Source organism: Vicia villosa, linkage group LG6, assembly GCF_029867415.1.
Source record: "Vicia villosa cultivar HV-30 ecotype Madison, WI linkage group LG6, Vvil1.0, whole genome shotgun sequence".
Classification (NCBI taxonomy): Eukaryota; Viridiplantae; Streptophyta; class Magnoliopsida; order Fabales; family Fabaceae; genus Vicia; species Vicia villosa.
Window position 1 is genome coordinate 140,003,900 of NC_081185.1, and position 70,467 is coordinate 140,074,366.

Here is a 70,467-nt window from a genome sequence, read left to right on the forward strand (position 1 = left end):
TTATAGAGCAACATGAAGACTTCATAAATTAACTTCAAACTTCCATAATTATACTTGAGTACCTGCCTATTTCCCATGGTAGGGGAAACATCAGCAGAAGGGGTGAGATATCTAACAATATAACACGATACATGATAAATAATATAATAGAAATCAGATAGTATAATTTACCACTTCACAACTTTCAAATAACAATTATAACAACAAATAGCAACAACAATTATAACAATAGCTATAATAGCAATTAGCAACAACAGTTATAATAATAGTTATAATAACCATTACACATCTTTCCAACAATACCTGTCACAACAAATCGTTAGCATAATTTCACACTAAGTCATCAACAACGTATTACAACAAAGTCATCAATTTAATACAACACTTATCCATCATCACAACAACATCATCAACAATAATTAATCAACTCGAAATGCGACTCATAACAATGCATATGCATGTGGTACCATTTGGAGTAAAACTCCCAACTTAAACATTTGTCATCCAGGGCATTGTCACTTTTTCCATTTTCAGGCCAACTTAAACATTTTTCATTTTCAGGCCATCGTGTTTGCCATAATTTTTAGGCCGTCGTGTTTGCCATGATTTTCTGGCCATCGTGTTTTCCATAATTTTCAGACCGTCGTGTTTGCCATAATTTTCAGGCATGCATTATGCAATGGATGCGACTCAATGAATGAAACAATCACATGCAACACAACAAAAATCTCATCACGAGGCATACGCCTATATCACTGTTATTACCGATTATTAGAGGTAATCATCATCACAAAAGGCATAAGCCTATATCGTCACTACAACACTGGCCATAGGCCTACAACATCATCATCGTATCAACAACATAATCATAACGAAAATATAATCATAATCACATCACCAACATCACAATATCAACAACGTATTATTACAACAACATAACAACTATACCAACATCAACATAGAACAATTTTCAACAATAGATTCATTGACAGTAGAATAATTTCAACAATATCAGAAACAACCACCACAAACAATCACACACCGCAATAATTTTACACAACCACAAACAGAGGCGATTATACAAACCCAATCCCACATACAATTCATCATAAATCCCATTATTGAGTTATAACCCCATCCTTACCTTGGATTGGAGATTACTCTATAATTCTACCGATCGAAGCCTTCTAGCCTTAGCTTCTAACCCTTGCCTCTTTTAATCAGAATCAAAAGCTGAAAATTTTCCCAAATATGAAGCTACAGTGCGATGATGATATCTCGCAACCCAGACCTTATTTTGAAGATCCCAACGGTCAAAAGTTAGATACAGGTGTTGCAAACCTACCCTCAAAATTTTGCCACGATCCAACGGTTAATGAATCGAGGATCTTCGATTTAGTGAGACTGCTGCAAGAAAAACGGGAATGAGTTTCTCTCCTATTTTCTCTCTTCTCTTCAACTTTCCATGACCAATTCCCCATGACTTTTTCCCTTCTAATTAACCTAATCCCTATCTTAACCTAATTTCATTAAACCTATTGGGCCTAACATTCTCACCCAACCTTTTACTACAACCATCACTTAATTAAGTCCATATAATAAATCTAGTATTTCTTCAATACTATTTCTATAACTTAATCAATTAATTAATCAACTAATTAATCATAACAACCCATGTCAACAATTCTCAACACTCCACAAATTTATAATTAAATTCGAAATAATTTGAAAGTATTTAATTAAATAATTAATTAAATACCGAACCTCGATTTTGATTTCAAGATGCCTCATTTTGATCATCTCTTCCTTATAAATCTCTATTATTTTTATACCAATTTATTTTAAAATAAAATAAATTTTAAATATATAATATATCTTTTCCTATTGCACTCTTGTTTTAGGGAAAAGGATTAGTACTCTATAACTTGTGTCGAGAGATATTGATATTGGCCAAACATCGCTTCCATCGGCTCAGTTAAAAGTAATGATTATTTAAAAAATTATCAATTAAAAAATCATATAAATCGATAATATTTACTAGGGATGTTTGGTGCGGTTAGGGCGGTTTTGACATAAAAAATCATCTAAACCGCAGGAGGAAAAAGTGTGTGGTTTGGTTTGGTTCGGTTGGCTTTTAAAAATAAAACCGAACCAAACCAAACCAAAATTATGCGGTTTGGATTGGTTCGGTTGGTTCGATTTTTTTTTTTTACAAAAATCTATTGAGCCATACATACACATATTGATGAAAGTGCAATATTAAAAACTTTTTATATTACAACAAAATTCATCATATTTGAATAACAACTTTTTATTTAATATACAAAAATAATATTAGATAAAAGTGGAATAAAAATATAAAATAGTAGCATAAAATAATATTAAAAATATTATAATGAAATAGAAAAAAAAGAGATGAAATATTAGAGAAGATGAAAAAGAAAGAGCAGAAGAGATGCGATTAGATAAGAAGAGGAACATTAAAAACGTAATTGGAAGAGAGAACAGTAGAATAAAAATAATAAAATGAAAAGGAAAGAACTTAAGAGATGAAAGACTAGAAAAGAATATGTGATATGTATATGGAAAAAAGATGAGAAGAAGATGCAATACCGCTATGAGAGATTTGAGAAGACTTACAACTAAAACCTTAAGTTTGAGAAAAAAAAATCATTTGTAATCGTAAGGCTAAGGCATAATAGGTTTGAGTTTGGGTTGGATATAAGTTAATTGAAGTTTGAGGGTTGTAACATAATGCGGTTTGGTTTGGTTTGGTTTGTAAAATACAAACCGCAAACCGAACCGAACCGTGCAGTTTGTTAAAAAATAGTCCAAACACATCCGAACTAAATGCGATTTTTTGTGGTTTCAATTTGATTTAGTTCGGTTTTGCAGTTTTTTATTGGGCCGATTTGATTTTGAACACCCTTATTTAGGACAAATATATATCTAGAAAATATTTCTTGAAATTTAATATGTGATATAAATTTAATTTATTTAAAAAATAACTATATTCCAATCATTTGTGAAAATAGGCAAAGAAATTGAAGTTGAAATTCATTGTCGTAATTGTAATTTTGTAATGCATTATCCATTGATATCCCTTACACGAATATGCATCTCTCTAATAATCTCCTCAATTTTACTCCAAAAAAACAACTCAAAACCATCGCAACTCTAACCCAAACACACGCTCTCTATGTATTCACCAATCATTTGATCGCCGGAACACATCTCCGGTAACCACCTCCGATCATTGACCACCACTGTGACCACCCAATCACCTCAGATCCACCGTCGTTCAAGCTGTGATGCGAAAATCGTCGCAGAAGAAGAAGAAGCATTCACATATAAGGAACACTAGCTTTCATTTTCAACAATCACTTCCGAATTTGTTAGCTTAGGGTTAGGTTAGGGTTTGAAAAAAATGTTCAAGAGAATAATGAAGGGAGGGCAAAAGAAGCCCTCCAAATCGGATTCTAACGATGGATATGGTCCTCCGGCGAGCGACGTCAATCCATCGGCGGCTGTGGTCGTTCCTCCTCCGTCTGGAAAAATCGAGCCGCTTCCGTTGTTTCGTGATGTACCGGTTTCTGAGAGACAGAATTTGTTTCTCCGGAAGCTTCAGATTTGTTGCCATACTTTGGATTTCACCGACACGATGAAATCGGTTCGGGAGAAGGAAATCAAGAGGCAGACTTTGATGGAATTGGTTGAATTCATTCAGTCTAGTTCGAGTAAGATAACGGAGATTTGTCAGGAAGAGATGATTAAAATGGTGTCGGTGAATATTTTCCGGTGTCTCCCACCGGCGTTTCATGAGAACACCGGACAAGATGCTACCGATCCGGAAGAGGAGGAGCCTTGTTTGGAACCGGCGTGGCCTCATTTGCAGCTGGTTTATGAGCTTCTCCTTAGATATGTGGTTTCGTCTGATACTGATACTAAGGTAGCTAAACGTTACATTGATCATTCATTTGTGCTTAAATTGCTTGATTTGTTTGATTCTGAGGATCCTAGAGAACGTGAGTATGTGAAAACTATCTTGCATCGTGTGTATGGGAAGTTTATGGTTCATAGACCTTATATTAGGAAGGCTATTAACAACATATTTTACCGGTTTATATATGAGACGGAGAGACATAGTGGGATTATGGAGCTTCTTGAGATTCTTGGGAGCATCATTAATGGGTTTGCTTTGCCCATGAAGGAGGAGCATAAATTATTTCTTGTGAGGGCGTTGTTGCCTTTGCATAAACCTAAACCGGTAGCAGTGTACCATCAGCAGTTGTCGTACTGCATTTCTCAGTTTGTCGAGAAGGATTTTAAGCTAGCGGATACTGTTATTAGGGGTTTGTTGAAGTACTGGCCTGTCACCAATTGCCAGAAGGAAGTTCTATTTCTCGGAGAACTGGAGGAGGTGCTGGAGGCTACGCAAGCTGCAGAATTCCAGCGCTGCATGGTTCTTCTCTTTAGACAGATTGCCCGCTGTCTCAATAGTCCGCATTTTCAGGTTTGTCAGAAAATGGTTTTTCATGATGTTGGTTGAGTAGGATTAAGCCAAGCTTTTTTATTTTAATTACTATTTTCCTTTTACTTTGGATAATCGGGTTATAAATTTGCAATGCTTCTTGTTGAACTGTTACTTTCTTGTTAAGCTAGATCTATACTAGGCCCTTATCCGTGTTATCAAATAGCGGCGCCATGTCCGCTATGGTAAATATCGGCCGATATTCGGGTTTTTCCGCCATAATCCGCTATAACGGTGCGGCAAAGCGGCCGGTATGGCGGGATTTTGTCTCTCCGCCATGGACTTCCATCCGTCATGAACAACATTGGCCCTTATATGGTATAATATTAATAACCGAAGGTTAATATAGGGTTTGGTTGCCTAGTTAGTAAACTTCAGCTGACGATTTAAGTTTCAAACTTTGCTGTGATTGTAGTATGTTTTAGTCCCAAACTAGGTTACCTTTTTTTTTTAGTTTTGTGAATAGTTCAGCTATTGTTTTGCTCCTTAATGATGATGTGTTTGTGGATGGAGAAAAAGCAAAAAGAACTATGTTTTATCATTATCAATTAATGCGAGAAGATATATTGTTGTGGGTCAACTGCTCGGGCCTTGTGGTTGATCAAATCATATGCAATGCTTATGGTGACATAAGAAATTGAACGAATTTTCATATACTTTAACATTAACGTTTGCAATGTGCCACCTGACATCCAATCATGATTTAAATTTGATTGTATGTTATGTGAGTCAAGTTCAAGTTATGTGATCAATGGGCTAGGGGAGAAAAAACCTTAATGAATTCGTTTTTGGAAAGTCTTCACAACCTATGTCAATGTGTCGCCTAACATTTTCCTCTATAAACTCACCCCCTAACATTTTCCTCTATAAACTCACCCTATAATTAGTTAAATCCCAATCTATGACTTGGCTGAGCATTTAATATTTTAGAATCTAAAGATTATTTGTTTAGTAAAGTTGAATCATTAAAAGCTAAGGGCCTATTTGGTTTCAAATTTTTTGTATTCACTTTTAGTTGCAAAACTGCTACCAGTGTTGTTAGTTAGCTATAGCGGTGTTATACCACTATAGCGTAGTGGAATTCGGACAAACCGCTATTGGTCCGTGATACAAAATTTAGTATAAATTATTGTCAGATATAGTAACACTATAACCTTTATTGCATAGCGGAATTTTAACAATCCACTATTTTTCCGCTATCCGTCATTGACAATATTGGTCTAGTAGCTATGTAATAAATTATTGAATTATAAAATCACCTTTTTTATATAATCAGTAAGAAACAGGCTCTAGTAGCTATTCTTTGGTCTGGAGTGAAACATGTCTTTCTGAATAAAAAAATCACCGAAAGCTATCTAGTGATTCTTATCTTATATGGTTGGGATATTGACTACTTATGCGTAATGGTTTCAGTCTTTGAAAATAATTTTAATCCGATAGATGAATGCTGTTGACTGTTGGTCAACCAGAGATGTTCTTGATGGTCTATGTCTTACTCCTTCATCACCAAAACCTAAAATACTTCTAAATTTTCTGCGGAAGCTCTGCTTTTGAGCAAGAAATTTAGCATACTATTTGCAGTTATTTTGAACAAAGGAAATATCTCAGAATTTATGATGGGATTTACTGAGACTAAGGAAATATCTCAGAATTTATGATGGGATTTACTGAGACTATACAAAGAAAATATCTCAGCATTTATGATGGAATTTACTGAGACTAAACAAAGGAAATATGTCAGAATTTATGATGGGATTTACTGAGACTGAACAAAGGAAATATCTCAGAATTTATGATGGGATTTACTGAGACTAAACAAAGCAAATATCTCAGAATTTATGATGGGATTTACTGAGACTAACTTCCAAATTTGGGAAGCAAATAAAACTTTGATCTAACACTTGTCCAATACAGACATCACACATGCAATTAAATTCAATTATGTCATTTTTTCAAATAGTCATTGGTGTCTATGTGTCAAATTTGTGTCTGTGTTAGTGCTTCTTAATTTGTTTCTTAATCAAATTGAGAAACAAAATAAAAAATATGTTAACCTGTGTTGGTTTAACAAATACTACTTTATTTATTTAAAGCTCATCACATGACCTCTATGTGAGTTCCGAACTGTCAAAACCAACCCTTGATTTGGATCATAAGTGGCCCATTGCAGTTTATGCTGTTAGTCTGAGAGAAAATGCATAATTTATTGAATAAGGAGGACACTGTAATTGAGCCAATAAATCAGGACCTATAATGCTCGAGTCGTTGACCTTTCTTTCAACTCATTTCATCTTTCACTTGCCATGTTCTCAATAAGTTTCTTTTGGTTGTAATCATTTTCAACCACGTGTTTGCATCCTATTTTGCATTGAATGTTGAAACTACTGTTTCTTGGTTTCTTGCAAATTTTTGGTTGGTGTTGTTGTTTTTGGCTTACATGCAAATAAGTTATGTTTTTTAATTTGACCCTCAACTGTTTCTTAGTTTATTGCAAATGCCTGGTACGGGTATGTCAATAAAAACTTGAGTTCTTTTATATAATGTAACATGAGAGCTTAATTGTTCCATTCCTAACCAAACATCACAAAAAACAAAGAAATTGAAATGCATAAATAATGTAATATTATAATATTACTATATGAGAAAATCTCAAGTTTCACTCGAAACAAAATAATGATAAAAAAGGGAGTACCACGAGTATTGGCCGCGTACTGGGTATTGGTTCCGGGCACGTCACCATTTTTGAAGCACCCATGTTTCATAGGTGTGTGTTACTATAATCAAATTCTGAAGATATAAATTCTTAAAACAAAATTAAAAAAGGAAACACAATCATCAAATCTTAGTGGTCTCTTTACATGTCTAACACATCATCCCTTTGTTTTGTACCTCTTTGGAGTTGAGTTGAGCAAATGAAAATAAGATTAGACTTGTACTATGCCCAGGAATCTAAAGTCCTAACCATGCCTAGACTTCATATATTTACATTGCATTTGCATGTGCAAACTGTAAAATTTGTTTTCATTGAAATGAATTCTCTTTGTTAGACTGCTAAATATGCGTGTAACTCATGGGAAAAATTGGTTTGACTAGAGTTTCTATGAATACACCTTCAATGCCATCCTGTTACCGTGGCTTGGCACTAGGACTGTTCATGTGGATTTGGATTGGTAACCAAATCCATTTTGTCTTTAAAATGGGTTACAAAACCAATTATAAATTTGGTTAAGGTTGCATAACCGGTTATTTTTTATTTTATAAATCTGATTTTAAACTAGTTACTTAAACCGGATTAAAACTAAGTAATTTATGACAATCATATTTAAAATTGGTTATTTAGAAAAAGATACTATTTGTTTTATTAGAAAAAAAGATATAAGAGATTTGAAGCTTTGCAACCTCTATGATCATTTTGCCATTTTTAAATATAAGTGTATATTTAACTTCATTAATGATTAAGCAGCCTTCTGCTTGCAACCTCTGTGATTGGAAAAGTGGATAAAAACTAGATAATAACTAAATCCAAAAATAAAATATGGGTGGTTATCCAACAACTTGAGAAAGGATATGTTGATAACCATTTACATGTATCGAATATTTTAAAACTGATTTGATTCTGGTTATGGATTTAGACTTCATAACCGGATATTCTGCAGTCCTACTTGGCAGAAATCAATATGACCAGATATATAGCAGTGAACAGTGAGATGTTCCCTTCACTGTTTTTATTTAGTTAATGGACACAAAAGTTGGCCGATGCTTGTAAAAGTCAAGCCAGGAACGAAGGGGTGAATCAGTTATTCTGTTTTAATATCCCAGAATTTATCATCACTCAATTCCTTCCTTTTTTTTTAGCCATACCAAATCTAATCTTAAGCTTAAGCTTAAGCTCATCAGATAAGGAAAAATTGGAGGTGGGTCTTGACCACAAACATCTAGAGTTTGCGGAAACCAAAATAATGTGCAATATGGGTTTGTGGAAACTCTTTCATTGTATACTTTTTGTAGTCCCACCTGCTGTCCAAATTGTCGTTGGTCATTACAGTATTGAGTATTTCCTTCAGGTTATTAGTTTTTTATCTTGAAAAATCTGAATTGATTCTGTAATTATCTTTACTCTCCTTGGCCTTTTGGGACGATATTCAGATCTCTTAAACCAGATAGTCCAGAAAATTAAAACTAGGACCAACCTCTTCGGTTCCTTGTGAATTAAAATGGCAATCATTTCAGATCAGGTTAGCCTAATGCATGATTAGTGACATTTTGAGGAAGGCTAGTAAATATCCTTCTTTCTTAATGGTGCATTTCCCTTTCTTATAATGATTAGGTTGAGGATCAGAAGATTCGGAGCAGATCTTCATGCTCCCTAGCTTTTGGGTTCGGGTCTAGGTTGACCTGCATATAGTAAGCCCGGGCTTAGAAGAGCCCTGCACGAACATTTTTTTTTGGAAAATATTATATCTCAGGTGAAAATTACCATACTGGATTGGATTGAGAATCTTGATTGCTCAGCATTGATTTTATTTTTCTTTAACTTGAAAAAAAATCATTCTAGTTCATTTATTGTATCTAGTTAAATTATGCCTTCAAAAGTCTATATGCTTAGGCACATTTACAATGCAGGTTGCAGAACGGGCCCTCTTTTTATGGAATAATGAGCACATTGTCGGTTTAATAGCCCAAAACAGGACTGTAATATTACCAATAATATTCGAAGCATTGGAGAAAAATGTCCAGAGTCATTGGAACCAGGCCGTTAATGGGTTGACGGTGAATGTCAGGAAAATGTTCTTGGAAATGGATGCTGAATTGTTTGAAGAGTGCCAGAGGCAGTATTTGGAGAAAGAGGCTAAAGCCAAAGAGGTGGAAGAGCTGCGGGAATTGAATTGGAAGAGATTGGCAGATGCCGCCGCACTGAATGGAGCAGATATGATCACAGCTTAGCAACACTGGGATTGTTCATTGGATAGGTGGAGGATTATATTTTATGTACTCTCTCCTTGCCTTTTTGGTGCCATTATTGATTGGTTTCTTTCTACCCCTGTAATTTATTTTTGGTCTCCATTTTCTCAGTTGGATAATCAGAAAGTTAAAGAAAGCAGTGATTAATGTAAGATAAAAATGTATTGAACGTTATTAGCAATGTCTGCCGATTAAGAATGTTTTGTAAAATTCTTGTATTTTTTCGTACAGATATGGAATTTGTTAACTTACAGTATATGTTTATTCAAATTTCAATCTAGCAATCATAGCTGTTATAACTATTTTAATGCATCAAATTTTGACCATATGAAATCTAAAACATATAACAATAATTCTCCACATCGACGATGATCTTTACATCCTTAAACATTCAATATGCTTTGATAAAGCTGAAATTTAAGTCCAGACAGTGCTTTGATGAACTAATATGTAGGATTATCTTTAGAGCCTATTTTCTCTAGCTTGATCTCACCCTTTCCTATGATATCCTCACAAAACACAACCTGTAAGTCCTCTCATGATACATTTGGTTCTTGATAAAGTGCATGTCATTTTAAGAGCATCTCCAATGGTGCAACTTACATTTGAGTTTTTTATTGGACCCACTAAGCCACATCATATTAAAAGAATTTATTTAATTTTAACTTTAATAAAAATTTGATATGGGTCCCACAACTTTACCTCATAACTTGATTTGATTGGGTACTACAATCTTTTAGTTGTTGCATTGCAATGCAACTCTATTATGACATGACAATTTTTTTAAATATTTAATTATTAAATTAATGGTACATGTGGAAAACTCAATAAAAGAAACTACCATTGGAGATGGTCAAACTATCACAAAACACATTTCTTTGTTTTTAATTGGTTTTTTCACATTAATAAATTCAGCCCTGTCATAGATTGAAAAATAATTAAATAATTCGGTCTCTAAAATGAAAATTTTTCTCTCAAAATGAGAAATTAAAAATCATAAGAGCTGATCTAATAAAACTTTCCACTATATAAAAATGATGGATAAACAAAATTGTTTCATGGAAAATAACATTCACCAATGAAAATAAAGTTGAAATCACAACTAAACAACACTTTTATATAAGTGGGTATATCGAAATATTTTTAAGAAAAAATAAAACTATTTAGAAATTACATAAATATAATTATATAAATGATAGGAATAACATACTGAAATTGTAAAAAAATAGAAAAAAGTTACTACACACTCATCTATCATTTGAGCAACTTTACATTTTTCTTCTATCTCTGTCGTAACTCATATTGTCATTTTTTTTTTTTACAGAAAATATCATTTTCATCGGATAAAAAAGGAGTACAAACATAATGAAAGACATTGTGTGAGGGCATTTCCCATCCACAATCTACAAACAACACTGATAGCTAAGCTAACTAAGATTTGGACAATAATATACTGTGAGAAAATAAAACCTAATGGAGCATCCTCAATCCAATTCCTTAATCCAAGCCACCCTGCAACAATCTTGTGAGAAAATAAAACCTAATGGAGCATCCTCAATCCAATTCCTTAATCCAAGCCACCCTGCAACAATCTTCCACAAGACAAAAAAGAGTTTTGGAACCACAATCTTTAAATCTATCCAGTTACGGATCATATCTTTGACTTTATCACGCACAATTCGATTATACATGTTCTCTATCTTGATACAACTCACAATCTCAGGGAGAAAAATTTGTTGACTGGAAAAAAGAGTCAGATTTGCAAAAATCACAATAAGATTTTTCCTCAAAAACACATTACCTACATCGAAACCTCTTTGGAGCATTACAACAAACACCTTGACTACACACTTAAAGTAGGCAAAACAAACGAGCAACACATACTATTGAATCAAACATAAAACCAGAATAACATTGAACATAATAACAATTAACAAAAAAAATAGATACCCAAACGCCATGTTCCAGCAGATTCGAAACTTCCAATGGTGGGGGTTCTAGTGGCGGACGAACACCATGTTTACTGTTCAAAAATTTTGGCCTAATTGTTGGAGAAGATGAACTCGAAATTGCTGCTACGAGCACCTGGTAGTTGTTGACGGAGAGAAGCGAGAACACAATGGAGGTTGAAGGTAGACTATGGCAAGAAACTAAAAGGATGAATGGTTCAACAGAATTGAAGTGAGAGAAGGACAACCCACAAAGGGAGAGAAACCTCCACTAGGGAGGAAGGAACCTACATGTTGGAAGATAGAATCTTCGAGGTCGGAGAAGAGACAACACTCACCCACAAAGTGGAGCCCTAATTTTAGAGAGAGGAGAGAGCTTCTATCTCTAAAAATATTCATCTTAAATTTGAAATTACATATCATATTGTCTTTCTTTACTATTAATATTCTACATCTTTTCCTCTTGTTTATGTTTTGTTCTTCTTGCTTTAGGGATTAAAAAAATCCCTTTTAACTTGTCACATGCTAAATGAGCTTGGCTCATTTAAAACATCACACAAAAACTCTTTTTTTCTTCTATTCTTTTTCTGTTTTTCTTCTTCTTCTTTTTCTAAAATAATTGATGGATACTACTTACGAGTGAGCCCACCAAACAAATCTCTCATTCCCAACTCAAGTGGACGAAGTTGCTTCACCATTCCCTTCTTATTTTTTGCTGCTAATTATCTTTGTCACATGCAAAGTTTCTGTCTTCATATCTAAACCATTATCACCAGTATAAATCTTCTCAAGTGAAAATGACTTTCTCTTCAACATATCTCATGTCCAATGATACACACCTCAATATGTTTTGATTCGGAATAAAATACCGGGTTCTTACAAAGATTAATTGTACTTTGAATGTCACAAAACAACACAAACTTCTCTTGCTTAGCACTTAACTCTTGTAGGAATTTTCGTATTCAAGAAAGTTCTTTAGACACTTCAGTTGCTGCAATATAATCAACCTCGATAATAGATAAAACAACACAATTTTATAACCTCGATTGCCAAGACACGTGTTTTGGGCCGACCAGATCGACCCCAAATAAATTTAAGTAGGACTTACCGATCTTGGTCACCAGGCGGTTAAGGGTCCCACTCCTTTCTGAATCTTTCTTATACGTGAAAATTACCATCTTTATGCTCCCAAAAATTCTCAACCGTAGAGTACATCCAACGACTCTCCACAAAGAACAGCGAGAAAATAGCTGGCTTATTTTTCATATTATATATATAAGGCGCCTAATTGAGGTAACGAGTTTCAAACACAATTTAATTTCAGTCTTTCTCCTTATATATTGGCTTGAGCTTTTGAGTGCTAACCTTGTAGGTCTCCCACTCTAATACATCTGAAACTATGACCCGCTATCGCTGTCGTATAACTTATCATCTCTAGTTCCAGAATGAAATAGTGGCGCCATCTTGGGAATCAACTATTGATTCCTATGATTTCCACAAATTTACATTCATTCTTCAAATTTAATTATCCGTAACTTCTTCGCATCATGAGAGCAAGTAGTCACAATGAAATGTTATGATCTATCGTGTTTTGATTTGATTTTCTATTATCTAAATATCTTTTCCTCAGATCTCCAGATTCTCATTTCTTACTTTCATTGATGATGGCTCTAAGGCTACCCAATCCACCGCTGCACAAAAGTTGTCGCTTTTGCTCTAGCAGCAAGAAACCAACGACCTCTTCCTCCATCATAAAGTGTTGTAGATCATGAATCAGTCATTCCATTATATCCATATCTAGTTTGAGCTTCAAATTTGGCTAGATCTGTTCTAGAAAATTTGATAGAAACTCCTGTTCCACTTCTGATTACACAAATTAAAGATTTGTCGTGTCTCCGCACTCTCCATGTGAACTTCAGTATGCAAAGTGCTAACAAACTGCTTCACAACATGTTTAACATCATTCAGCAACAAAATTCATATGCCCGAGTTGTAAGGATTCAACATTTAGAAGAAAGCCTTAACTACTCTCCCTTAAGGAAAACTCGTGTTGATCTCCCAGGACTATTTGCGATAAAGAGAGACAAGGCTCCTCATTCGAAGGACCGACATAAAAGTAGGAAGCATCAAAATTCTCCTTAGAGCCTTAGAGGGGACCATGGCAGTCACGCTCCTTCTCTAATTCAGGTAGGAACTCACTGAGGGGAAGTACAACCGAAGCACCCGTTGTCAGCAAAAATCTTGGAGAGAAAAATCCTGAAGTCTAAGGAGAAGCCACCTAAGCTGGGTGGTTATGACAAAAAGAGATCTGGACGAACATGTGCAACTCGTAAATGACCGAGTGAGATACTTTAGTGTTGGTGATGCATCGAAGTGCAAGTTATTTGTGCTAACACTGGTCGGGCCGACTCGATTATGGTTAAATGGCCTTCTTGATAGATGTATTGAATTATGGGCGAAGTTTTGTAAGAGATTTTCCACACAATTCACAACCCAGAAGCAACGAACTGAAACCGAAGCTACGATAAGTAAGATCATACAAGAGAAGGAAGAAATTTTGTGGTCGTATATAGACCGGTTCACACAATTCTACATTAAGGTAGAAGGGACTCGCGAAGGTCTTCAGTGTTGGATCTTCGAGAATGGTCTTCCAAGAGACCATCATTTCAATAAAAAGTTAGGAAAGGGGAAGGTCAAATCCGTTCAAGAAATGTTAACCATGGTCGAGTTGTACATGTTTTTGGAAGAGAAGCTATCCACACACTTTGATAACCTTGCCTCCATCGATTGTCAATCCATTCTCCAGATCAGAGAGGAGTCCTATAAGCGTTGAGATGATTTTGATCAAAGAATACTAGGAAAGTACAACAAGTATACTCCTTTGACGATCTCCCTTGATAAGATTTACCAAGGCGATGTAAATATTGAATTTTGAAAAATGGGAATCCGACCTTCTTACCCCGTAAGAGAGACATCTGAGACAGAAAAATCAAAATACTGCTACTTCTATAGAAGCTGGTGATTGCATCCAATTGAAAGATGCCATCAAATATTTTATCAAAAGTGGTTGGCTAGCTTAATATGTCAAAAAGGAAAGCATAATAGAGAGGAGTACCTTAAAGGTATATCTTCCTCAAAGACAACAACAATCGTGGCGAACAAAGAAATCAAGGAGACAAATAAGGGAAAACACCCATACATTTCCGTCATAATTGTAGGAGAAACTCAGGAAAACATTCCTTCTAAAGGCACTATACAAAGGAAGATCTTAGAGATGATGGCTGTTTACTACAAGGAAGGAAGTACATCGGCAAAGATCTATGACCGTCCCATGCTGGGATTATGGGATTTAGAGAAAATCAAAGGCATTCTTAACAAGTCTTTCTCGCCTCATGATCGTTGTTACAGGTGGAAAATTCGACGTATCTTAGATCCTCATCGACGATGACAACTCATGTGACATCATTACTTGGAGTTATTCAAGAATATGGGAATAGACTACCGAAAATTATTTCCATACGAATGCTCCGACCTCCAGGCGTTCAACGGGACACTACTCGTCTATGTGGATATGTGGAGCTTATGGTTTTTGTTGGACATGAAAAGGATATCCGAGCGGTAAATTCTTAATTTATTGTTGTTCCTTACAAGAGTGTTTACAATTGTATCTTGGGACGACCCTTCACAGCCATACTAGACGATGTTTCCCTGTCGATCCATCTCAAGCTTAAATACCATAACCTACAGGGAGAATCAACCACCATCAACACAGACCTAAAGGGAGCAAATATAATATACTAGAACCTCTAGAAAGATCAAGGAGAATGCATTACCTTGGACCTCACCGGGAAGTTCAATAGGATGGGAATCCGTCCTCTAAAAAGTGGCTAAACCAACCAAAAAAAGTGAATTAATAAGCGTAAGCTAGCCCACGCTATTATGTTCCCTATTCTTTGATCATATAAAACATTATATAAAATATTATGCTTAAATCATTTACTATTTGTATACCTATACACTTACAAGTGGCGAAATGAAACGATGATTTCTAAAATATTCTTTTCTGTATGACTATGCTTAGCGACAAGAAAATCCAGGGCACGACCAAGGATATTGATGCCATGCGCACATAAAGTCAGGGGTGCTGTTGGAGACGCTTCACACGTCTAGATAAAGAAACTAATCTCCCATATAAAGCCAGGGGTGCTGTCGGAGATGCTTTGTGCGTCCAACTAACACAATCAATCCCTCATATAAAGTTATGGGTGATATTGAAGACACTTTTGTACATCTTGCTAAAGCAATCAATCCCCCATTAAAATCATAGGTATTTTGATATACTCTTTCTACGTACAAATAAAGCAATCAACCCCCCACATAAAATTAGGAGTGATGTCGAAGACGCTTTGTATATTTTGGTTAAGCGATCCATCCCCTACTGTAAACAACGGCCCACCCACGCCTGGTAGCTAGCCACTTTAGATACCATGATGGGTTGGCCATATGTTTACCTCTGACCGAGTTTTCGTCTAGTAGGGGAAAGGGAACCGACCCTTGGTCGGGAACGACCCCAATAACGTCCAATAAACTTTGAGGAAAGACCTTGTAAATTTGTAAAAATTTAGATTTATGTACTCATAATCATGAAAAACACCTTAAATGTGTAACGGAGGAATTTCATTCAATAAAAAAACATTTCCTATATACTTTTAAGTTACAAGGAATTATCAAATAACTTTAAAAAAAAAGGTAAAGGTCCCAATTGGCTTATTTCTGAAGGGAAGCGATCTTACCATATATGACAACTTGATTCGGCCGAACCTGCTCCATAGAAAGTGTCACAGGGTGGTGAAAATACTCTACTTGATCCAAAGTATTTTCAAACGATAGCAAAAATACCTCAAAGATGGAACTCATACAATTAACTGTATCCTGGCTTAACAAAATATTCTCAGAGTGAAAGAGCTATAATTCTTTGTGAGCAGACCCCACACTGCTTTGAACAAAAGACAAAGCTTGATTTTCATCAACACGTTCCTCGCAAACTGAGCCAACTAGTGGGAAGGAGAACCAACGAGCTTTAACAGTGTGCTTGGAATGAGAGAAATAGCAAAGAGAAATTGATGAAAGAGAGAAGTTGAAAAGAAAGTCTACAACCACCTTGTTTAGCAAGAAGAGAAATAGAGAGGAGAGAGTAAAAAACACATGGGACCCACATAATATTCTTTCTCTCCTATACAGCGAAGAAAGCATAAAAAAGAAGATAATTTTTTGTTTTCCCCTTAATACCCCCTCATCCACATTCATTGCAAGATATTCTACTGCATGTAACGTTCCTGCTCATTCTGTTATCATATAAGTAATGTTTGTGGCTTTTTTTAACATTTAACTACATATATATTTTAAAGTGAGGATCATATATAAATAAATAAATATATATTATTTTTTTATAATTGATGTTAAATTTATCTATAAAGTATATATTTTTTTTAGTTTTGTGATAACCCACAACAAATTATGTTAAAAATATTTTGTGAAGGGTATATATGTCCATACATAAATTATATAACTTTTCTCTTCTCTTATTCTCTTCTCTTTCTCTCCTAACAAACAATATTTCAAATCTACTTTATTTCTCACCTATTTCTCTCTTTACAACCTCTTTCTTATCTTTTTCTCTCTTCCCATTTTCTTCTCTATGCCAAACATAGCATAAAGGAAGCAAATTATTCTTCACCCTAGAGAGAGAGCTAAAAGCTTCCTTTGCAGAAGCTTGAGGTCGCAGACCCTGTCCTCTATCTATTTCTAACTATTTGTCTATTGAGAGCTTCCTCTACAATGCAAAACAAAATAGGAGATAAGTGGTCTATCTCACATCTCTACAAAATTTTTAAAAGAAACTACAACTTTTCTTTTGCTGGGTTATTTTATAGATGTTTAGATTTATGTGACTAATATATTATAGTTACAATTTTAAACAAAAATACAATATCCAAATACATATCACACAAATAAATTAAATCAAAATCAAAATTATGCAAAAGAGCCAATTTTACATGTTAGCGAAATAAGAAAAACAAACAAAAATATTAATAATAAAAATAAAAATAGTTGAAAATGTCAGAAATGGGATTTGAACCCACGCCCTCTTTCAAGGACCAGAACTTGAGTCTGGCACCTTAGACCACTCGGCCATCCTGACTTATGATGTTAATTTTGTTACATGTAATAAAATATATTATTAACACCTTATATCACTATTAATATTAAAGTAGTTAATTTTGTATGAGAAATAGAAATTATGTATGATTTTTATTAATTAGTATGGAGAATAATAAATAATATAAGATATATTAGGGGGAAAATCATAATGTTGCACTAAACTAAATCCTAGTGCATGGATAAAGGGAAAAATGCCAATTCCCTAACCCTTTAATGCTTAATTTGTTAATATTAAGAGATCTTGTTGTTCGATGAAATTAAATTAAAGGCGTCTATGTGGGTGAAGATAGATTCTCAATATTCTTGTTTCATATTTTTAGCAATTTTCCTATTTCTTGAGTCCAAAAATACTAAGTTTTTCAGCACTGTTATTGTTTCTTGAATATCAAATCACATGGAGAGAATTGGTTTTGGTTAAAACTCATTATCTCTAAGCATCAATCTTCATCTTCTCCTTATTTCCTATGTTATCTTTATTCTCCCAATTCAGAAATAATGCAAGGAAGCAGCACAACCTTGGTAAAATGCTTTTATGTTGCTGCCAAAAAACTATTTGATAAAATCCCTCAACTAGACCTCTTTTGTATTGTGTAAAGAAAAGTGGAATTTTGCATTATTCAATGGTTTATACTCTTTTGTTAGTAAAAGTATTGTTTATAATATGAAGTGTTAGTTTATTTTAGTGGCAACTATTTGTTGTTTATATACATTATAATTATGTTTAGCTTAATGTATCTCATCTAAATGGTGAAAATACATCATATATTCACAACTTTGATGCCCATTACGATAACAATCGCATATGCAACCAAACAATTGACCATAACATAGTAAATCAAAATGGTTGTGTATGTCATGGTTTATTTTTGATTTATCTGTCAAGTTATATTGTGAAGATAACGGCTTTTACGAAATGGTTATAAATAGGAAAAATAATGAAAACAAACACACAACTCGTAAAATTTTCCTCAGCAAATGAATGTTAGTAAATGGGCCCAAAGTGAAAATAAACACGATAATATGGGCCTCGTGAACATACTAATGTAAATGGAGTCAAGTGTTGTGCTATGTGTTTAGATATTAAGTTTAAATCCGAGACAAAGAATTTTGATTCAGGTTAGCAATATAGTGGAAGATGAATATATATATATATATATATATATATATATATATATATATATATATATATATATATATATATATATATATATATATATATATATATATATATATATATATATATATATATATTTGAGTACTTGTGTAAACATAAAATACATTACATATCCAATTGAGCACAATACTAAAGATCTATGAAGTGGTTGTTATAAGGACAGGTGTATTTATTAGAAGTACAAAATAGAGTTAACATAGATCTAATTTGGACACCACAAGATTAGCATGTCAGCGTTCTAAATAACAACTTCTTCTCAAGTTTGATGACTTTGTTAAGTTTTATGGATGACAATTTATTGGGAAACAAGTGTGAGTGGTGTTGAGAAACAAGTGTGAGTGGTGTTGAGAAACAAGTGTGAGTTCTAGGTTTAATAATGCTTAGAAAAGTGAAGGTTGAATACTTTATAATTAGAGACCCATACACCTATCACCTTAAGGTTTTGGGTGAATATGTGGTGTGTCTCTCACTTGGTTAGGTGAGTCTTTAACCTGTAGGTGAGTGTTTGATCCAATGTGGATGCTTCCACTCACGATTACCCAATAGTGGTATCAGAGTCCGATATGAGTAAGGGACCAAATCCTTGTGTCGAAAGTCTTCTTGACATGGTGGTCATGTAGCGTGTAACGTTGAAGTGGCCATGATGAGATAAGAGTGTCTCTCAATGGCAGTAGAAGCATGTGGATGAAAGAGTTTCCGCTTGAGGGGGAGCATAATAGGTTTAATCACACTTGAGAGAAAGATTATTGGTAAACAAGTTTGAGTGGTGTTGAGAAACAAATGTAAGTTCTTAGTTCCATATTGTTTAGAAAAGTGAAGGTTGAGCACTTTATAAGTCAGAGAACCCATACACCTATCACCTTAAAGTTTTAGGTGAATATGTGGTGCCTCTCTCACTTGTTTGAGTGAGTTTTTAACCTTTAGATGAGTGTTTGAACTAATGTGAATACTTCCCCCCTCATAATAACCCAACACAGTTCTCCATCACAGAAGTCTTTGAAAGTTGTAGAATCACTTTAACCATCTAGAACTACTCTTTTTGAAGATGCAGTTGGTGTCACGGGTTCTGGGTTGTGTTTAGAATTTATTTTCAATTCCTAAAACTTTATTGTATAGAATAAGATAAAGTGAGTGGAGGTTGGGTTATATAAGAACACCTTAGTACATAGACTGAGTATTGAAAGTACTGTGACTACTTTCCAATCATCCACAATAATATCCTCATCAACACTCTCCTTAATTTACAAAAGAAAAAAAATAAAAGCAGTTAAGATGATGTTAAAGACTTAAGTAATTAGAAATATTTTACAAATTATAGACAAATATGTTGCAAATATCTGTAACACATATGGTGTAACAGGAGTTTAAGGTATTGGCTGCATAAACAATAAGAAAAAGAGAAACATATAAGGATGACAATGGTGACAATATGAATGAAATAAGACTATTATAACTACTACCTTATCGTCTTCCCATGAAAGTTACAACTCCTTCATTACAGATTCATCTCGAAGGATTGAGAAAACATAACAACTCTTTCACCTGGGTTGCGACTTGACTTTAAATGCAATTTTCAAACCAAACAAAGAATCAAGTGCTAACATGAATTCTAGTGGATCATCGTTTCCAAACTATTATAGTAGGTAGAGTAATTTTATACATAGTAGTAGAACACAATGAAAACAATTGTAAATATTATTACATAAACAAACCTCAATCATTGTGTTGCACAATTGAGCAGTTGAGCATCCTAGTAGATATGAACTCTCATGGTCTCTGAAAACAAAGTTACAAAGATCTCCATAATGGAAAACTTCAATTTCAGTTTTACACCTACCAAAGGGTTTCAAACCCTGGAGATATTAAGATGCACCTCAATTTATGTTTAAGAGTTATGTTGAAGTTAAATTTGGTTGCTTCCCCCTTAGCTACCTTTGGGCATCGATGTCATGCCTGATAATACCATCCTTATTGGGATGTTTTGAGTTTGTCAATGGTGGCAACAGTAATACCAAACGTAACCTGGAGGAAAAAATGAAAAGTAAATAATTGAGTTGACATCATACAAATGACTATATATAGTGAATTATAGGTTTCAAATTGAATTACATCTGCAAGCTTAACAATTTTAGTCAGTGACAACACTATAGCTTTTGCCATGAATTTTTCTTAAGGTGTGAGGTGAGAACTTAATAGTTTTGTGACTAGACTTGGGATTGTGTGTTAAATTGGCTTGAAATCTGCTCCAATGAATCCTTAGGGATTCTAAAACATAAGATTCACTATATCAGATGTTATATAGTTAGAAACATGTATATTACCAGTTATTCTCTAAAGGTTTTTTTCTTAATAGTATAAATTAAGAAAATATTTGATTTGAGGTAAATCTTCATTGATGTGCATTTTGGTTACATTGTATGTGTTTGAAACAGACAGAGGATACTTACCTACAAAAACAAATTGATGGCAAAATAAGATAATATATAATTCATTTATGAAATATACAATATAATAAAAAATGAACAAATTAACGAAATATACAATATATTAAAATATGAAGAAACTTAAAACAACCTTCTTCCTTGACCTTGGCGTACTGAAATACGACAGCAGTTGTCAATGTAGAATCCTTGTGATGTTGGTAGTAATTCATGAACTACAAAGCATATGCCTCCCAAAGGGTTCAATTAATAATGTCATTGCTACAAAAAGGGAAATCAATGTAAGAAAACATAGTCAATTAGGCTTATGTAAGATAATAGGGACAACAACGAGTAATGGTTACATCTATTAGCAGATCCTTCTTCCATTTACCAGAAATGATATCTCAAAAATGTGTGAAGTTGAGAGTTTTATCAGGTATCTGATGTTTGGTGTTATCACCAACTGTTGTGCCTCTTGTGAATTTCAATAGATATTTGTGGTCGGAAGCTTTGAAGAGAAGTTCATTTCGTTGCACTTGGAAGTTTGCTATTGTGTAAATGTTGTTAACTGTTAAAACCGAGTCAAATGCCTGTTTAAAGGTCGTTAGAATAATGATGTGTATGTCATTCCCCTGTAAAATGATTTTTACTAACAAAATGTAACATAAACCACGAAAAATAATAATAAGGGTTAAAGAAGTAGTAAAACTACATTTGAATACAAACAACACTAAGAACTTTGAAAACGTATATATAAAAAGATTGAGAAACCTTAACAAAAAATAGTCAAAGTAAGAACAGAAAATCAAAACATGAACTCTAAATAGAAAACAAACCCACATCTTTATCAATTACAATCATATCAAAATGCTCCTTAGTGTTGAAGACAACATTTGTGATGAAATTTAATCGCGATCTACCACATCTCTTTCTTGTCAATGATACCCTTCACCATCTCAAAGGGTTTGGCCATGTCGAATGAAGATAATAGTGACAGAGTATGAAACTCAAATAGAGAAATGATAATGTAAAGGGTATTTTGAATTGTGAACCGAAAAGGTAGGAATGAAAAAGTGAGACAAGATGATGTTGATATCGGAATGAAAATAGAAGAGGAAGGGTGTGATTGGACTAATGAATAGGTTCGGGGAATAAGATGCCATATCATGTGGCAATTTGCAGAATGATTAGAATGATGAAGAAAGAAAAAAAATGAAAGTATTTGAAGAGAGTGAAAAAAAGTTGGAGAAAGATAAAGAAAGAAAAAGAAAAAATGATAGAATTGGAGTCAGACAGAAAAATAGTAAATAGCTAAAAACACAGATACGTATAAATAAAAGAAAAAAAGGTAATAAAGTAATATCTAGAACATCTGGTTTTGATGTGAGGGATGTAACATATAATTTTTAATAATTTCATTTTTAATCATATATTTATCCATTATGTTACATACTCCTTGACTATATCCAAAATAGAATAGTTATTATGCATTGTTACTGTAAAATATTTTACACGGTTATTACATCACAACCATTTACAAATAATATTTTATATTCTATCAATTTAACTTTTTAGATTCATTGAATAAATGATGTATCTAGTTTATATATAGTCTAAATACATAATTTATTGAATGATTATAAAAAGTCAAATTTGCTTATAAAAGAAGGGTCTTGCTAACCAGTGCCCTCAGGGCACTCTTTAAACATACTCCCTCTGTCCCACAATGAGTGACTCAGCCCACCATTTCACACAGATTAAGAAAAGTAGTTAAAAGTAAGATAGAGAATAATATTTTTACTATACTACCCTTATTATGTATTGGGAATGATGAAACTTTTATTAATTAGAGGGTAAAATTGGAAAAAGTGTATTGGAAATTGAAATGGGTCATTCATTTTAGGACATCATTTTATTCCAAATGGGTCACTCATTATGGGACGGAGGGAGTACTAAATAAAGAAAATATTCTTTATAAAAGTTAATATTTCAATTTCCAATACACTTTTAATGCAATGAATACACGCATTTTAATAAAAACTTACCACTTTAATCACTTAAAGAGTGCCCCAAAAACACTGGTTAGCATTTCCCATAAAAGAAAATGGAGGGTGTACTCCCTCCGGTCACCATTATAAACAAAAAAACTGACCTTAAATCTTGGTCACTAATTTAAGCAAAAATCATTAATTTTTAAATTAATTAATATTTATATTACTATTATGCCTTTAATTTAATTAAAAAACACTTAATATTGGTAGTTGATTAATCAAATATAACTAAATATATTAGAGTAAATTTTACTTTGATTGTATATGAAATCAAGAAAATTAATTACACTTAACTAATTTTCTTAATTTAGTGTGAAAGCAATTATTTTAACTTAAATAATAATAGAAGAATTATATAATTAAAGAAAAAGTCAAACACCTCCAAAATTTTAACAGTTATAATTCATGAAGAGTGCTAGCAACACTCTCTTTTCAACATTCTCTCCAACACTCATTTTCTTATTGGTTGAAATATGTGTGGATCCCTCATTTCAGAAATGGATCCCATATAAAGTGGTAAGACCCACACATGTTTCAACCAATAAAAAAGTGAGGGTTGGAGAAAGTGTTGAAAAGAGAGTGTTGTTAGCATTTCTCATAATTCATTGATTGTGTAAAACTTATTTACACTGAATATATTTCAATTAAATTTATATCCAAAAATCTTTAAAATGTCAGGAGAAAGAAAAGTAAAAAAAAAAAAACCAAAACGTGGACGATATCTTCGGCCACTCTTACTTCATCTATGACATGTGATAGTTGAAAAGTCTGTAGAAAAATAGATAATGTCGAAGAACACTTCCTTCCAAGAGGATGTGCCATGGAGAGTTTCATCATCTTCACTCAAGCCATTACCCAAAATTCACCACTCTCCCATTCTCCGCGTTTCTCACACACCTCTCTCCGATTACGCAATTTCCATCATGAGGGTTTCTTTCTTTCTCCAACTCTATTTTCGTTGTTGCATTTCGTAATCATTCATCATAAATCAACTTTTTTTGTTTCAATTTTTTTGGGGTTTTTCAGCATCCAGACCCTATAGGGAATGGTTTGGGTGATGAGGCTGTAGTGGAAGCAGCTGGTCCTGAATGCATAGTGCCTGGTCAAATTACTCCCATTAAATTACTTGGTCTCAAGGTAACTATTCCGTATTCTTTCAACTTTTAAATTATGTAAACTAACTCTGACCTAGAGTGTGTTTGGTTCTGTGGTGACGAGAATTGATTCTGGGTTAATTGATTTTGATTAAAAGTGCAAACTTATTTATGTTTGAATATGTATGTGTAAAAAGGAGTTGAATAATATATTTTAGTGTAAAAATCACGTTTAAATTTGAAAGCTACAAATCTTTTAACTTATGCTAGAATCAACTCTGGAGGCAAAATCAATTATACTTTTGAGAAAACAGAGATGTCAAAATCAATGCAAATTCAATTTTACACCTGTAGAATTGCTTTAGGCTAATCTTAAATGGAAACCGAACATTTATTTTTGTTGAAGAATTGTTATGGTGGAATCTGGAACCAATTCTTGATGTTAATGTTTGATAACACTTGGTTGAGATTCATTGTTCTAGTAAGGAGACATTGAGAAGATAAGAAAAGATTAATGGTGATATTTTGAATCTTTCATTGCAATTCGGAAGTCTATCTCTGCACCTTTGCGAAAACCATAGAGATGGTCGAAGATATGATTGAGCATTGAACATCATAACTCTTGATGCTCTTTTGTTTATGTTTAAACCCCTTTTTCCCGATTAATTGAGCAACCGATAATGGTGTTGAGTACTGACCTCATGTGCTGTAACCCTAATATTAATGGCATCAACTCGAAACTTGGAATTCACTTGGTTAATTTTGATTTTCCATTAGTCCTCTCAAACCTGTGGCATTTTCTTCTCAGTATGGGACCTATTTAGTTTAGCAAATTGTTTTATTTTTCTATTTTCAATTTTAACTAATAGTTACAATGAAACAACTTATTGTCCAAGTTTTCTTGCTACCTCAAATTTTGCGTACGTTGTGAAATGGATGATATTTCTCGCAACAAAGGATCTTTGTTCTGTTTTGTACTTCAAAAGTGATCTATGTTCATGAATGCTGACATTTCTTCCGCCTATTATCATGTATTTCATTGTTTTCCCCCTTGTAGTTTATGTTTTGGTTTTCTCTAATATTTATGTTTCTCTTTTGGGTTAGTGCTCTTTAGAAATATTTAGTTTTGGCAAAGAGGCGCAATTCAACATTTTTCTTCTCGACTTCTTATTTGAACAGGTCTGGCCTATAGACGTTGACTTGAAATTTTTGGAACCCGTCGGGCGAGAACTTAAGGCGCTTGGGAAGGTAAAGTCCTTTTTATATTTTCCTACATACAATACAGATTTTGGCACTTACATTCAGTGCAACATAATGAGTTCTTTGCCTTAGATACTGATGCATTGTGGAATAGAATACACACTGACACATAGTTACTTATCTATTTTGCTTTCAATACTGCAATAAAATCCAACATAATGCACATAAACTTGCTTAGAGAATCAGAGGAACAAATGCAACCAACACTAGGTGGTTCAAGTCTGTTGTTAATGCTTTTGTTGAACTAGGCGAATCAAAAATCAATGAATCATCTCTTATCAGTTATCTTAATTATCACAGTTCTTTGTATTTGGATTTACTTTGGCTGACCTGGTTGGATGTACCGCAGTTATATTATTAGCATGTTCATCTTTTGATATTAATGGCGATATCTGCAGTTCAGACATGCAATTCTAAATCTGCAACGAATTTTCATGATTAATGTAGTTATTTTTGTGCATGCAGTTCATGGATGATGCTGTGGAGCTTATGAACAAATCATTCATAGATCGCTGATAGGATGGCCTTTATGAAAGATGAAGATTCGGCTTGATTTGTATCCAATCTTAGCACTTACATGTTCCCCAGAGAGCAATCTAAGACAGTTTTGTCCTGAACCCCTTTTTTTTGTACCTCTTTTTTAATCACTTATTTAACTTGTTCATAAAACTCTACTACCTCTTTTTTAATCACTTATTTAACTTGTTCATAGAAGTCTATAAATTAAATCTTTTTTCAATAAATAGTCATAAAACTTAATTAAATTAAAAAACTTGTAAGTTAACATGAGCATTTTCTTGTAGATACACCCCTCATAAAATTGTTCGTATTGAATTAGCTTATGTTACATCTAAACTTCATTACTTTTATATAAACCTTCATAGCTTACCAAGATTTGCAAAATCTGAGCATTTTGACTATTGAGGACTGAACAAAGCATATTTTAGGGATTAAGACTCTCTAACTTTGTGGCGTCAAAGCTACTCTAACTTTCAACTCGTGCTAACCATTAGATGGATCTCATGCTTCCCACAATGTCGCGGGTCATTAAATTTTTTTACTTCCTAGAAAACTAAAACCACAAAAGAACAACGCATTCTTTTCTCGAAAACCTCTTCTACACCACTGCCCAAATTTACCAGGTAAACCACCTCACCAACTCTAGGCACTATTATCTTGTTCAACTGTCGACTCTGTCTCGACTGGACCTCTCCAATTTTATCATGCACTGCTGTGACTTTAGACTCTGACAACTAAGACATGGAAAGCAACAACCATTTAAGATCATAAGCTTGGTTGTTACATCACAACAAAGTCACATATGTTTAAGACCTAGATGGTCATTTTGTAAGCTGTAACTTCAAAATGTAAAGGAAAGAATTGGAGAATAATCATGTATTCAGAATGTTAAAAATGTCAAATGTTTATGCTTGTTTGAATTTATGAGCAAACATCAATTGGGATGTTGCTTGTAAATTTAAAATGACGGTGAAGAGGCTATATGGTGGTGAAAATAGCATGATATAAGGGGTTATTTATGACTTTTGGTGAAGGCAATAGGAGCTAAGTTAGTGATAGCGGCGTGGTTCTGGTTGTAGTCAGAGTTGATAATGGCTCTCCAATTACAGTTCGCATGGACCTGTATGGCAGAGGGCATGGACCTGTATGGCGGAGGGAGAAAATGGAGTTATTTCAGATTTCTTTTGTTTTACCAACTTTTCAATTATATTTAGAAAATACTAAAAGGTGTGCAAATGGCATAATATGAAGCATGCAATTGAGATCTAATGACTTGTATGAGTTGACTGTTAGACTAATTGGCGTCACAAAATTAGAGAATCCTGATCCAAATTCTAGAGCTTTTGAAGAGTAGCAGATCCTTTTCATTCCAATTTAGAGAAATACAGATTGAGTGTCCCATTACATGCTCAACAACATTCCTGAGCTGTTATAGAAGCACTGTCAACAGAATCACTCTGTAAGACAACAAGAAGCACAACATAGTAAAAGAAGACGACAACACCACTAGTGCACCGCCACCCGACATATCATCTGTGTAATCTGGGCCAGAATCTGAAACACCGTCATCGGTGCTGCTTGGTCCTCTACTCCACATTCCCACATTATTGTCCCTGCACATAGTAGAGTATTATAACATGAAATTGATGCACAAAGTATAGCACAGGTAATAATGAGTCAAATATTGGTACCTTGCATTACCAAGAACACCAGCATTCATGGTAAGAAAAACAATCCTATCAGCAGATTGAGGTTCAACACTAAAAGCTTTCTCATACTTAACCTCAAGACTTTCACCAGATGTAACAAAGAATGCACCATTAACCATAACATCACCTTCAGATCTCCAATTCCATCCTTTCCACTTATTCTGTTCTGTTTCAACCCTCTTAGTAACCTCTTTTGCGAAAAGATTAACAGGAGCGACATAGCGATTTCCCTGACTATTAATAGTCGGTTCACCACTTCCACCAATGGCATACATTTCCCATTGAGTGAAATCGTTGTTGACGACATGGATGTATCCTCTTCGACAACGTGGCATCCTCTGAACGAGTTCCTCCCCGAAATGGTTGAATGCGATTGTGACTTGCATTCCTGAGTCAGGGAGGTAGTCGTCACTGTGGCCGAGGAGCATGACTTCGTTGTGGTGTGACATGAAGTTGTTGGATATTGTTATTCCTGTCGATCCCATTACTGCGTCTATTAGTCCGTCTTTGCAATGTGAGAGTGTGCAATGGTCGATCCATATGTCTTTTGATCCGAATATGGAAATTCCGTCTCCGTCGGATAATGTTCTGTAACCATAGTGTTCTGGACTAGATCGGACGTTTGTGTTTCCTGCAACATACCACAAAAACTATGCTTTGAAATTCCAACAAAATCATGGTTCCACTGTTGTGATTACCTAATTTTTAAACATGCAATGATACATAAAACAATTTCCATCATCTAAACAATTTATTGAGAATGCAAAGTGGAATATGGAATAAAATGGTTGTGCTTTATTGAGATTTCTCTCTTTTTTATTCTTGGTACTTTTACAAGTGGTTAAGCAGCTTTTCTTCAACAATTGCTTTTTTGTTTTTGAAACCACTCTCTTATTACAACTTTTTCTTAGATTTTGTATTCTTTTATCTTTATCTTTCAGCTTTTTCTATCTTAACACTCATTGTTTATATCTTGTGTCTCTCCCCCACTCTTTTTCTTTCTCCATATCTCTTTTCTATTAGAGTCACAGTTGTTAAAACCAGGGAAAATAATGCTGTCCAATATAAATTTATTTTTGGCAAATTCTTAGATAACTAAGTTTTAGTTGGATATTGATATTTTAAGTAAAATTTATTTAAAATAAATTATTATGAGTAAATAACATGATATCTAATAAGTGAATAATGGGTATATATTCAATTAAACTTTAGGGATACCAAAGTATACGCCATTTATTTTTTCAATATTTTAGAATTTGGATCAAAATACCATTTTTTTGCTTAATAAAACAACAACAGCAATGACCAAATCTTATGCATATTTTTCTTGATAAAGCATTGATATAATTTTGTTTACAAAAGTTCTAGGATATTATTAAACTCTACTTATAATGTTTATCATAATTAACACCATAACTTATACTTAAAGCATGTTACAATTTGATTACACTAAAAAAGTTTGAGAATTTTTTTTTTCCTCTATCAACCAATTAATATCGTGTATTCTGCCAAATTACTATTATATTTTAAAATCATTTAAATGATGGTGAATTGTTAGTTTATTATTAGACGACAATGTAAGGTTATTTTACACTATCATCTACTAAACTCAAAAAGTTAGACGAATATAATATAAAAAGTTTTCAGATACATCTAATCACATTTTATATAATGCTAAATCAGTGATTTTTTCAATATTTGCATGAAATCTACATGGTAAAAACTTGGATTTGTTTTTCATCTCTACAACTATAATCTTCATAATGACTAAGGTTAATATTTAGAAGAGACTTTTGAGGCATTTGAGAAATAATTTAGTAGTAGTCAATATTTGTTTTATGAAATGATACAAAACAGACCCCACATATACCTTTTTTTTCAATAACAACAGAAAACTTACCCCACATAATGACTAATATTCCGCGCGGCGTAATTTATAATTTCAAAACAAAAAAAAAAAATTTCAACACATTATCCAAAAACTCCACAAAACAAACACAACTTTTCCATTTTCCCAAAGAAAACATGTGCAAAACGAAGTAACGTTTCGTCTCTCAAATTCAAACCAAAACATAAAACCTGAGAAATTACCTGATGGATGACAATGATGAACATGAATGTTATGTATAATAACATTACTAATAAACTGCAAAGTAATGCATCCTCCTCCAACAATATGAACATCAGCACCACGTCCATCAATGGTTTTATAGCTATTAAAAATCAATTCTTGCTTCAGCTTAATCATCATGTTACTAGGAAATACGATCCATAACGGTTCGTTTTTTATCACAGCATATCTTAATGTACCAGGTTTTGGTGTAACGGGATCATCGTCCGATGAATCCGTTACAACGTAGTATTCACCACCTTTTCCTCCTTTTGCATACTGACCGAACCCGATTACACAATCGGCTAACCTTTGTCGGTTGTTTGGCCATTCTGGATCGCATTTCCAACAGTCGTCGATCGGGTTTCCTGTCATGCATGCAGATCCGGATGATAGTGTTTGTCTTCTTGCCATTGATGCATTCACCTTCCTACACACAAAAAGCAAAATGTGGTTGGGTTCATTAACCCGTAAGTCACTGGATTATTACCAGACTCTGATACCATGTTAAGAAAATGTGACTGAGCCTAATTCAACCATACAAGTACATGTTCAGGTCATTTATTATACGAGGTCATATATTATACGATGTGTGACTCTTAACAGAAAATGAACCTGAAGTCCAGATCTACTATATTTTATCACTATCAAAGTACATTGAGAGGGAGAGAGTACCTATGAACTTCATGAGCAACAGCATCAGGGTCAGGGTGAGTTCCAGGAAGAGTTAAGTTCAACATTGCTAATCCAAGTGGTGAAAAGGAACTAAGAACAATGATAGTTACCAAAATGCATATTGTTTTTGTTTGGAACAACATTGTTAAGGAAATTTTCAACACTGAGTATAACTTAGGTTAGAGTGTCATGGTTTGGGTGGTTTTTCAAAAAGTGTTGGACAGTATTGAGTAAGGAGAATTAATAAGCATGGGAGAAAATATCAATGATTGATGAATGTGGTTGGGTGTGAAAAGAAACAGAGGGTGTTAGTAGTAAGAAAAATAGTACTAGTATTTGTATTATTATTATTATTATACATGCTCTTTGTGCTAAATGCTAATGATGGTAAAGAGAAAATGTTGTAATTAATAATGAGAAAAAGGAAAAGAGGAAACGGTGTGTGAGTGAGAAAAGAGAGTGAGAGAGTTGAAAAAAAAGTAGGAAAATTTTGAAGGAATCCACTGTTTTCGAGGAAGTGGTCACACTGATAGTGTCACTCTTCCACATACAAGTGACCCAGTTAAAAATATTGAAAATTCTTATTTATCCATTTATCACGTATAGAGTAAATTGTTTTGAAATATTTTTAAATTTAAATAATTTAATAATTAATTAAATATAATAAAATTAAATAGTAGTATAAAATAATTGATCAGAGATATATTATGCAACTTTTAAAAATGAGTAGAAAAGTTGGCAATCTAAAAATTTACATAAAACACTGTTTATGAGTGATGCAAAAAGTTATATTAAAAAGTAAAATTGAAATTTATTTTGAAATATATATTTTTGAAAATGGTTTTTATTTATTATTTAGAACTTAAATTGAAGAAAGAGACAAAATTTAGTAACTAAATTAATATTTATTTAGTATTAATATAGACACTCGTTCTTGGGGTCGATGGAGTAGCCTTTTGACTCTTAAACCTATAGCCTATGGCTGTGCATACATATTATATTAGCACCAACCACGAGATTTTGGCAATGGCATTGGCAATGAACACCATTGGATGTGTTCATCATGGTCATTAATTTATTTTGTTTAAAAAATAAATGTAAAGTATAAAGTGGAGAGAGATAGAGACAACCGACTACATAGAATTAAAATTTTTGTAGATAAGAGAGTTGCACTCTAACGTCGAATCGAATCCATCTAACATTGATGAATTGATATATTATTTATTGAATGAATTTAGAAAATAAAATTTATTTATAAATGAGAATGAAGGGAGTACGTGGCTATCTCTTTCTCTCTCTCAAAATAAATAAAATTGTAAATAAAAAAAGATACTAACATTCATCTTATGTCAAATCGTCATTCTATCATCCATAAGTTGTTGCCTCTGCTTGCCTTCTCTGCCGCGGTAGAACAAAGATCCAAAATAAAACCATGGCAGTTTGCCGAGCCACTTTGGGGAAGGACAACTCGTCTTCTTTTTTACCTCTGTCATTGTTTTTTTCTTCTAACTTTTTTGTTAATTTAAATTACTAATAAAAATAGGAGAAGAACACAAAAAATCAGACACATATATACACAATAATTAGTGCAGCGGTGACTAGCGACAATGGTAAAACAATAGAATTCCTGCGATGCAAACAAGATGAGGGACGACCAGAGACAAGCAATGTGGGAGATGAAAGGAGACATAAGCAAGGTGAGGGACGTCCGATGACTTCAAGAAACAACAAGAGTGGAGGTGGTGTTGGTGGTTTGTGAGTACTAGTGCATCTAAGGTAAATTAAGAGAGGACCACACATGATTTTTCGATAAAAACAAACCTAAAAAAGTGACCAGACTGGAGCGTCTTTGTTTAGTAACTCTTTCTCTGAAGTTCTTCCCTGCATTTTTTGTTTCAAGTTTTTATTAAAGGCCACCTGGCACTTTCTGAAACATTGGACTGATTAAACGGTGCACTTGTTGTGAAAGTCACTTGTCTTTCCAGAAAAAACGGTAGAGAATCTACCTCCCTTGGCAATGACTAATTATTTTATCCACACACAAAGAAACACACTCATTTTGAAAGAAAAACAATTAAGTGTGTGTTTGGATTGACGGTGGACATGATTGATTTTGACAAAATTGAGTTTGGTAGAATTGATTTTAACATAATTTAGTTTAACATAATTGATTTATGCTTGAATACATTTATGTAAAAGTGAGTTGAACAATAACTTTCAGTGTAAAAATCACGTTTAAACTCTGAAGCTACAAATTTTAGCTTAAATAGAATCAATTCTACTTTAGAAGAACCAAACACCTTAAAATCACTCCAGAATCAATTCTACATCCCTACAATTGCTTTTGACTCTTCCAACAGTCAAACCAAACATGTTATAAGTTGTTTTTTTATGTGTATTAATTGAACTTGAAATCCAAAATATATAACACTCGCATATTTCTTTTTTAAAATAAATAGGCAAGTTCCAAAAATAAAACAAAGTTTCCATGAACCTTATAAAAACTCAATTTTAATCGTTTAAAAGAAATGTTTTCGGATACACCATGTCCGAGATGATTCTTTCAAAACATATTTTTATAATCACGAGTTTATAAAGGAATGATCCAAATACTTCATTAGATATCTTTGGTGCAAAAGTGGTGATGGAATGATCCAAATACTTCCTTGGATATGTGTTGTGCAAAAATGGTTAAGGAATGATCCAAATACTTTGATTAGATATTGAACATTAATAGTTTCTAGGTACTTATAGATGACCAGAAGGACAATGAAGTCTTTGATTTTATAACCTAACAAATTGTCATGTTCCTTATTTTTCACATGTTATGATATTCAATATCATTCAAAGTATGATTCAAACCAAACCATATCGAGGAAGATATGTGATGCTTATTAGCCCATTGTTTGTTAATTGTGATAATGTTCTAATAAATAGTAAGACATATTACTTTATCAATGCTCTTGATTTTCCTCAAACCAGGTCTACCTATAGAGAAAAGAGTAAAAACTTTATCCCAGAAGACAGTGACAAGTTTTCTTGTGTCAATATCATGTGTCCTCGTAAATTTTCTAATGCAGCTATCAAATCCGTTCAAAAGGGTCATCACCCATTCATATATTTTGAGACTATAAAGTATAACTCCACGAATGATAGATCAACCAATTGGGCACGACCCATCATTGAAAGAAGATGTCATTTTTAAGTAGATAACTTAGCTATTACATTGAGTAAGATAAATTGAAAATGTTTGGCTCTGGGATTGCCTTTTAAAATAAGTACTTTAAGGTAGTTAAAAGGGGTATAACCAATGGTAAAGCCAAACATAGTAGCTAAGTTGTCGAGTCTTACTTGAAATTGACAACAAAGAAACTATGGCTAAGAATGACTGTATTACTTGAAATTATGCGATTACTTTTACTTACTCCACCAATCTAACTATTTGTCTGTTGAGAGTTTTTTCAACCATGCAAAAGAAAAAAGGAAATAAATGGCTTCCTTTTCTCACATCTCTATAAAAATAAAAATAAAATTACAAGTTTTCCATTGATGATTTATGTGACTAATAATTTGTAGTTACAATTACAACATATTTTAAATAAAAATACAATATCCAAATACATATCACATAAATAAAATAAATCAAAATCAAAAGTAAGAAAAAGAGCATAATTTATGTGTTAGCGAAACAATAAAATTAGACAAACAATATTAATAATAAAAATAGAAATTGTAAAAAATTGAAAATGTCAGAAGTGGGATTTGAACCCACGCCCTCTTTCGAAGACCAGAACTTGAGTCTGACGCCTTAGACCACTCGGCCATCCTGACTTATGATGATAATTTTGTTACGTGCGATAAAATATATTATTAACACTTTATATCACTACTAATATTAAAAAATATAGTTAATTTTATGAGAAAGAAATTATGTATGATTTTCATTAGGGGAAATTATCCCCCTAATATTGAATTTGTTAACATTAAGAGATTTTGTTGTTCGATGGAATTAAATTAAAGGTGTCTATGTGGGTGAAGATAGATTCTCAATGTTCTTATTACATATTTTTAGCAATGTTCCCATTTCACGCGTCCAAAAATACTAAAATTTTCAGCAATGTTATTGTTTTGTGAATATTAAATTATAGGGAGAGACTTGATTTTGGTTGAAACTCATTATCTCTAAGCATCATTCTTCTTTTTCTCTTTGTTTCCTTTATTATTTTTTCTATCTTCATTCTCCTAATTCTAAAGTAGTGTAAGGAAGCAACACAACCTTGGGTAAAATATTTTTATGCTGATGCCCACAAACTATTTGATAAAATCCCTTAACTAGACCTCTTTTGTATTGTGTAAAGAAAAATGAAAATTTGAATTATTCAATGGTTTATATTCATATATGAGGTTTTCATTGTTCATTTTGAGGTATTTTTTGGATTGTGTGTTTTTCATATTCGAGTTTAATGTTAAGTAGAGGTCCTAGATGAGGGCATTTGTGTTTAGTAGAATTATTGCGGTGTTATTGAATGGTTGTTAAACCTAAGAGATAAGTATTCAAAGGGGCTTGAAACAAGATGGTCTTTACCTCTTTTTCTCTTCTTGCTTGTGGTAGATAGGCTCGATATTTTTATTAGTAAGGATGTTAATCTGGACCTTCTTTCTAGATTTAGGTTGGTATTTCATCTAATATAGTTGTCTCACATCTTCATTATGCAGATGATACTCATATCTTGGTTGACCATTCAATTGAGGATCTTTGGAGTTTTAGTGATATCCTTAAAGGTTTCGGTAGACTTCAGGCCTTAGAGTTAATTTTTTTAAGATCACTCTAATAAGGGTTAATCTTGATCCTGGTTTTTGGATTCATCTAGTGAATCCTTGATTGTAATCTTGAGTCCTTCCCTTTCAAATATCTAGGATTGCTAGTGGGGGCTAATCCTCGTTTTGAAGCCATATGAGATCCTCTACCTCTAGTTAATATGCTTTCCAAAAGGCTTCGTTCTTAGAAGCATATTTTGTTAGCTTTTGGGTCTTGTGGTTCTTCTCAATTTTGTGCTTAATGTTATTCCTATATTTTTTTATATTTCTTAAAAAAATTGTGAAAGTATTAAAAAAATAGTTGGATTCAAAGATGGATTTTGTGGGAAAGTGTGAAAGGATATTCTAAGATCTCTTGAGTTAAGAGGGATATGTAAACTAAATGATAAAGGTGGTTTATGGGTTGAGTTCTTCGTTTTTTAATTGATCTCTTTTTTCCAAATGTAGGTAGAGTCGACTGATCTCAAGAGCTTCTAGCTTTTGTTTGATATTCGGACATCTAGATATGATACTCTTGTCGTTTCCTCTTTAAGGGGTAGTAGATATTCAAATTTCTGGTCTTCATCCTCTTGGTGGAAAGAAGTATTTCTCCTTGGATCCAAAGATAATGATCCCCCTGATTGGTTTGTGAATGGTTTAGGTAAGAGAGTGGGTTTGGGTCTTCAGGCTTATTTTTTGACAGATCGTTGGGTAGAAAATATCCCCTTCAAGGTTAGGTTTCCTAGACTTGTTTACCATCTCTAATCTTTCTGAGGGATTTGCGAGGGGGTTAGGTCAGTTGGTAGGTGGAGCTTTAAATAGAAGAGATCTTTCTTTAAGCATGAGCAACCTGTTGTTGACAGTTTATTTTTTGTCCTATAAAATCTAAATCAAAATTAGGAGAGAGATAAGTGGTATTGGAAATATGGTAGAGATTATATTTTCCCAATTGATTTTTCTTATCAAGCTTAGGTATGAATTATTAATTCTTCTGCTCATCTTCTTTCAATTGAGAACATGAACTTGTGACTTATTTGATTCAGTTAGGCCCCTTAAAGGTGGTTGTGTTTTATTGACAACTTTTGCAAGATAGGTTTCCATCTAGAGAAAACTTGTTTAAGCATAGGTGATTGTTGACTCAAATGGAGTTTCTTATCCTATGCGTAAGGTTTGATTTATCCGGCTTCTCATCTATTTGTCACATGCAGTTTAGCTTATGCCTTGTGTTTTATGATCTCTAAGTGATTGGGTTGGCAGATGGTTCTTTCTAGTAATCATAGACTTCTTTTTTAGTTTATTCTCTGTTTAGATGGTAGGACTTGGAGTATGAGTGGTCATGTTATGATTTGCAATGCATTATCTAGTTGTTGCTCCGCTCATAATGACATTTTTTTTATTCTTCATCAAACGTGAAAGACGTAGAGGAAAAAAAAAACTATTTTAGTTTGTAATTTGAATTTCAACTTTCAACAAATTAGTAAATATTCTTATTTCTTTGAAGAATTATAAACTTAAAAGATAAAAGTAGTGATAGCGGAAGATCCGAATACTTTTACAATTTCCTAACATTTATAAGAAGACAACAATTTATTAAGTAAAAGATTATTATACAAAAATACTAAAAACTAATATTTGTATAAATTTTTTCAACTAATGGAAACATATCATTATACATATTAATGAATTGAAAAGAAAAAAAAAAAAGCATAATCAAATTAATTCATAAGAAAAACAAATTCAATATGAATACATCAATCAATAGTGAGGTATATTCTCTGCCATTATTGAATCATAAACTCCAATCTCTCGCTGATTCAGGATCTGCACTGGCCTTGCATTCTTTTTTGCATACTGTGGCAATTAAATCACACATAATAACGATTAATTGAATTCAACATTTCATTAGAATTATTATTAATCACACTTAACTACACATATTTAAAATTAATAAACATCATTATTAATTTATTACTTACATATTTAAGTACTGAATTCTTCAGTAACTTCACTTGTCCTCTTGAAACAGTTCTTATCTAATGAAAGAAATAATAAAAATAAAAAAACAAATTCAAATTAAAAGATAATCTTATATGATATGATTAATAATTTAATAGTCATTAAGAATGAAATATTTATGGAAAGAAAAAAAAAACATAACTATACCTTGGTATTAATGGTCCAAATGATACCTTCAGTGCAAGGAGGTGCAGTTAGTGATCCCATGTATCTGTAATACATGTTTGAATCCTTGAATATTTTTGATGGATCCATAACACCTATGCTTGTTTCTTCATCTTCATCAGGAACTTCAACTATATACTTTACTAGCTGAAATATATATAAATATAGAACATTATGTAATTATTATATTCTCTATGAATATATAAAATGAAGAGTTTTTGTTATTGGTAATTATTTTACCTCGGAAAGAAATGGATCAGGGGAACCATATTTATACAAAATACCAACAACAGCTGTCTTATTTGTTCCATCTGGCTGAGGGCTAACATGAACCATATGTAACTCTAAGTCATACCTATAAACATTTAAAGACCAAAGTTAGGCTTTGTCATGAAAAGATGTTATGAATAAATTGATTTTCATTCCAAAATAACAATTTATACTAAGAAATCTCTTCCAGTTTAATAGAGGTCTTGAGTTTGAACTCAACCCTAATTATTTAATATATGAATTTTTTTGGAAAAAAAAAATTTGCCGCTGATTGTGATCCTCCCCGATCAAAGAATTAATCAAAGCAGTTGCGCACAGGGGATACTCAATTTTTTTTTAAAAAAAAATTATAAAGAGAGAGAATTGGTTTAGAGGTAGGGAAATTAACCTCCTGCCATTGATGGTATGTTCAGATGGCCAGTGCCAATGGCTTTGTTGAAGAAAATATTCATTTCCATTGATGTTTATCGAGCCGGCGTCTCCTTTCCAATTAACCTGTAACCGTTGCATGATCAAACATAAATTACTTCACATTCAAGTTATTTTTATGATTGTGAAATCAACGGTACACTTACCGCAACATCGTGACCCCGGTTTGATACGGTTGCATATTGAGGCTTGTAGTAACTCGTTAGCTTTCCCAAATTTGGGATGAGAGTCACTCTTTCATTTGACAAATCAATAGGAGATTGCATGTCTCCTTTACATGCTGCCCATTCTCTTTTTAGATCACCCCAATGTTTAGGTCCATCTGCGCTTTCTTCATTGTAACCGTACTCTACAAACCACCAATATTTTATATTTATATATATCAGGTTATACAAATATTGAAAAAAATAAAAATATTTATACAAAAAAAAAAAAAAAAAAATAGAGTGTGAGATAGAGATTATTATATTATACCTGGTTCTTCAAGAGCACTTGTTAATGTCGAATAAAAAAGAATGGTTATTGATATTAGTAGAATTGAAATTAAAAAATAGTTTTGGTTATGCATGTTTCAAAATATTTAAAGATTAGAATAATTATGTTTTTGTATACTGTGAATTATGTTTGTGGAAATATTTGGTACGCACTCTTTGGTTTTTATAGACTGCTATAACTTCTAAGATCATGAGTATAATTATGCTCATGGATTTGGTCAAGAAGAATTAGTAAGTTAATTGAATTTTTCTTTCTAAGAGCATGCATGACCAACATTTTTTATATTTTTTTATTTGTTTCAAACGTGACTAACATTTTATAGTATATATTAATAATTTTAATTGATTTGTTCATCTCTTGTCTGCTTCTTATTCAACAATTGAACCACTCTACCACTTTCATGTTTAACTTTGTCAAAATATTATTGATTGGAAGAATTAGTCCAAAAGAATTGGAGGTTTTTGGTGCTTTTCTTCTTTCAATTTGTTTAAGTCATGATTGTCGTGGAAATGGTTATTGATCGTACCTGATCAGAAGAATCGTCAAGGCTGCAGAATCTGGCTTGGAGAGCAAGATGGGGGGGGGTACCTGCAAGGTTCTCCGATGCTTAAGTTAGTAGCTATCAGAGAATGAGAGTTGAGAGTGAAGAATAGAATACCTGACCCTCTAGTGAAAGAGGGTATTTATAGCCCCCAGCGCTGGGCCAAGGTTCCCTAATTGGGCCAGATCCAATTGGAGGCCCACGTGCTAGGGAACTGCCAGAACGTCCCGTGCTAGGGCTGAGTCAGCAGGAGACTCACGTTCTGGATGCACATAGCGTAGGGTTCGGAGATGGTTGACCGAATCCTTCGCTGAGACGTGACGCGTGGTCCTCGCGCGTGGATAGCTCTTGGTGGTTATCCAGTGAGTGGGCCCAAAAGATTTGGGCCTGCTCGGCCGGAGTCTTCGCGCGGGGGCAGCCCTTAACGGTTGTCCAGCAATTGGGCCTAAGGGAATTGGGCCTGCTCGGCTGATAACAAGGGTTGGGCTTGCTCGGCCCAGTCCAGAACAGGAGCCCCCCAAGTCATTAGCCTTATAAGGGTGGTGACTTTGACGAGGAGGTTTAGCCGAGCAGGGGTAACGTTTCCAATTCCTGGGCTACTCGAGGACTTTGGTCGGCCGTCGCCTTTGGTTTTTGACGTTTTGGTTGTCACTCGTCAGCGTGATTGACAGGTGTCAGCTGTATAGGCTGTAATCATAACTGCGCCGTTTTTAGGGATGGAAACAGGCGGCGCCTTTTGGAGTTCCCAAGACCTTTGGGACGCGTGGCAGCCTTTCGTGGAGGGAGCCGCCTTTGGGGTGTAGGCAATGATGGCGTCTCCTAGGCTGCCTAGGCCATCATGACACCCTTTGGCCTTCTTTCCCTATATAAGGAGTGAGGAGGTCACTCATTTGACACTTAACATTTTCCAAGCCTTCAAGATTCGCTCACTGCTCTCCTCCTCGTCTCGTTCATATCTTCTTCGCTTTCTTCAAGTAAGTTCCTCGTCTCCTTCATATCTTTATTTAAGTTTTATGTATTAGTTTTGAGTGCGGAGGGCGCAATTGATGAGTGTGACGAGCAAGTTTTATGAATTAACCGAGGAACCCTAGAAGATAATCGTTTCTCCCATGCGTTTGCCGAGTGAGTTTTGAGTGAACAGAGCTAGAACGTTTGAATGAGACGTCCAACTTTTAGGATTACTAGGGAGTAGTATGAAGGTCACGAGCAGTGGAGGTTGCATGTCTCGGTGAGGGCACGAATTTGCCGACCTCCGCTGCGTGCGACGATTACGCTGGGCGCTTTAGCTCGTCGGCCATTTGACGATTGGGGGAATTTTCCTCGTCCCTTTTCCTCGCCCTTTCACTTGACTTGCGGTGGAAGGGTGGATTTGACCAGTCGAATTCACGGTTTCCTCTGCTTTTCAGGTAAATGGCCGATGAGAACAAGGATGATGTCGTCTTCGACGTTTCAGATGGGGACGAAGCTGTTGGCTCGCAAGAGGACGTTCCCGTCGTCGAGACCTCCCCTAGGGCACTTGAAGAATGGGTGGTCGTTGCTCCGAGGATGATTGCATCGCGCTTCACGAGTCGTCCCAAGGAAGCCTTTAACGTCATCGAGGACCTTGACCAAGACGAGGAGCCTTCTTGGGGCGCCTTTGTGCCCAAATCTCACCAGAGGATCTGCTCGCAATTCTCCGGTCCCTGTTTCGCAATGTATGAGTTCGTCTTTAAGGAGGCTGGTCTCCGTCTCCCCTTCACTCATTTGCAACGGAGCGTCTTCAGTTGGTTGCGCCTCTGCCCGTCTCAGCTTCATCCCAACGCTTTAGCGTTCTTAAGGGCCTTTGAGATCGTATGCGGGTACTTGGAGGTCGAAGCGACTCTGCCTCTTTTCTTCAGAGTGTTTCATTTGCAGAGGTTGCGTGATCCGGACGGCAAGTGGAGTTGGGTGTCGTTTAAGCAGCCGAAGAAGCTGTTCGCCATTTACCAGGACTCTATCAAGCATTTTAAGAGTCGGTATTTTATAATCAAGCCGCTCACTCCTGATGCCGAGAATCATTTGTTCGAGGAGCGCGAGTATATTGAGGATGAGGTGAGGAGAGTGGGCCCGTCTGCTCGGTTTCCGTTGGAGTGGCAGCCTGACCACTTCGAGCGCGGGACCGACTATTTCATCTTCCGTGACGAGGACCTCAATGAGCGTGATACTGGGGCGTATCAACGGCTCGCCTCCTTCGTGGACGGGTTTAGACCGGCAATATGTACATATCCCAACGGGGATCCCCTATTCGAGGAAGATGGAGGCCCTATGCTGGAGCCTCGGCACATCAACACCAAAGCTATCCTCGAGTGCGGAAGTTACGGGGACGCTATGATTTTGTTAGATGAGATAGCTATGATTTGTTCAAACAATATCTTTTTGGTTCTAACTCTTTATTTTGCAGGAAAAATGGCCGACTTGCATGACAAAGTCACGAAGATGCGGGCCAAGAACAAGGGGGCCATCAAAGTGTCCGTGAAACGATCGCGGGTTGAGGAGGTTAAGGCGGCTGCCGCGAGTGTCCCCGATAGTGGCTCTCCTTCGTCAGTTGGGACGACCTCGCGTGGTTCTCCAGCCGGAAAGAAGCAAAAGAATGAAGGGACCGCGGAGCTTCGTCCTCTTATCATTGACAACCCCTCCGAGGAAGACATAATGCTGCCCTCTTGTACTCGGCATAGGGGAATCTTCTCAAAGAAAAATGTTCTCCTCGAGCGCGAGGAGGTGAGGCACATCGTCAGGCGGGACCGGGTGGCACGAGACAAGGATTTGTCCGAGGACCTCGAAGGGATGATGAGGGTGGCCGCCTTGGCCTTGGCTCTTAATGCTCAGAATGTCTGTCCTCAGAAGGACTACGATGCTCTCCAGATCAAATACAATGAGCTGGAGCACGAGTTCGAACAGTACAAGGACAAGTATGAGGTCCAGAGCGGCATAGTGGAGGATCTCGTTAAAGAGCGTAATAAGGTTGCGGACTTGGAGGCCGAGGGAAAAAGGCTCCGCGAGAGAATTGCTGAGTTGGAGAGGGCTCATCTCCCTGCTGCCAAGGAGGATGAGGACGAGAAAGCCTTGGTGACGCGTTCTCAGCTTCTGGGCAAGGTTCGGGAGCTGGAGATCGACTGTGTCGCTACCTTGGGGGTCGGTTTCAAAGCTGCAGTGGATCAGCTGAAAGTCCTCAACCCGCGCCTGGTGACGAAGGGCATTGGTCCATATCACAAGGTCGTGGACGGGCGAATCGAATCAAACCCGGAGTTCGAGGACTGGGAAGACGAGCAGGGGCCCTCTGGTGACAATAATGGTGCCGAGGATGAGGACGGTGATGTCTGATCTGTTTATTCTTGGTTGTGGCCTGTGTGCCAATTTTGTGGCCTGCGCGCGAATGTTTTGTGGCCTGCGTGCCAATGTTTTTAATGGGGCGATGCCCGGATAATGTTTGTAATATTTGGATATCCCGGCCAGTTTGGTCGGATTTTAATGTCATTGTGCTTTATGTTTCAACATTTACTTGTGCTTATCTGATTTTAATGTTTGTGCTCGACCGAGGTTTATGGCCCAGGCGTGTGGGGAACGGTCCGGGTGCGCAGAGCAGGTGTGCGCTATAAGCGAGCTCGAGGCCGCGGTCGGGGCCAGGTGCTCGCGGCGTGAACAATCCCATCGCGAGCTGGGGTTCTGCCGTGCAGGTACTTCCGCGGAGGGTCTGTGTGTAAGGCCCGCCGCGTAGTCGGCTTTGCCTCCTGGTAGGGTTTTCCGACTGAAGCTGTCGTGGAGCATACGCGCTTGTACCATGGCGCGAGTCCTTGCCCAGCTTTCCTCGTGTTCGTTACGAGCGGCCGAGTAACGTTAGGTTGTTTCTAACTGTAGTAGCGTCTGAGTTTTTCAGCATTCCAAGGTCGAGCTAGTTTTTCGCCGAGAAGGTTCTCGAGGTAATACGCACCGTTTTCGGTTTTATCGTATACTCGGTACGGACCTTCCCAGTTTGGGGCTAGTTTGCCTTCGCGCGAATCTTTCATGTTTCGGCGGAGGACCAAGTCTCCGATTTCGAATCCGCGTTTGATAACTTTAGTGCTATGGTGTAAGGCTATCTGTTGTTTCAGTTTTGCTTCACGGAGGGAGGATCCTGTTCGGATTTCCTCGACCATGTCGAGCTCTTCTCTCATAGCTTTGTCGTTTAGTTCTTCCTCGAGAGGTGACTCAGTCCGACGAGATGGTTCTCGGATCTCCACGGGGATCACGGCTTCAGTGCCATAGGTTAACCTGGACGGTGTTTCGCCCGTGGTCGAATGTGGGGTCGTCCTGTACGCCCAGAGGACGCTGTGTAGCTCTTCGACCCAAGCTTTTTTCGCCTCGCCCAACCTTCTCTTTAGTCCACGGAGAATGACCCGGTTGGCGGCTTCAGCTTGTCCGTTCGTTTGAGGATGCTCGACCGAAGTGAAGTGTTGTTTCGTCCCGAGTTTGGTTACGAACTCCTGGAATTTTTTGTCCGTGAATTGGGTGCCGTTATCGGTAATGATCGCCTGTGGCACCCCAAACCGAGCGAGTATGTTCCGCTTATAAAAGCGGAGTACGTTTTGGGACGTGATTTTGGCGAGCGCTTCGGCTTCTATCCATTTCGTGAAGTAATCCACAGCGACCACTAGGTATTTATTTTGGTAAGACCCGACCGGGAAAGGTCCGAGGAGGTCCATTCCCCATGTGGAGAAAGGCCAAGGCGAGGAGAGAGATTTGAGCTCGTTCGGGGGTGCCAGGTGCATGTCGGCGTGTCGCTGACATTTATCGCATTTCTGGACGTATTCTTTGGCATCTTGTTGCATGGTCGGCCAATAGTAGCCGGCTCTGAGGGCTTTCCTCGCCAGTGATCGTCCGCCGAGGTGTTGGCCATTGATTCCTTCGTGAAGCTCTTGGAGTATCTCAAGAGCTTGCGAAGCGTCGACGCATTTGAGGAGAGGGATGGAGAAGCCCCGTCGGTACAGTTTGTTTTCGAGGATAGTATACGAACAGGCTCGCCTTTTAATTGCTGAAGCTTCTTTCGCGTCAGCGGGGAGCTCGTCTTTCGTGAAGAAGTTGTACACTGGGGTCATCCAGCATTGGTTGTCTCCGATGGCGAATATCTGTAGAGCTCGCGCGCTTTCGCCAATACTTGGGGCGGGCAGAATTTCTTGGATAACCGATTTGTTTCCCCCTTTCTTTCTCGTGCTCGCAAGTTTGGATAGTATGTCGGCGCGCGAGTTGTTTTCTCGGGGAATATGCTCGACTTCTGCTTTGGCGAATTTTTTCATCTTGTCCTTGACGAGCGCGAGGTATTCGGCGAGTATGTCGTTTTTGGCCTGGTAGTCGCCGCTGACGTGGGATGCGACGAGTTGGGAATCCGTATAGATCTTGATCTCTCGTGCGCCTACGTCCTCGGCGAGTCTCAGGCCGGCGAGGAGGGCTTCGTACTCGGCCTGGTTGTTCGATGTGTTGAAAGATAGGACTAAGGATATTTCTATGATAAGTCCCTCGTCGTTTTCCAAGATAATGCCTGCCCCGCTGCCCGAGCTGCTCGAGGCGCCATCTACGTAGATGGTCCATTTGTCCTTGGTCATGTCGGGCGAGTCGGCGATAGAGGTCATCTCGGCTACGAAGTCCGCCAGTGCCTGTGCTTTTAGTGCCTTCCTGCTCTCATACTGTACGTCGAATTCTGAAAGCTCGAGGGACCATCTTAGCATTCTGCCGGCCATGTCTGGTCGGCTGAGGAGTTGCTTGATGGGTTGGTCCGTCCGAACAAAGATTGTGTGGGCGAGGAAGTAGTATCGTAGCCTTCTGGCCGCTATTACTAGGGCCATGGGGACTTTCTCGATCTGTTGGTATCGCACCTCGGGTCCTTGTAGGGCTTTGCTGGTGAAATATACGGGTTTTTGTCCGTCTACGGTTTCTCGGATCAGTGCCGCGCTGACTGCCTCGTTTGAAACGGCTAGGTAAAGGTACAGAGGCTCGTTGTCGTCTGGTCGAGAAAGGACGGGCGGTTCGGAAAGTACTTGCTTTAGGTGTGCAAGTACTTGCTCGCATTCTTCGGACCATTCGAAGGCTGTTTCTTTGCGTAGCAGCTTAAAGAAAGGGAGGGCGTGCTGGGCGGATTTCGCGACGAAGCGTGATAGTGCAATGAGCATCCCGTTTAAGACTTGGATGGATTTTTTATTGTTAGGAGTAGGGAGTTCAGAGAATGCTCGGCATTTATCCGGGTTGGCCTCTATTCCCCGTTCAGTCAGATAGAAGCCGAGGAATTTGCCTGCTCGGACGCCGAAGGTGCATTTCTCCGGGTTGAAGCGCATCTTGCAGGATCTGGCCTGCTCGAATACGCGCTCGAGATGGGAGGTGTGGTCGGTATCTTCCCGAGATTTGACGATCATATCGTCCATGTATACCTCGAGGGTGTCGTCAATCTCCCTTCGGAACACTTTGTTCATCATCCGTTGATACGTGGATCCTGCGTTTTTGAGGCCGAAGGGCATTACGTTGTAGTAGTAGTTGCCCGACTCGGTCATAAACGCCGTGCACTGCTTATCGCTCCTCGCCATGGGGATCTGGTTGTAACCTGAATAAGCATCCATAAAAGACAATAATTTATAGCCGGCCGAGTTGTCGACCAGTCTATCAATGTTTGGTAAAGGATAGGCGTCTTTTGGACATGCCCGGTTAACATCAGTATAATCAACACACATTCTCCATTTTCCATTAGATTTCTTAACAAGTACAACGTTTGAGAGCCAAGTTGAATACTTGGCCTCGGAAATAAAATTTGCCTCTAGGAGGTCTTTTACAGCTTTCTCGGCAGCCTCCGCTTTCTCGGGAGACTGCCGACGCCTACGTTGAACTACGGCTTTTGCGGTTGGATCGATGGAGAGGTGGTGGCAGGCGACCTCAGGGTCGAGTCCGGGCATTTCCGCGGCGCTCCAGGCGAACAGATCAGCATTGGCTCGAAGGCAGGCTATGAGCTGCTTCCTCGGAAGGTCTGGGATGCCCTTACCGATTTTTACTGCTTTGTCGGGGTTTTCGCCCAAGGGGACAAGCTCGAAATCTCCGTCTGGAACTGGTCGGAAGGGGTGAGGTGACTTCGACCGCGTCTCTTCCCCAGTTTTTGGTTCTTCCTCTGCAAACCGGGCATCCAGGTCGACTGAGCTGACGTTGGTTGTCTGATGCTGGTCTTCTCGAGGATGCTTGTCTTCGGCCCTTGGCTTTTTGTTGGAGCTGGTCGGCGGAGCGATCAGTTCTAATCCTTTGACGGAGGCGTCGAAGATTCTTCTGGCTGCTTCAATATCGGCATTGATGGTGGCCACTCGTCCTGTCCTCGTGTAGAACTTCATCTTCAGGTGGACAGTAGAGGGTACGGCGGTCAGTTCGGCCAGAGTGGGGCGTCCGATGACGCAGTTGTACAGGGTTTTGCAGTCGATCACCAAGAATCTGGTTTTGACTTGCCTAGAAGCCTCCCCTTCCCCGAAGGTGACAATCAGCTCGACGTAACCCCATGGTTTAGTGGTAGCTCCGTTGAAACCTTGAAGGTCTGAACCCACATAGGGAGTGAGATGTGAGTCATCCAGCTGGAGTGTCTGGAAGAGGTGGGAGTACATGATGTCGACCGAGCTGCCTTCGTCGATCAAGACCCGTCGGACGTCGAAGTTCGCCATCCTAGCTCGGACAAGCAGGGGGATCGTGGCGTTTGGAGCTCCGCCGGGCAGTTCCTCCAGGTAGAAAGTGATTGGTTCTGACTTTCCCCGGAACTTCCGCAGTGTGGGGCCGAGGTCCGCGTTGGCGCTGAGCAACTCATCGAACTTTCTCTTGACTGAACTGATGGTGAGGGAGCCTGGATCCCCGCCGTTGGAGACGACCATTGTGAATGGGAAATTTTCCCATTTGCTAAGGGCGGTGAGGATCCCGGCTGATGGCACGAAATCCTCTGGGCGAGTGACGGACAGTGCTACTTGCAGGGGCCTGTTATCCGGTGAATTCCCTTCGTCAGAGTTTCTGTGGTCGTCCCTTCGGGAAGGTTCCCCTTTCTGCGTGTATTTTGAAAGGCGGCCCTCCTTGATCAGTGTTTCAATTGCATCTTTGAGGTGGATGCATTCTTCGGTCAGATGGCCGTGACTTCTATGGTATTTGCAATACTTTGATTTGTCGGTTCCCGGCCTTGCGGGGTTTGACTTTGGGGGCCTGATGTTTGATTTCTTGAACTCGGTGTTCTGGCATTCGGCCAGGATCCTCTCACGCGAGGTGTTCAGAGGGGTGTAGTCATTGAAGCGACCAGATGGTCCTCGACGCTCTTTGATGTCGAGAGATCTGTCGTCTTTCCTTTTTTCATGCCCTCTCTTCGAACCTGGGTGCTCGTAGTTTGAACTGCGAGCGGCGTCACTGCCTCGCGAGGCTTTGATGGCAGCAGCCTCTCCTTCCTCGAACGCGATGAACGCTTGAGCTTTGCGAAGGAGAGCGTTCATGGAGTGGACCTTTTCAATCTTGATGGCCTTCTTAAAGTCACTGCCGGGGAGAAGTCCCCGTTCTAAGAGGTATCTCTTCATGTAGTCTTCTGTTTGTACTTGGACGGCCTCCTTGTTGAACCTGTCGAGGTAATCCCGAAGAGGTTCGTTGGGCCCTTGTATCACGGCCTCGAGATTGGCCTCTGATTTCGGCTGTCGCCGGGAGGCTGTGAAATGGCTCAGGAAGAGTTCCTTGAGGTCGGTCCAGGAATGGATGGAGTTGGGGCGGAGGTTTCTGTACCAAGTCATTGCTCCCTTCCTGAGGGTGGTCGGGAAGATGCGGCACTTGATGGAGCCCTTGACGACGTGGTAGTCCATGACCGCTTCGATGCTCCGAATATGGTCGTCGGGGTCAGTGGTTCCATCATACTGGTCCAACGCCGGAGGTTTTTCCATCCCTCGAGGAAGGCGGGCTCTTCGGATGTCCTCGGACAAAGGGCTGCGGAAGTCCTCTTCGTCGCTCGGTCTTGGTGAATTTGAATGTCTACCTCGCCGGGGTCTTTCCTGGTCATTGTTGGGACCGGCGCGATTATCCCGAGGAGAGGGACGCTCGCGGGGTTTCAGCACAGCCTTGGAGGGGCCCTGATGACCCTGCTCGGGGGAGAGGCTTCTTGTTTCAGTGGCCTCTGGTCTCTGATTCTTCCTGCTCTTTCTTGGAGGAGAGCGGGAATATGATCTCCGACGGCGGTGTCTTCTAGGTGGGGAGCGTGAAGAAGATGGGGAACGCCGACGGTGCCTCCTCGGAGGTGAGCGCGAGGAGGAATAGGAGCGTGACCGGTAACGTCTCTTTGGAGGGGAGCGGTACCGTCGCTTCCTTTCCAGCTCGTGGATACGGTCGTCCTGAATTCGGAGGAGGCTGTTCGTCTTTTGCAGTTCTTTGAGCAGGCGGACAGTGATGGGATCAGTGCCCTCGGGGATGTCGAGCGGTTCCTCCTCTTCTACATGACGGGTCCTCAGTCTCTCGGAGGTGTGAGTGAATGAGGAAGCGGCGTGCCCGTCTCTGGCGTCGGTCTCATTCTCGTTCTGGGGGCGTTCAGGTCCATTGTGGGTTCGGGCCTGCTCGTCTTCCCCGTTCTGAACGTGTCCCTCGGGAGGGTTTTGCTCGACATTCTGGACCTGTTGGAGGCCCTGCAGCTGCTGGATGTTCTGGACCCGTTGCCTCCCAGGTTGCGAGGTCTCATGCCTCGACCTTCTCTGTCCGGCAAGGGCATGTTGTGGTTCTTCTTGCCGACGACGATTTGTCACCTCGCGGGTGGAATCTTCGATCAGATGTTCCAGGAGGAAGGGATCGGAGCTTGGGATGTTGTTGTTAGCCATGACGATCGTGAAAGGTTATGCTTTGATCTTGGTTAAAGAAGGGGGAGCAAGATTCCCACAGACGGCGCCACTGATCGTACCTGATCAGAAGAATCGTCAAGGCTGCAGAATCTGGCTTGGAGAGCAAGATGGGGGGGGGTACCTGCAAGGTTCTCCGATGCTTAAGTTAGTAGCTATCAGAGAATGAGGGTTGAGAGTGAAGAATAGAATACCTGACCCTCTAGTGAAAGAGGGTATTTATAGCCCCCAGCGCTGGGCCAAGGTTCCCTAATTGGGCCAGATCCAATTGGAGGCCCACGTGCTAGGGAACTGCCAGAACGTCCCGTGCTAGGGCTGAGTCAACAGGAGACTCACGTTCTGGATGCACATAGCGTAGGGTTCGGAGATGGTTGACCGAATCCTTCGCTGAGACGTGACGCGTGGTCCTCGCGCGTGGATAGCTCTTGGTGGTTATCCAGTGAGTGGGCCCAAAAGATTTGGGCCTGCTCGGCCGGAGTCTTCGCGCGGGGGCAGCCCTTAACGGTTGTCCAGCAATTGGGCCTAAGGGAATTGGGCCTGCTCGGCTGATAACAAGGGTTGGGCTTGTTCGGCCCAGTCCAGAACAGTTATGATGATCTCAGCAAGCAAGAGTGCAGGTTAAAAGTTATTGCTGATTTTCAATTTGATTGCATACAAAATATGGTAATTGGGCTGAAAATTAGTCGAGCTGAGTCGAATTTAGTTCAGCTCGGCTCAATAAGAATTCTCGATAAATATTGATTCAGCTCGAAATTCGACTCGAATTCATCATAAATTATTTTCAACTCGAACTCAACTTGTTCAAAGTTCATAAACAACTCGGTTTGACTTGATAACTTTAACTGGATCCGACTAAATAGTCAAAAAAAAAAAATAGAACAAAAAATTAAAAAAAATATTTTTTTTTACTAAGGGTCATTTAATTTTAAACTGTAACTAATGAAATTTTATTTAGAAGAGAAAATGTCTTAAAACTATTGAACTTTTTAAATATAACCCATATGAGTTATGAGCTCTATATATAAGAGAATAGGAGAATGTAAAGAAGTATATTTTTTAATGCGGAACTTGAATAGTAAAATTAAAGAAAATTAAAATAATTTTAAGTGTTGAATTTATCTAAATAGAAATTTTGAAGAATAGTATGAGAATTAAAACAATTTTATCTACTCTCGTTGTTATTCATAAGAATTATACACAATATTTCTAGCTTTCATAAAATATATATTTCATCTTAAAATAATATTTATAGTTTAAGACATTATCATCAAAATAGGTAGTATGATAATAACTTAAGTTTATAGCATATATTTTACTATATTTTACTACGTTGAATTTGGATTTTTTTTTTAATCAATAGAATTATAAATGATTTTATCATCTTTCAAAAGATATAAATAAATATGAAAAATAACTCTTGAAACTTATATATCGAAGCAGTTCATGAATCAAACAAATTCAGTTCATTTACTTTACAAATTTAATTTTGAGCTTAAATTTGACTCATTTGATTCATAAATCAAATCCAATAAATTAACTACCAAATCAAATCTCAAAATATTTTTTAATTGGTTCAGTTTATTAGTTTATTGCTAGTCCTATTCAGCACCAAAGTTCAAAAACGAGTATCTAGAAAAATATATTGTTAACGAATGTGTATTAGTTTGAATGAGACAAAAACAAAATAGCTATTACATCACCCAAAAAAGAATTTAGCATCTATTATATTCTATTTTGGAAAGACGTATGCATTACCAGAAAAAAAAATTTAAATAACAAAGTTTAAAAAAAAAATTACCAAAAAAACAAGTTTTTCAAAAAATTTACTAAAGTGTCTAGGTTTTGAAGACCCCATGGAGTATGCGCCAAATGAATTGGCGCATTAGTACAAAAATTAGGAGTATGCGCCATATGGTTTGGCGCAAATGTGGAAATATTTTATTTTTTTTTTTACTTTTCATAACACATATACGCCAATTCATTTGGCTAATTCAAAAAATTTTATACTAATGCGCCAAATGGTTTGGCGCATACTCTAAGGGGTCCCGTAAAATCTAGACATTTTGGTAAAATTTCTGAAAACCTTGTTTTTTATGTAATTTTTTTTATAAACATTGTTATTTAAATTTTTTCATCGCATTACCAAATGTGGTAGAAATTATCCACAGATATGCTTCTGGAGACACATAACCACTTCAAGATATTTTCTTAGGCGGCTAATTAATGAGAAATGATCAAGAAACTCTTTGTAAAAAATTCAAATAATTTAGTGTACATAAACTTCATTTTAACCCAAAAAAAAAAAAAACACTTCAATGAGATAGTATCGGTCTATCTTTATTTAATTATAAATTTTGCGTTGGAACTCAATTAGATATTAATTTTTACAGTTATCCGTAGAGGATAAAAATAGCAGACGAATATATATACATATTTATCTTGTAAAATTCTGCACAAAAAATAAATCATGGTATAGTTCGAGCCTTAAAAAATTGATTAGACATATTAAAAAATGTCGGTCTAAAACCCTGTGCGCACCAAAAATATCCGAACAAAACAAACATTTTTGACTAATTGAACCAAAGGCACAAATCGAACCCAAAATATTTAAATATCCTTAATTATTAAATGAGTTGTATTTATAGAATTTATTTTACAATTCTACTTTTGCCTATAAATATCTATAAATATATGTAATAAGAAATTATCTTAAATTATTTAACTAAAAAAATGTAATAAAAATGTTAGCCTTATAAAATCAAATGTCATAAAGAAATAGTAGGTCTATCAAGATCGGCTAACTAAAGGAATATATAATATTTTTATTAATATTAGTATAATATATTTTATAACAAATTATGAGTTTTCTAATATTTTAAATAATTTAAGCATATTAAAATTTATTACCTTATATTAACTTTTGAATATTTAAATATATTATTATCAATTATAATTGAAGTATGATATTATATAAAGATGAATTTTCTAAAATATAATATTAAATATTAAAATTTTACATTATTTTTTGTCAATATTATCTTTGTTGTGAATTCAATGCCAAGAACAAAGTATAAAATAAGAAAAGAATAAAGGACAAGGAAGAAGAAGAACACAAGAATTGGTTATAACTGTTATTCTTTATTTTCTCTTAGAAAACAATATTACAAGTTTACAAGAATAACAAATAACCTCTCTCACCTTAAATTGGGATTTTGCAGCATACAATGATGAGAGACTAGTGTGCTATTTATAATAAAACCTAACATACTAACTAATGGGCTTTTTCCATAAGGTCCATTATACAAGCCAACTTAATAAACAAGCTAACTTAACAAATTAAGGTTTAAACACTAAAACCTAATTTAACATGCTAACAACCCTAGCATCTTCGACACCAGCATGTGAACAACCTTCGACTTCATACTTAAACTTGTCGAACCAAGAAGTTACCCTTCATCCATACTAGAATTCGATCTAATATCTCACAAATCTCCACATTGGATCTAACTCTACAACATCAAGGAAACAAACTAGCTTTCTTCATGCAGATTTATCAATTGCATACAGTGGAAAAACTTGCAACTCGGCAATGACTTGGTGATCATATCAGAAACAATGTGATCTGTCAAAATCTTCAGCACTTGGACTTCTCCACACTCGATTACTCCTCTGACGAAATGCAACCTCACATCAATGTGCTTAGTTCGCTCATGATATGTTGAGTTCTTCGACAGGTGTATTACACTTTGACTATCACATTTAACAGTGATACCTTGACCTTGAAGTTTCAACTCCTTTGCAAAACCTTCAAGCCACAATGCTTCTTTCACAGCTTCAGTTAAGACAATATACTCCGCTTCAGTGGTCGATAAAGCAACAACCTTCTGAAGTGTTGCTTTCCAACTAATTGTTGTGCCAAACATAATGAAAACATATCCAGAAATAGATTTTCTAGAATTCATACAACCTGCATAATCAGAGTCGACATATCCTTCAATTATTGCTTTACTATCTTCACCCAAGGCTACACCATAAATTAGGACCCTGTTCAAAGACCCATTTATGTACCTTAAAATCCACTTCAATGCTTGCCAGTGAGCCTTTCCAAGATTCACCATGTACCTGCTTACAAGACTTACTGCATATGCTACATCGGGTCTAATACAGACCATAACATACATCAAAGAACCAACTATATTAGCATATGGGATGCTATTCATATAATCTCTTTCAACATCAGTACTGGGACACTGATCAATACTCAACTTGAATTGAGGGTTTGTCAGAGTCACAACTGGCTTCGAATTCGACATACTAAACTTTTCTAGAATCTTTCATAGATATGCCTCTTGAGATAAGCATAACTTCGACCTTTTTCTATCTCTTCGAATGTCAATTCCAAGAATCTTGGAAGCAGCTCCCAGATCCTTCATATCGAACTCCTTATTGAGTTCAGCCTTCACCCTCTTTACATCTTCGACATTGTTGCTTACTATAAGAATATCATCCACATAAAGCAACAATTACCAGGTCGAAATCGGAAGTACACGCAATGGTCGAACTGACTTCTAATGAAACTTATGCGTGCCATGAACTTGTCGAATCTCCTATTCCACTGTCGAGGAGATTGTTTCAGCCCATATAAAGATCTCTTTAGTTTGCACACATAATCTTCCTTCCCCTTTTCGACATGCCCTTCAGGTTGCCTCATCATAATCGTTTCATCTAGATCACCATACAAGAATGCAGTCTTCACATCCATCTGTTCCAGTTCAAGATCGAACTGTGCCACCATGGCAAGCAACATTCGAATGGACCTATGCTTCACAACAGGAGAAAACACATCATTGAAGTCGACACCTTCTTTCTGAGTGAAACCCCTTGCAACTAACCTTACCTTGTATCCTTTCGACGTCACTCCTTCGATTCCTTCCTTAACTTTGAAAATCTATTTACAGCTGACTAACCTTGCTCCAGCAGGTTTCTTTATCAGCTCCCAAGTATGATTACCATGAAGAGATTTCAGTTCATCATCCATGGCCTTCAGAAATCCAGTCTTATTTCGACTCCTTATAACTTCCTTATAATCTCTAGGTTCATCATCAAGAACCTCACTGGCAGAGATTAATGCATAAGCTATAACATCTGCATACCCAAGTCTCTGAGGTGGCTTGATGACTCTTCTCGACCTTTCTCTCGACAATAGGTAGTCATCAACAGCTTCCTCAGCATCCTTAGCATCTTCAGCTTCTTCTTCGACTTCATCAGGGATATGCAATTCAGCATCAACTTGCTCCAGCTCAACAGGAATCTCTACCTGTTCCAGCTCTTATGCACTTCGACCATCATCAGTTTTCTTGAAAGCCATATCAGCTTCATTGAAAACTACATCTCGACTGGTGATACACCTCCTGTGACCTGGCTCTAGGCACCATAGCCTATAAGCTTTGACTCCTTCGGGGTATCCCATGAACATGCATTTCAGAGCTCTAGGTTCGAAGAAGTCTTTGTTTGGAGTCATGTGCCAAGTGCAACCTGAATTCATAATCCACTCCTTCCTAGAGTCACTGCTCGAAACCACAAGGACATCAAATGATTCAAAATCATCTTGAACAATGGCTGCATTACCATTATGCTTACCTCCATGATCTTTCAGGAATTCAGGGCACACCTTGTGCGACCCTCCTTCTTACAATGATAGCATCGAATACCAGATGCTTCTCCACTATAAGACTTCTGCTGACTTTTGCCTTTCTTCTTGTCGAACTTACCATCCTCTCACAAGAATTTTCCTTTAACGGCCAGACCTTCACCAACAATCGAAGGTTTATGCTCCTTCGTTCGTTCAAGGCCTTAGAATACAGGCTGATCAAACTTCTTCAAAGGTTAGAGACTCCCTTCCATACAGGAGAGTTTCTTTGAAGTGAGCATGTGATCGAGGCAAAGTGCACAATAGTAACAGCGCTTGATCTTCATATCAATATTTTCAAGATCAAGAATTAGCTTGTTGAGCATATCCAACTGCTCAGCTAACACTCTGTCTTTAATCATCTTGAATGAATACAAAGCTTGCTTTAGGTAGAGTCGATTTACCAGTGATTTGGTCATGTACAAACTTTCAAGTTTCGTCCATAACCCTGATGTCGTCGTCTCCTTTGATACCTGTCTGAGAACCTTATCACCAAGGCTCAACAAAATTGCGCCGTGTGCTTTCTCGATCATAGTCGTCTTCTCCGCTGCCGTTAATGCAGCATTCATGGTTGCCTCTCCCTTCAACGCTTCCAAGTAACCCTGTTGTACCACTAGGGATTTCATCTTCAAGCGCCACATACCAAAATCATTCACTCCAGTGAACTTTTCAATCTCATACTTTGTTGAAGGCATCTTCTTCACGCTCACCGCACCAATTTGTTGTGAATTTAATGCCAGGAACAAAGTATAAAACAAGGGAAGAATAAAAGACAAGGAAGAAGAAGAACACAAGAATTGGTTATAACTGTTATTCTTTACTTTCTCTTAGAAAACAAGATTACAAGTTTACAAGAATAACAAATAACCTCTCTCACCCTAAATTAGGATTTTGCAGCATACAATGATGAGAGACTAGTATGCTATTTATAATAAAACCTAACATACTGACTAATGGGCTTTTTCCACAAGGCTCATTATACAAGTCAACTTAATAAACAAGTTAACTTAACAAATTAGGATTTAAACACTAAAACCTAATTTAACATTCTAACAACTCTAGGATCTTCAACACCATCATGTAAACAACCTTCGACTTCATACTTAAATCTGTCGAACCAAGAAACTATTCTTCGACCATACTAGAATTCGATCCAATATCTCACAATCTTGTTTAAAGATATGACAAATTATTTATTATTGAGGAACTTAGAAGACTGTTGTTGGGTTATGAGGAGGGTTTGGAAGATCTATAAATAAAACTTTAAACAGCCACAAAGTAAAATTGGACACAACATCTTAACTTAGAACATTAATTATATAGGCCACTTGTAATTTAGATACTATCTAAATGTCACATTTGCATTATAAGTGATTTTTAAGAAAATAATTAATTAGATTGATTTGATAATCAAATTAAGAAAATATTATTTTTGTAATTTGAATTTCAACTTTTAAAAAATTAGTAATATTTTTATTTCTTTGAAGAATTATAAATTTAAAAACAAAAGTAGTGATAGCAGAAGATCCAAACACTTTTACAATTTAAGAAGATAACAATTTATTACATAAAAAATTATTATACAAAAATACTAAAAACTAATATTTGTATAATTTTTTTAACTAATGGAAACATATCATTATACATATTAATGAATTGAAAAAGAAAAAAAAAAAGCATAATCAAATTAATTAATAAGAAAAACAAATACAATATGAATATATCCATCAATAGTGAGGTATATTCTCTGCCATTATTGAATCATAAACTCCAATTTCTCGCTGATTCAGATTCTGCACTGGCCTTGCATTCTTCTTTGCATACTGTGGCAATTAAATCACACATAATAACGATTAATTGAAGTTCAACACTTCATTAGAATTATTAATCATACTTAACTACATATTTAGAACTAATAAACATCTCTAGTAGTTTATTACTTACATATTTAAGTACAGAATTCTCCAATAACTTCACTTGTCCTCTTGAAACAGTTCTTATCTAATAAGAGAAATGAAAAAAAAAATCAAATTAAAAGATAATCATATGATATGATTAATAATCAATAAGAATGAAATACTTAAAAAAAAGAAATTAAAAAAAAAATAACATTACTATACCTTGGTCTTAATGGTCCAAATGATACCTTCAGTGCAAGGAGGTGCAGTGAGTGATCCCATGTATCTGTAATACATGTTTGAATCCTTAAATATTTGTGATGGATCAATAACACCTATGTTTGTTTCTTCATCTTCATCCGGAACTTCAACTATATACTTTACCAGCTGAAAAATATATAAGTATATAATATTATGTAACTATTATCCTCTATCAATATATGAAAATAAAGAATTTTTGTGTTATTGGTAATTATTTTACCTCTGAAAGAAAAGGATCAGGGGAACCATATTTATACAAAATACCCACAACAGCTGTCTTGTTGGTTCCATCAGGTTGAGGGCTAACATGAACCATATGCAACTCTAAGTCAAACCTAAAAAGCATTAAGACCAAAGTTAGGGTTTATCATGAATTGATGTTATGAATAAATTGATTTTCATTCCAAAATAAAGAGATCAAAGCAACAATTTATGCTAAGGGATTTATTCCCACGTAATCATAAGTCCTGAATTTGAACACACAACAGTGTTAAATTTTTTTTGAGAAAGAGCTTTGACGCTGATTATAGTCGTCCTTGGTTCGACGGATTAGTCTCTTCCGTTTGCGCATAAAAAATATTGGATTTCTACCAAAAAAACAATTTATAAATAGAAAGAATTGGTTTAGAGGAAGGAAAATTAACCTTCTGCCATTGATGGTATGTTCAGATGGCCAATGCCAGTGGCTTTGTTGAAGAAAATAATCATTTCCAATGATGTTTATTGAGCCGGCATCACCTTTCCAAGTGATCTGTAATCATTATATAATGAAGCATAAATTACTTTACATTCAAGTTATTTTTACAAGTGTGAAATCAATAGTACACTTACCGCAACATCGTGACCCCGGTTCGATACGGTAGCATATTGAGGCTTGTAGTAACTCGTTAGCTTTCCCAAATTTGGGATGAGAGTCACTCTTTCATTTGACAAATCAATAGGAGATTGCATGTCTCCTTTACATGCTGCCCATTCTCTTTTGAGATCACCCCAATGTTTAGGTCCATCTGCACTTTCTTCATTGTAACCGTACTCTACAAACCACCAATATTTTATATTTATATATATCAAGGTTATACAAATATTGGAAAAATAAAAATATTTATACAAAAAAGAAAAAAAAAAGAGCGTGAGATAGAGATTATTTTTATTATACCATGTTCTTCAAGAGCACTTGTTAATGTCGAATAAAAAAGAATGGTTATTGATATTAGTAGAATTGAAATTGGAAAATGGTTTAGGCGATGCATGTTTCAGAATATTCAAAGATTAGTAATTATGGTTTCTATGTGCTATGAAATATGATTGTGGAAATATTTTGTACACAGATTTGGTTTTTATAGACTGCAACTTCCAAACAGAGGAGAATAATATATAATGCAGGTGGATTTGGTCACGAAGAATTAATTAGTTAATTGAATTTTTCTTTCCAATAACATAATGCATGACCAATAATTTTTTATTTTTTTATTTGTTTCAAACGTGACCAACATTTTATAGTATACATTAATAATTTTAATTGAGCCACTCTACCACTTTCATGTTTAACTTTGTCAAAATATTACTGATAGAAAGAATTAGTCCAAAAAGATTAGAGGCTTTTGGTGTTTTTTTTCAATTTGTTTAAGTCAAGATTGCAGGATAAAAGTTATTGACTTTGATTTTCATTGCATAAAGAGTTTGAGTTAAAACAATTGGGCTAAGTGTTTGATGTAATGTAGAGTAAAAATATTGATATATAATTAACAAATTGATGTATGTATATATAAATGTTGAATGTTTCAGATTAATTATATCTTATTTAATTACTATGGACAAAGAGATATACATTATAGATATTAGAACGAGTATATGTGTATTATATTGTTCGCAGTTAATTTGAATGGGACAAAAACAGTATTAGTTATTTCATCATCCAAAATAATAGTTTAGCATTTAGATACTCTTTCAAAAGAGACGTATGCATCGACAGATGGGGTAGAAATTAGCCACCCATATACTTCCGCAGACACTAACCACTTCAAGAAAATTTCTTACGCGGCTAATGGATGAGAAACAACATGACGAGATAATTATACAAAAATTCAAATAGTTTAATATACACAAACATCATTTATTTTGTTAAAAGCATTTATAGAAAAGGTTTTTTCAATTTAATCAAAGTATTAGATTCGAATTTACATCTGAACATGCAACATTATTAAACTTGAGGGCACTAAAAAAAACCTTATTGATGACGTGAAAATCACGCCACAAAATGAAAAAACACATCACAAACTAAAATTTGCGACGTGAAAAATTATGTTGTAGGAGACAAGGTGGCAACTCAGTAGTGATGTGATTTTCACTTCACTATTTAGTGAAGTTAAAATCACGTAGCTAAATTTGGACCAGATATTCACACAACTTAAGTCAGAGCAGGCGTGACGGGTTTGGTGCAGGAAAAGAATCTTCAGTTGCGACGTGATTTTCATGTCACTAATTAGTGACATGTAAATCACGTCACTAAAAATTGCTATTATTCAATACAAATTTTGATTGATATTCTCAGGTTGCGACGTGATTTCCATGTCACTACAAATTCAATTCAAATTGCGTATTTGTAATTTGTATCTATAATTGTGTGATTGTATTCTATTTGCATTTTATTTGTCAGCGCTTTGGCTATTGTGTTGTTGTGTCACTAAGAACCCTCTTCATTTAATTTAATAAAAGTGTTTAAGTACAAAGTGGCCCATAGGGCCCAACCAAGTGCCTACCTAAGCAAGACAAAAACAAACCACTTACAAAACAATTGGCTCACCACGCAGGGGGCCTCCTAAATCACCACCAACTGTGCAATTCTATCTCTATATTTTGGACATTCCCAAATTCTATTTACAGTATTTTCTATAATGCTATCCACTACAAGACCTTCCTTATAATCTCTATTAAACGCCTTTTTATTTCTTTCTATCCACACCGCATAGATCGTTTCCGCTATCGCAACCTGTACAAACTTACTCCTCCAATTCTTGCTCCTGCAGACTCTTACAAGCCATTTTCTTTCTTCGCACCACCCTTGGACACTATGATTAATATTCAGCCAGCCCAAGATTGCTTCCCATATCTTCTTAGTGTAGCAGCACTCAAAGAAAAGATGTTGCACATCTTCATTACACCTGCAGAACAAGCACTTCAGATCAGTAGCAACACCAAACTTGCCCATACGGTCCTTTGTCGCTAGCCTGTTTTGGCATGCCAGCCAGAGGATAATCACCGCTCGTGGTCTAGCTCGATTCCTGCACACCAGCACCCTCCAATCCACTTTAGGTAAATGCATCATTTGCTTTTTATACAAAGCACCGGTACGAAAGCCATTTCCAATGTACACCAGCCTATGATCATTTCTAATATTCAGCACCTGTTTGGTAATCCAAGAACTACTTCCTTTAACTCCCATTTGCAAAACATTGGCATTCTTTATGTAATACACGTGGATCCAGCGAACCCAAAGTGTGTCAGCTTTACGGCATAGGTTCCATAAAAGCCTACTCAAGCAGATTTTATTCCAGATTTGAAGATTAATAATTCCCAAACCCCCATGCTTTACCGGCGTGCATACCTTATCCCACGACACAGGAGATCTTTTCGTAATGCTATCCGTCCCCGACCAAATAAATGACCGACATTTAGCTTCCAAGTGCCGTATAACTCCTTTTGGTAGCGGAAGGCAACTCATCCAGTAATTGGCACAACCAAAAACCACAGTCTTTACCAGTTGCACCCTGCCCGCATAACTCAACATGTGGGAGCTCCAGTGGCTCATTTTGACACCAATCTTCTCTGCCAAGGCCATGCACTGATTGTTGTTCAGCTTCCTGCTCGCAAGAGGAATGCCTAGGTACTTAAACGGCATCTAGCCCCTGGAAAAGCCAGTGATACTTTCAAGATTGCATATGTCCTGATCCTCCATACCTCCACAAAAAAGCTGACACTTTCTTGGATTCACCTGCAAACCAGTAGACCGAGAAAACTCGTTAAACTTGCCCATCATAAGCTGAACAGATCTGTAATCACCCCTGGAGAACAGTAGAAGATCATCCGCAAAGCTCAATTCCACCAAATTAATCTTCCTGCATTTGCTATGGTGCTGAAAACCACGAGTATCTTTCAGACAGTCCATCTTTCTATGAAGGTACTCCATAATGATTACATTTAATAAAAGTGTTTGATCTTTGATACTATTTCTTTTTTAGCCTAGCTAGTTGCTACTTTGTCATTTCATCAGGCGTATTTTGAACCACAAGTTAGAACTCTTAAATCTGGATTTTCAGTAAAAATGATTAAAATCAAGTGTAATCCATGATTCAAATCACAAGCTGTGTGAAAACTGAGAAATGCTTATGGAACATTTGATTCAAATCACAAAACAAACATGATTCAAATCACAACCTCATGTGATTCAAATCATGTGTAAAAATTGATTTGAATCAATTGATTCCATGAAGCTATATTTGGGCTCTTCTCAAATGAATTTGAATCACAGTTTTCACTTGATTTGAATAAAAGCTTCACAAGACTCATTTTCTATCATTGATATAATTAGTTGTTATTGCATTAGTGCATCATTGAATTAATTGTATGTCAACAAGGCCATGCACTGATTGTTGTTCAGCTTCCTACTCGCAAGAGGAATGCCTAGGTACTTAAACGGCAGCTGGCCCCTGGAAAAGCCAGTGATACTTTCAAGATTGCATATGTCCTTATCCTCCATACCTCCACAAAAAAGCTGACACTTTCTTGGATTCACCTGCAAACCAGTAGACCGAGAAAACTCGTTAAACTTGCCCATCATAAGCTGAACAGATCTGTAATCACCCCTGGAGAACAGTAGAAGATCATCCGCAAAGCTCAATTCCACCAAATTAATCTTCCTGCATTTGCTATGGTGCTGAAAACCACGAGTATCTTTCAGACAGTCCAACTTTCTATGAAGGTACTCCATAATGATTACATTTAATAAAAGTGTTTGATCCTTGATACTATTTCTTTTTTAGCCTAGCTAGTTGCTACTTTGTCATTTCATCAGGCGTATTTTGAACCACAAGTTAGAACTCTTAAATCTGGATTTTCAGTAAAAATGATTAAAATCAAGTGTAATCCATGATTCAAATCACAAGCTGTGTGAAAACTGAGAAATGCTTATGGAACATTTGATTCAAATCACAAAACAAACATGATTCAAATCACAACCTCATGTGATTCAAATCATGTGTAAAAATTGATTTGAATCAATTGATTCCATGAAGCTATATTTGGGCTCTTCTCAAATGAATTTGAATCACAGTTTTCACTTGATTTGAATAAAAGCTTCACAAGACTCATTTTCTATCATTGATATAAATAGTTGTTATTGCATTAGTGCATCATTGAATTAATTGTATGTCATATAAGTTAGAATTTGCTTATAGAGATTTAATGTATAAGCTTAGGTTTGTATTGTATCAATATTATTGAAGTATCATGAATCCAATTATATCTTGATAAAACATCTATGTAAAGAGTTTTGAAATAGCTTTGTTTAAAGTTGTGTTTGTTGTCTTGTGATTGATTTGCTTTAGAAGCAGTCAAATACGTAGTAACATTTTGTATTGATCAAGTTTCTTGTTTTTGTATTTTGCTTTTGTGCTTCTTAAAATCTTTGATTTCATATATGGTACCTAAAATGTTTTTGAAATTGTCTTAAAGGGAAAAGGATTTATTCAACCCCCCTTTCCAAACCTCTCTAAGTCCATATTCTTACCCAACAATCGGTATCAAAGTGGGGGTTTTTGATCAAAATCTTGTGACTCCAAAAGTTGAGTTTATGGTTCCTTTGATCCTAGACGAGTTTTTCTAATTTTTTGGAAGCTTCTGCAATTCAATAAATTCCAATGAAACTACATTGATTTACTAATGTCTGGTTGTTCATTGCAATGCATTACATAGATTAATTCAATGTAAAAACTTACTAGTATATTCTTCAAACATTAATTGTATTTAAGATATTCTCTAAGTTTTGATTCATCCAGAATTGAAGTGACAACATTTCGAGCTTCGTGTAGTGTAATTCATGCCTTAAAGGTTGCTTCAGATTGATTCTAATTGAATATGGACGTACATTCACACTTTATATTGTTGGAAGTTCTATGAGATAAAAGAAGAAAAGAAAAGCATCTTCTAAGTGACATATGTTTCCAAGGTTATCGTAAAAAGAAGGTGAAGGCACTTTTTGTGGCTATTGACAATGATTCTCTGAAGTTTCAATAATTACAAAAGATTCAAGGATAAAAGTATACTCCTTGAAATGCTATTAATCGTCAAAGAGTTGAATCAGTTATTTGGAATTGACAAGTTATGTCAATCCACTAATCAAACTATTATCGTTCTAAGTTCATCTGAAGTCTTATGATGGAGAGTGTAAAAATATTCTGCAGACTTGTAAAAGGAGTTGTATCCAATTAGTATATGATTGTTAGTATTTTAAAGCTTATGATATTCTTGTTGATGATTTCTAATCATTCTCGTGTGCAACAAGTTAAGCCTAGACCGTCTAAATTTGTATGATCGTTACAACCATTCTTTATTTCTTTTGTGTATACATGGTTGTATTGATTCAATTGCCTAAATGTGTTATGTGGTTGAAACATCTTTGTGTATGTGATTTGTTTGTGCATTTCATGATTTAATAATCATCATTCAATGCATCAATTTAATTCTTATTTCATCTGTTCATTGCATACATTTGCATTACTCATGCATCATCATTTAATTTTATGCATTAAAATTGTTTTTGCATTCACATCAATGCATTGTTCATTAAAAATTATTTTGAACATTTGCATCAAAATTGCTCAAGCTCTTTGCATCCATACATGTCATTAAAACTTATTTTCAATTTGCATTGAAAATCAAATTGAAAATGAATTTGACTTGAAAAATCTCATTTTAATAAGTTTTTTCAAAATTGGAACCCATGATTTGAATCACAAATTTTTGCTTATACATTTGATTCAAATCAAATCCATGAGACCTGAATCCATTTAGGGTTGATCGATTTTATTCGGATCATATATTGCACTTAATTAGAATCAAAGTGTCTTTAAAAAAAATAAAACCCGTGATTCGAATGAATTTTTACACATGATTCGAATCATGTCTGAATGGTCACGCCTATTTTGAAAATTCATTTAGTTTTTCTTTTCATTTTCTCATCATTTCTCTAAAACCCTCATGAGCGAAAATACTTTCATCATCATCATCAAATCTTCATATCATCATCTCATCTTCATAAATAATAATCATCATAATCATCACTTCATTATCCAAACATAATCAATGGTATCTTACAACCCTCAAAAGAGCTTATCTAATAAGAAACATGGCAAGAGACTCATGGCATCATCTCTTTCACTAGTTCCTGAGAAATCAAGGACCAAAATTCAAGCGAGCAAATCAACACATAGAGCAACAACCAAGGAGAAATCTTCCAAGACTCAAACTACTGAAGCTTTGTGTCATAAGGTAAAACATATTGTCCCTAATTATAGTTTTAAACTTTATCAAAAAAAAGTTTCTGAATAAGCCGATTAATCTTAAGTATTACATTGATCCCTCGGCTAAAGTTAAACTAAAAGCAGAATTTTTAAAACCTTTTGATTTTCATCTTCTATTGAAATTTATTGGGCTAAACAAGAAGTATAATCCTCATTATGTTAAAATCTCTACTATAATCTTGTGCAAAATCTTGGTAGCCTTGAAAGTAAGTTCAAGGACAAAGTTATTAGATTTAATTACACAGATTTCACTTAGTATCTTGGGTTGACTTATTCTGGTTCTGATATGGATATTTCAAGATCATATGAGTATGATAAAGTTTCTTTTTCTCTCTCCATCTCAAAATTTGTTTGTGAAAGTCCTGCCATGTCAAACTTTGGCATTAGCCATGTCAAGTTTGATATGCACTTGTTACACTAGAATATTGTTAAAATTATTTACATGAAACTGAGGAATTGGGGTAGAGCTGATGAAAATGATCTCTACTTGATGTGGGATCTCACTAATTATAGTGTACTTAATTGGGTGAATTTCATTGTGGACCGGATGCTTCACTACAGGGATAACCCAAAATAGATCTTTGTTTTTCTCTTCTTTTGTGCAGCTGATCCTTGATGTAAATGAGACTATTTCAAAAGAAGAAGATTTGATTGAAGCTCCAAAATTTTTGGATTACGGTGGTGTTTCAAAAATGAGATATTATAGGACTCCGATGGTGACTATTACTACCTTGAGTAATTTGGTCGGAAGGTTTATGATGACAAGGTTATGGAGCTTGCCAAGGATCCATCTGTTGAGGCAACTACTTTGTCTTCTTCTGACTCACTTTCTTCTGATTTGAAATCCGTTCTTGATGAGCTGGTTGAAAAGCTCTTAGTTGATAACCACGTTATGGAAGAAATAAGTATAGCACATATCGATTCTGTGGTTAGAGAAAGTGAAGAAAATTGGGAAAAGCTGAAGACTGATTTGAGGGTTGAGCTGAAGGCAGAGATTCAAGATTCTAAAGCTTTAATAACTTCTCAATTAGAGTCAGTTAGAGTTGATTTTTACCACCTGAGTAGAACTAATGTTATCCTTGATATTGGTCCTTCTGATATTGACATTTGCCCCATTACTCCCGTTCTAGATGACACTATTACTGCTACCGTTGTACGACCCTCTAATGATGAAGCTGACATTCCATGATTTTTTCTTTTCATGCATAGCATAACATTAACATTAGCATTTTTTGGATATTTATGCCATTTTTGTTGACCGATTGACTATGCATTTTTATCATCTTTGATTATATTTTGGATTATGTATCATGAGACAAGTCTTTTTAGTCACGTATGTATGATATCCTTGTGAGTCTCTATATTATATGTGTCTTGGTATCTCTCTTAAATTGTGTATTTGCGATAGTTAAATTCGTATGCAATTTATTTGGTGCGTGTTTAGTTTACTAAGTATGACATCCTACTTTTTAACTTTTAATCTATGTTGGATTCTACTAGTTACGTTTTTTCTCTTTATCTTTTCTCGCTTTTTGATATTTTTCAAAGAGAGAGAAGGTATCGAGATATTATCAATATTCACGTGCATTAAGTGTTTAATGCAGGGGGAGCTTTACAACTTTTACAACTCAAGCAAAGAAATGTAAATTAGTTCACCAAATTCATTTCATCCATCAAATTCCAAATAACGCCTTGAATAATTGATCAACACTAATATTTCAAATTTTCCAAACATAAAAAAGACGGAGACTGAAAGTACAGTCACGGTATCGTATGGTATCACTTATTTATTTTGATTTTAATTTGAATCAAAGTTTTCACTTAATTTGAATCAAAGTTTTCACTTAATCTGAATCAAAGCTTCACAAGACCCATTTCCATCCTAGATTTAAATAGTTGTTTCTTTGGTGAAAATAACAAAAGACTAGATCATATGGTTTAAACCCATAGAGACAAAGAGTAATTTTGTCTTCTCTTCTTAGTGTGTCTATACCCATCATCATGAATCTTTTTATTATTATCTAGAACAACTTCTCTATTATGAATTCATGTCAGATTCATTCTCCTTTTTGTTGCATCTTGTTCTTGTGCAATTTATTATTGTGTTGAGTGAATAAGAGAGAGAGAGAGAGAGAGAGAGAGAGAGAGAGAGAGAGAGAGAGAGTTGATTAATCTTGTTGTATTGTTCATGATTAATCGAGAACAATACAACAAGCCATAGAGACAAAGAGTAATTTTGTCTTCTCTTCTTAGTGTGTCTACACCTATCACCATGAATCTTTTTATTATTATATAGAACAACTTCTCTATTATGAATTTATGTCAGATTCATTCTCCTTTTTGTTGCATCTTGTTCTTGTGCAATTTATTATTGTGTTGAGTGAATAAGAGAGAGGGAGTTGATTAATCTTGTTGTATTGTTCATGATTAGTCAAGCTATTGATAACAATAAAAGCCAAGACCAATTCACCCAAAAATTTGAGAGAACCTTGAGTGTGTGTTCCTTATTCGCATTAATCTAATCCATTGACTAACACCTTGCACTTTTAGAGTGTTCATCCTTAGTCTTTTTCCATCGTTGAGGACCTTTATCTCTAAAGATTGAGTGTTTGAGGGAGACTAGTGGTACACTATGGTATCTAATGTTTTTGTGTGAAGTTTGTTGTGTGTTACATCTGCGGATATCATTTTTTGAATGCAATTTGGCATTTGTTGTTATTCATCAAGAAGAGAGTTTCATTATACTCCAATGAAGACTTTGGCAAGATCAAGTATCAACTGTCCGTAAGGAGGATATGAGAGTTGTCCATCTTTGATGAAGTTGTAGAAAGATTGCTCACAGACAAAGTTAGGATTTGTCCAATCAATTCTTAACTAATGCCAATCGCTAGCACAAGATAGATTATTGCATACGAATACTTGGAGCAAGTTATTATGAATAGCATAGTTATTAAATCAAGATCTTATAGAGATATTGTTTTTGTTAACAGTTGAGTGTCTCCACACAAAAAAAAAAAAAAAAATTATCATTTGATAGTTTTGATGGGAGAGCTCACATACTTCTTAGATAAACCACCTAAAATCCATTAATTAGGTCACGTGGTCCTTCGTTAAAATATTTGGGAAAAGCTAACATGTGCCCCAAGGGCACAAGTTAATGATATATTTATAGAAATATTTTTTTGGAACGCGTGTATTCAATGTATTGAAATTTTAAATATACTCTATTACATTTAATTACATTTAACTTTTTCTAATTATAGTATCATTAACATGTGCCCTTAGGGCACACGTTAGCATGACCCAAAATATTTTTACCTACTAATTGAAAAGCTTGAAACAAAATTTTCAAATACCTCACCCTAAACCAAACCACGAAGTGTAACAATTCCACAGACTATTAATAATTTCTAAATTTAAAACTCATTTCTATTATTTATTCATCGTTAAATGTGCCAACAATTTGAGCTTATCTTATTCTATAGAACAAAATGCAGCCACTGTAGCGTCTGAAACAACAAAGTGGAATCGCACTCAACTCAACTCGCCGGGAAACCCAGCCGAACTAACTCGTCGCCGGCCACTAACCCTCCGGCACTCATCCAGGTTTATCTCTTCCCCCTTCCCCTCTCCCGGCACGCCACGCAAGAGCATTGCGTCGTAGCACAGTTCCACTTCCCAAAAGCAATTCCGCCCCATAGCGGCGCAATTGACTTTCTTTTGATTCAAAAATCAGTCTCAATTTTCCAACTAACACAAATGTTCATTCACATTTCTTGATTCAGTAGTAATTCCAATCCAATTTATTGTTGTGATAACATTTTGGTGTTTTTCAGTAGGTTTGGGGAGAAAGCATTTTTTTTTATGGCCATTGCATTTAAATCATCTTGCTTCTTGCAATTGAACAAACCCGAGACCGGTTTCCGGAGCAGTTTTTCCTCCAAGAAAACTGTAGTTTCGGTGAAACGATACACTCCGGTGGTGGCTGCTATCAAGACCATGGAAACAGTTGGACTCTCCGAAACATTCAAAAGACTGAAGGAACAAGGAAAAGTGAGTGCATGCATGTCACGTTTTCTCTTCAATTTGCATATAGCAATGTACTTTACTTATTGTTTTAATTAGTCCATTTTCTATGCTTATAATAGATTAGTAACTATGGTTATAGATACTATTAATTCTTGACTTGAAGTGGTTATATATGTTTGTGTGAAGGTGGCTTTAATCCCATACGTCACAGCTGGTGATCCTGATCTTTCAACCACAGGAGAAGCACTCAAAGTGCTTGATTCATGTGGATGCGACATTATTGAGCTCGGTGTTCCTTACTCTGATCCTTTGGCGGATGGTCCTGTTATCCAGGTTTGATTTTTCTTCATATTCTAGTGATGTTTGGCGTTGTCTTATTCTCAAATCAAACTGATGTGTCATTCTGTTCAGGCTGCTGCTACACGAGCTTTAGCAAGGGGGACTAATTTTGATTCGATTATTGCTATGTTGAAGGAGGTAACTTGATAAAATGTTTTCCATTTTAATTATTACTTTCAGAAACTACTAAGAGGTTAGAGGTGGATATGCTACAAATATTGATTTTCATTCACAAATCGTTTACTATTTTTTTCTCTCTTTTTCTTAATTTGCCAATTTGTTACGAAGATTGAACCACTGATAGTGATGCCTATCCTCCACCCTTGTTCTTGTAGTTGAAGTGGAAGGACTCACTTTTAAGCTCTCACCCTTGTAGGGAAAAATTACTTGAACAAACCCTACTTTTGCTTAACAGTAATGATGCACTTGTGTCTCGTAAACATATATAAGTTGTGTCAGTTCTTTTGTCTGAACTTCATCTGTTCATTTCATTCCATTCATTGTATTGAACTCATAATACCATAATGTGTTCCACCATTTTGAACAGTTGGACGGATATTTTGTGTGTGCATTATTATCTAGTTAAAATTATTATTCGAACTATGATAAGTTCAGAAACCTTATTGCTTTTTGAAACATATCTTCCCTTGGATTCACGAATGGGTTATCATTCTCAATGGTTGATTTGGCAGGTTATTCCGCAGTTATCTACTCCAATTGCACTGTTTACGTATTACAACCCAATACTGAAGCGTGGTACGGGGAAATTTATGGCCACTGTAAGAGACACCGGTGTTCACGGTGAGACTCAACTGAATTAATGGTTTGACAAATAGCATAGTATATTAAAATTACATTGTGCTTCACTACTGTTGGTCTATTTTCGAAAATGTTATATGATAAACAATGTTGTAAAATGCATTGACTGGATCAGGAAACTGTTCCAAATTCGTATCCCATGTGGTATACTTAAAATCAGATTTTCTGGTTTTGCTAATTTACTATCAATATAAAAAAGAAAGCACCTCATCACTTTCCTGCCAAATCTTTGCTAAGGTTTCTTTTTTGGCCAAGTCCACTTAGAAATTACTAATGAAATTAAAACTTGTTTGTGTTGTTTTCCTTTTTTCTCCCGGTGTCATAGTCAATATTCTTTTCTTTTCCATATGTATGCAGGGCTTGTAGTCCCTGATGTTCCTCTGGAGGAGACAAAAATGTTAAGGGAAGAAGCTAAGAAGAATGGAATTGAATTGGTATGCCTACCTTTGAAATTTTCCTGAACGTTGTTTATGGATTTCAAGTGGATATCCTTATATTATTGATCATAATGTTAGAGAAATAGTTGTGCACGTAATTTTACTTGTTTGCATTTGCAATATGATTTTAAAAATATGAAATTAAGATGTCCTTAAACATAACAAAGGAGGCATG

General features: G+C 36.1%; 7 protein-coding genes and 2 non-coding genes across 10 annotated transcripts in view; 3 read left to right on the top strand and 6 right to left on the bottom strand.

Moving 5' to 3' along the window:
- Window positions 1–3,058: 3,058 nt before the first annotated feature.
- LOC131610223 (serine/threonine protein phosphatase 2A 57 kDa regulatory subunit B' beta isoform-like) lies at window positions 3,059–9,723 on the top strand. The gene is made up of 2 exons (XM_058882116.1): window positions 3,059–4,513; window positions 9,155–9,723. Exons 1-2 carry the CDS (start codon window positions 3,428–3,430, stop codon window positions 9,473–9,475), a joined length of 1,407 nt encoding a protein of 468 aa, XP_058738099.1. The 5' UTR covers window positions 3,059–3,427; the 3' UTR covers window positions 9,476–9,723.
- Window positions 9,724–17,560: 7,837 nt separating this feature from the next.
- Window positions 17,561–17,644, bottom strand: TRNAL-CAA (transfer RNA leucine (anticodon CAA)). The gene has a single exon. It is a non-coding gene; the product is annotated as a tRNA-Leu (tRNA).
- Window positions 17,645–24,037: 6,393 nt separating this feature from the next.
- Window positions 24,038–26,503, top strand: LOC131610225 (uncharacterized). Its single transcript, XM_058882118.1, has 4 exons — window positions 24,038–24,241; window positions 24,339–24,449; window positions 25,586–25,654; window positions 26,132–26,503. The coding sequence occupies exons 1-4, from the start codon at window positions 24,098–24,100 to the stop codon at window positions 26,180–26,182; spliced, it is 375 nt and encodes a 124-aa protein (XP_058738101.1). The 5' UTR covers window positions 24,038–24,097; the 3' UTR covers window positions 26,183–26,503.
- Window positions 26,504–27,497: 994 nt separating this feature from the next.
- Window positions 27,498–31,034, bottom strand: LOC131610224 (probable pectate lyase 12). Its single transcript, XM_058882117.1, has 4 exons — window positions 30,680–31,034; window positions 29,986–30,434; window positions 27,877–28,525; window positions 27,498–27,798 (listed from the first exon to the last, which is right to left on the bottom strand). Exons 1-4 carry the CDS (start codon window positions 30,820–30,822, stop codon window positions 27,615–27,617), a joined length of 1,425 nt encoding a protein of 474 aa, XP_058738100.1. The 5' UTR covers window positions 30,823–31,034; the 3' UTR covers window positions 27,498–27,614.
- A 3,392-nt stretch (window positions 31,035–34,426) lies between these two features.
- Window positions 34,427–34,510, bottom strand: TRNAL-CAA (transfer RNA leucine (anticodon CAA)). The gene has a single exon. It is a non-coding gene; the product is annotated as a tRNA-Leu (tRNA).
- Window positions 34,511–37,185: 2,675 nt separating this feature from the next.
- Window positions 37,186–38,963, bottom strand: LOC131612558 (alpha carbonic anhydrase 7-like). The gene is made up of 7 exons (XM_058884327.1): window positions 38,831–38,963; window positions 38,503–38,705; window positions 38,316–38,422; window positions 37,898–38,012; window positions 37,640–37,804; window positions 37,453–37,509; window positions 37,186–37,327 (listed from the first exon to the last, which is right to left on the bottom strand). The coding sequence occupies exons 1-7, from the start codon at window positions 38,922–38,924 to the stop codon at window positions 37,232–37,234; spliced, it is 837 nt and encodes a 278-aa protein (XP_058740310.1). The 5' UTR covers window positions 38,925–38,963; the 3' UTR covers window positions 37,186–37,231.
- Window positions 38,964–47,066: 8,103 nt separating this feature from the next.
- On the bottom strand, window positions 47,067–49,225 carry LOC131614806 (uncharacterized). The gene is made up of 3 exons (XM_058886354.1): window positions 48,279–49,225; window positions 47,267–47,909; window positions 47,067–47,192 (listed from the first exon to the last, which is right to left on the bottom strand). The coding sequence occupies exons 1-3, from the start codon at window positions 49,223–49,225 to the stop codon at window positions 47,067–47,069; spliced, it is 1,716 nt and encodes a 571-aa protein (XP_058742337.1).
- A 7,366-nt stretch (window positions 49,226–56,591) lies between these two features.
- LOC131612557 (alpha carbonic anhydrase 7-like) lies at window positions 56,592–58,405 on the bottom strand. Its single transcript, XM_058884326.1, has 7 exons — window positions 58,248–58,405; window positions 57,923–58,125; window positions 57,736–57,842; window positions 57,312–57,426; window positions 57,053–57,217; window positions 56,877–56,933; window positions 56,592–56,755 (listed from the first exon to the last, which is right to left on the bottom strand). Exons 1-7 carry the CDS (start codon window positions 58,339–58,341, stop codon window positions 56,660–56,662), a joined length of 837 nt encoding a protein of 278 aa, XP_058740309.1. The 5' UTR covers window positions 58,342–58,405; the 3' UTR covers window positions 56,592–56,659.
- Window positions 58,406–68,115: 9,710 nt separating this feature from the next.
- Window positions 68,116–70,467, top strand: part of LOC131610226 (tryptophan synthase alpha chain-like) — a 4,499-nt gene continuing 2,147 nt past the window's right edge. The window contains exons 1-6 of one of the 2 annotated variants that reach the window (XM_058882120.1): window positions 68,116–68,274; window positions 68,505–68,721; window positions 68,884–69,030; window positions 69,109–69,174; window positions 69,729–69,837; window positions 70,213–70,289. In XM_058882120.1, coding sequence (XP_058738103.1) covers window positions 68,533–68,721; window positions 68,884–69,030; window positions 69,109–69,174; window positions 69,729–69,837; window positions 70,213–70,289 — 588 coding nt within the window. In that variant the 5' untranslated portion in view covers window positions 68,116–68,274; window positions 68,505–68,532. The remainder of the gene's footprint in view (window positions 68,275–68,504; window positions 68,722–68,883; window positions 69,031–69,108; window positions 69,175–69,728; window positions 69,838–70,212; window positions 70,290–70,467) is intronic. The other variant, XM_058882119.1, reaches the window with a different exon arrangement.

What these genes read in the sequence shown, in the direction of transcription:
- LOC131612557 (XM_058884326.1), bottom strand. Translation starts at nt 58,341, where the DNA reads ATGCATCGCCTAAACCATTTTCCAATTTCAATTCTACTAATATCAATA. An exon ending in ACCGGGGTCACGATGTTGCG is followed by an intron (nt 57,843 to 57,922) that starts GTAAGTGTACTA and finishes TAATGATTACAG; the next exon opens with ATCACTTGGAAAGGTGATGC. An exon ending in CTGATCCTTTTCTTTCAGAG is followed by an intron (nt 57,218 to 57,311) that starts GTAAAATAATTA and finishes TATATTTTTCAG; the next exon opens with CTGGTAAAGTATATAGTTGA.
- LOC131610223 (XM_058882116.1), top strand. Translation starts at nt 3,428, where the DNA reads ATGTTCAAGAGAATAATGAAGGGAGGGCAAAAGAAGCCCTCCAAATCG. An exon ending in TCAATAGTCCGCATTTTCAG is followed by an intron (nt 4,514 to 9,154) that starts GTTTGTCAGAAA and finishes TTTACAATGCAG; the next exon opens with GTTGCAGAACGGGCCCTCTT.
- LOC131610225 (XM_058882118.1), top strand. Translation starts at nt 24,098, where the DNA reads ATGTCGAAGAACACTTCCTTCCAAGAGGATGTGCCATGGAGAGTTTCA. An exon ending in ACGCAATTTCCATCATGAGG is followed by an intron (nt 24,242 to 24,338) that starts GTTTCTTTCTTT and finishes GGGGTTTTTCAG; the next exon opens with CATCCAGACCCTATAGGGAA. An exon ending in TTAAATTACTTGGTCTCAAG is followed by an intron (nt 24,450 to 25,585) that starts GTAACTATTCCG and finishes TTATTTGAACAG; the next exon opens with GTCTGGCCTATAGACGTTGA.
- LOC131612558 (XM_058884327.1), bottom strand. Translation starts at nt 38,924, where the DNA reads ATGCATAACCAAAACTATTTTTTAATTTCAATTCTACTAATATCAATA. An exon ending in TTTGGACCATTAATACCAAG is followed by an intron (nt 37,510 to 37,639) that starts GTATAGTTATGT and finishes TTCTTTCATTAG; the next exon opens with ATAAGAACTGTTTCAAGAGG. An exon ending in AGAATTCAGTACTTAAATAT is followed by an intron (nt 37,328 to 37,452) that starts GTAAGTAATAAA and finishes TAATTGCCACAG; the next exon opens with TATGCAAAAAAGAATGCAAG.
- LOC131614806 (XM_058886354.1), bottom strand. Translation starts at nt 49,225, where the DNA reads ATGGCTAACAACAACATCCCAAGCTCCGATCCCTTCCTCCTGGAACAT. An exon ending in AAACCTCCGGCGTTGGACCA is followed by an intron (nt 47,910 to 48,278) that starts GTATGATGGAAC and finishes TCTCCCCGGCAG; the next exon opens with TGACTTTAAGAAGGCCATCA. An exon ending in AAAATTTCCCATTCACAATG is followed by an intron (nt 47,193 to 47,266) that starts GTCGTCTCCAAC and finishes TGAGTTGCTCAG; the next exon opens with CGCCAACGCGGACCTCGGCC.
- LOC131610224 (XM_058882117.1), bottom strand. Translation starts at nt 30,822, where the DNA reads ATGTTGTTCCAAACAAAAACAATATGCATTTTGGTAACTATCATTGTT. An exon ending in GTTGCTCATGAAGTTCATAG is followed by an intron (nt 30,435 to 30,679) that starts GTACTCTCTCCC and finishes TTTTGTGTGTAG; the next exon opens with GAAGGTGAATGCATCAATGG. An exon ending in GGTGTTCTTGGTAATGCAAG is followed by an intron (nt 27,799 to 27,876) that starts GTACCAATATTT and finishes TACTATGTGCAG; the next exon opens with GGACAATAATGTGGGAATGT.